The sequence below is a fragment of the Salvia splendens genome, chromosome 19, assembly GCF_004379255.2.
Source record: "Salvia splendens isolate huo1 chromosome 19, SspV2, whole genome shotgun sequence".
Lineage (NCBI taxonomy): Eukaryota > Viridiplantae > Streptophyta > Magnoliopsida > Lamiales > Lamiaceae > Salvia > Salvia splendens.
The window spans coordinates 13,768,862-13,840,950 of record NC_056050.1 but is presented as its reverse complement, the minus strand read 5'-3'; the positions used below and the strand labels follow the sequence as shown (position 1 = coordinate 13,840,950).

At 40.4% G+C, this 72,089-nt stretch overlaps 1 protein-coding gene and 3 long non-coding RNA genes across 5 annotated transcripts; all 4 read left to right on the top strand.

Annotated features, from left to right (window-relative positions):
• Positions 1-38,122: 38,122 nt before the first annotated feature.
• On the top strand, positions 38,123-38,759 carry LOC121779538. The gene is made up of 3 exons (XR_006045841.1): positions 38,123-38,258; positions 38,450-38,557; positions 38,653-38,759. It is a non-coding gene; the product is annotated as an uncharacterized LOC121779538 (long non-coding RNA).
• A 219-nt stretch (positions 38,760-38,978) lies between these two features.
• On the top strand, positions 38,979-39,508 carry LOC121779539. The gene is made up of 3 exons (XR_006045842.1): positions 38,979-39,112; positions 39,209-39,355; positions 39,446-39,508. It is a non-coding gene; the product is annotated as an uncharacterized LOC121779539 (long non-coding RNA).
• A 106-nt stretch (positions 39,509-39,614) lies between these two features.
• LOC121779537 lies at positions 39,615-40,489 on the top strand. Its single transcript, XR_006045840.1, has 4 exons — positions 39,615-39,744; positions 39,952-40,061; positions 40,141-40,203; positions 40,289-40,489. It is a non-coding gene; the product is annotated as an uncharacterized LOC121779537 (long non-coding RNA).
• Positions 40,490-42,781: 2,292 nt separating this feature from the next.
• LOC121779472 lies at positions 42,782-45,131 on the top strand. 2 transcript variants are annotated; one of them, XM_042176803.1, is made up of 5 exons: positions 42,782-42,846; positions 43,177-43,318; positions 43,786-43,851; positions 44,001-44,163; positions 44,252-45,131. In XM_042176803.1, exons 2-5 carry the CDS (start codon positions 43,304-43,306, stop codon positions 44,332-44,334), a joined length of 327 nt encoding a protein of 108 aa, XP_042032737.1. In that variant the 5' UTR covers positions 42,782-42,846; positions 43,177-43,303; the 3' UTR covers positions 44,335-45,131. The 2 variants fall into 2 exon arrangements, with proteins under 2 accessions (XP_042032737.1, XP_042032736.1); XM_042176802.1 differs by lacking the exons at positions 42,782-42,846; positions 43,177-43,318 and having other exon boundaries at positions 43,480-43,851.
• The last annotated feature ends 26,958 nt before the right edge of the window (positions 45,132-72,089 follow it).

Sequence of the window (72,089 nt, the reverse complement as noted above, 5' to 3'; positions counted from 1 at the left end):
CATTTAAGAACTCATACAGAAACTCATTCCTCCGTCCAGAGAATGTCGGTAGAATGCCTAACACATTCGTTTTGATATCTATGGCTCTCTGACGCGGGTTCATCAATATAGCCTGGGCCGGCTCACCATCTAGATAGGCAGTGAGCGAACCGATATCCGGATCTGGATCGACTATGTGTGCCATGTCCCCGATTTCGCTTTCTGAACCAAATGGAAATGGATCTCCCATAGATAACCCTGATCTAGTGGTGACCGTAGATGATGTGTCCTTGACTTGCCAAATAAACTGACCGTTTCTCCACTCAGATGAGTCACCCCAGTATCCAAACCGTGAGCTGTAGCTCATAAACCGAATCTGAAAAGAAAGAAAAGAACAAATCAAAACTATGTACGCCAAAATCTCTAAACACAATCACAAATTACGCCATCCATCCCCGGCAACGGCGCCATTTGAAACTCGGTTCTGGAAACGTGTGTGCTTTTAATGCTAGGTCAAGCTTCTCAGACCCAGAGAATCGGCTAGATCACGAGGTCTAGGAACTCAGAGGATATCAGAAATCTCAGTCGTTGGACACACTGATTCCGCGTTCAAAACCCTCAACCCGCTATACTATGAATTAGTACAGGGAAGCAGGGATCGATCCCACGAAGATGGACGCATAAGAAAGCATTTAGAAGACCTTGGAAATGGTGAATGGCTGCTGCCACACAATTTTGGGTTGAGGTAAAACTACTACTAGACCTAGGAACGAATTAAACACTAGACCTAGGAAACTGAAAACATCATGCTGACATCGAACTTCCTCATAACTGCGAGATATTAAACTAACTTCTTAGACCGAGCAAATAGTTTCCTAATCTAGCTAGATAGAAAGTGAGTAAACAGCGGGGATAAAAGCTGCAAATAACAAACTAAGGATTTAACTAACAACTACCTTCATTTCATACCTGAATCACACGCGTACATGAAGAAAACAGAGCACATTTCCTGATTCAAACAGAATGTAAAAGTGCGGACATCGGAAACTTGCTATTAGCCGGAAATAAAACAGATATACACGTACTAGACGGAATGAAACAAAAACACGAAAACTAGGCATCAACTCTGATCACTATGTTTCAGATCCAGACGTCGGATGCTTAATCCACTCCGGATCCAAGCATTCCGAACCCAACAACCAACAAAATCAACTCCATAACTTTTTATTCAACAGATCTGCTCCGATCAACACAAACTTCAAATACTTCCACTCAAACTTAGTAAACCAATGCAAAAATCACAGTAACTACAGCAAACTCAAAACCAAATGCATCCATGATCGAAATCAACATCAGCAAAGTAAATTCAGAAACAGAAAATTGCATAGATAACGGAAATTCAACAGAAAATAGAGCCGGGCTTTGAACGGCGAAGCTCAGTGAAATTCACGATAACAAACTAAAACGAAAGCAATAAATTGCATCTTCGCCCTCTTCAAGGACGGTGTTACCGAACTACGTAACAGCAATTGAAACTCAAAAACCCCTCAAGTTCCCGATAAAAACAAGTGTGTAGAGTATGGCGAGTGAGCTAAGAGAGCCAAAAGTGCCGAGAGACGAGAGCTCCCTGTCTAAAGTCCTCCCTCGATAACTCTCTTCAATTCCCTTAAAATGCATGCTCCCCTCCTTATATAGGTGCAGGTTTGATCTTCTAAAAGCTTTTGTAGAAATCTCTTTTACCCTTCAGCTTCTTGATCTCCTCCGTCTGGTCATTTTTCCACAATGCTCACTTTTATCGCCATTTCCTTCCGCCATGTAATCGTCCTTCTCTTTTCCTGGACCTGGCGAATTCTCTGCACACCTGGCTTAAAAAGATGTGTTAGACCCCGTAAAATCATGAATTTAACCCCTTAATCAATGCATGAAATTATCCTTATCAGTCAGTGACGCGAATTTGCTTATTTAAGGTGAGTTTTCTCTCATTCTTTCCACCATCTTCTCAGATCTCTCTTGCACACTACCCCGACTACAAAATATTACCAAATTTTTACACCCACACTCTCGTTCTCCCTTCCAATTACAAATTTCAAGCTTTCATCGTCCAATTCTCTCCAACTGAAGGTATGAATCCTACACTTAATTTCTGAGTTTTAGTTGAATGTTTCCATGGATTTTGCTCTTTCATTGATGAATTGTTCGGTTGAAAAGCATGTTCTAGTATGGGGGATGAGTTTGATGGTGTTTATATTTGATTTTCATGGTTAGATTTTGCACAGGGTAGTGAATTGTTGATTTTTTTTTGTGAAATTCCCTTTTGTTCTAGTGTTTATATGTTGTAATCATGTTCATAGCATTGTGAGGCTATTATTGTTAGGGTTTATATACTAGAAATCACCTTTCGAGTTATTGAATACTGTAAACTCTAATTATTATTTCCAATGAATGCAACAAATTATTTTTGTCATAATGTTGTTATGTTTTACATTTAATGGATGTTTATTGCATATTTAAATGTATAAGCGAACATAAAAAAAGTCTTTGTTTGAGTAGACCGGTTGTGGGCTGCGCTCAATTTAAGGTACGCGGTCAGTCCTGAACAAAGAAAAATATGAATTTCACAACCTAGATAGGCCTAGACTACCTATCGTGAAAAATATTGAGTATCTACTACTTTGACTTACCAAAGGTGCGGGTTTTTCGTCACCCAACGATCCAGGTATATTGGGTAGTGGTGATCATTATCTAGAGGTGCTAGGATTGCTATTATATTGAATCGTGCGCGAGGAGAGTCTCGTTTGATAACATCCACACGAGGAGCTCGAAACAAGGTTTTATTATTCGGAACCTAGCTAGTTGGAGTTTGATTACTCTATGAATCATAAATAAGAGTTTCTTGCTAAGTCCAATCTTGGAGATTAAAATATGTTAATTAATTAAGTCCATAACAGACATTGATTAATTAATGGATGTTTCTATCTTAAGCGCGGGAAATTAATTAAACGAGAAAAAGGCTCCCCGGAATACTTGTAATTTCGGATTTGGAAAGGCAGTGCAATATTACTTTTGTAGTGGCTGCTTGTAATATTCCAATATAAGTTTATATTAAATTGTGGGTTCAATATAATTAGTAAAAAGCTAATTGGGTGAGGCCATGTCGAAAATTGCTCTCCTTCCGTGAGCAGATTTCTGTCTTCGTTATTTAAGTGCTAGTACACTGGTGAGATTTGCCCACACAAATATCAGTGTACAGTCTGGGACACCAGTCAGAATATCCGAGGTCGAGTTCTCAAGATCTTCACGTGGAGAAGAAGCAAGCCATCTTCGATTCTTAAGCGAATCAACAAGGTAAATTGGCTAACTCTGTAGTATGCGTGTTTTAGGGATTATTTGTACTAAAGCATGTTTAAAATTCAAGTTATGAGCATGATACATGTGATAATTACGCGAATAGAATTTGTCTAAATAATCTGCTAAATAGATCAGTTTTATGTGATCCGATAGAACACATGCTTCCGCTACCAACCCCTTCAATTATTACTTCTATGAATTGCAATACATGTTTAGTTATAGAGATTGTTGATTTGTGTTGATTTTGCTGATACGTCTCAACATGGGGGATGAATTCACGTAGGGGATGGATTGTTTGTGTTCTAAATTGTTGGTTTTCTTTAACATGATTACATGCTACAGTTTAGGATGCCTTGTTGTTACAACTTGCACATCTTTGTTGATTATTGAAGTATTCTTAGTTGAGTGCAAGTTTGGGGAACCCTTGTTTGTCTATTATTTGATGCTATTTTTAGAGTTTGTTTTTCTTTTGTAGGACAATGACAACAAGAGGAAAGCCCAAGAATGCAAAGAACTATAGGATTATCCTTGCGACGGATGATCAATAGGCTATGTGGAAGAAAGTGTCGGCGAGGGAGACGGCACCCTCGAGATACCCCATTGATCTTCCCCTACAAACTTTGGGGATTTTGGATGATTTTTGGCCATTATGCAACGTCGGCGAGGGTAATGGCCTTATGCACATGTTCCAAGGGAGGTGGCCATCATATAGGAGACTCACTCTAGAGTTTCTAAGCTCGCTCAAGGTGAACAAGAACCGCCTCTCCCGCATCCCCGAGAGCATCGACTTTCGCCTAGGCAACCGCAACCACTCACTCACTATGGAGCAACTTTGTGCGGTGTTCCATTGCTTCGACCACAACCCCGATGAAGAGGTTGGCTATCATTACTCTGATGTTTGGGGTGCGATGACTAAGGAGAGAGAAGATCATGAGCCGGGGTACGCCAAGTCCTCGTCCATCCGCAACCCCGTCATGAGGTACCTCCACCGGGCTATGACCCAACTTATGTTCGCAAGGATTGATGGTGGGAGTGTTTCTCAAATTGAGCCCAACGTCATGTGGTATCTTCTCTTGATGGTGGGGTTCAACTTTGGAATCCTCTTCACTCTCTACGCTGACCGAATATCCAAGAGGGACGGGGGAGTTATTTGTTGTGGGGGAATGATCACGGCGCTCGCCGAGCATCTTGGCATCTCGATCGCTGGGCTCACCGAAGAGATGGGGAAGAGATTCATCACTTACGAGGTGCTCTTCTCAGTGGGACTTTTGAAGACCGATGCTAGCGGTCAAGGATTCGTTTTGCAAGTGGATCAGGATCACTTTTCCGTTCCAATTCCTCATTTGACCAAGGTCGACACGTGGGGTAACCAAACCAATTGGAAGCTCAACACACCCACCCACCGGAGAGCCATCAAGGCTAACCCCATTAATGGAGAGTTTAGGAGGAGGAACATTCCTTCTCGTATCCCCGTCTTCGACCCCGAAGAGGACTTTGCCTTCGATGCCATTGACAATTATCAAGAAGAGGCGGAGCATTCACATGCTCAAGGGAGTGGAGCGTCGCCGCCGCTACAAAATGAAAAAGAAGAAGAAGAAGAAGAAGAGGAGGAAGTTGAAGCCCATCGCCGCTGCACTAGAGCCAACCACCGCCGCGGGAGGCCTAACGTCAGTGAGGAGTTCCAAGCTAACACCTCCGCCCAATTAGGAGATATGTTCTCCTACATGCAAAATATATCCAACACTTGAGACAATAGGTGGGCGGAGCAACAACAAGAGAATGCCTACAACCGCCAAGGATGGGCGGCACAAGGCGAATGGCGAACGGCAGAGCAAGAATTTTGGGAGCATCAACGGCTAGAATATATTCATCAACGTCAACAAATCGCCGAGGTCCAAAGGTTGGCCGCCGCGGCTCGACAAGAGAGCCAAACCATGAGTGGCGACATCGCCTACCTTATTGGCGCATTCGACGACCTCAACGCTCGTTTCCCTCCTCCTCAAGATTGAAGAAGTCAAGCTCATGACTTTAAATGAGCACTTGTATCATTATTTGATTTTGGTTTTAAGACAATTTCTTTTGGTTTTTGTTTAATTTTCATATTTTTGAAAACAAAATTCGCAGGTTCTGACCTTCGCCGGCGACCGCTGCAGAGGCGGCAGCGGCCCGCCGGCCACATTCTGGAAACATTTCGACTCACCGTGGCGACCGCCGCACAATTGCAGTTTCCAGCGCAATTTTTCAAATTTTTCAAATTTTCGCACCGTCCTACCGCTACGCGAAATTTTTCAAGGTATGTTTTCTTTTTAGTAGTTTACTCACGTCCATACCGACTCTACAAACTTATTTTACACTTTGTTGAAAATAAGTTTGGGGGGATGAAGTGGTGGACCGTGAGTTTATGTTTTTGCTTTAGTTCGTAGGTTTTAGTTTAAGTTTTTGTTTAAAAAAAAACCCGAAGGTGAATCCATGTCATGAACTTAACATGAATAACTTAGAAACACGCATGCTTAGGGACACATTAGACCGAGTTGCCAATGATATTTAATTTCATCCATGTTTAAGTATGGTTTGACGTTTTGATATGATGGTTTGTGATAAGGCCTATTTCATGCATTGGTTTAGAGGGTAAAATGTAGGCTACTTGATCAGTTTTACCCGGAAAGCAAGTGTTAATTGTGCAGGAATGCTGCTTGACCAAGGGCTGCAAGGCCAAATTGATCATGTTAGCGCAAAAGGCAGATTAAGCTAACAAAAAGTGTGGGTTGATCAAGTTGATGGTCAAGCAGTTAGCCGGGGGACCACTGGGAAACAGAAAGAGGGCACGTATAGCAGATGCGCAGGAAAGCGATCCTGAATTAGTTATCCAAGGACAACGGCGAAACAGAAAAGGGGACACGTATCGACGGATAAGACGCGCAATTCCAGCAATGACGAAGATTCGCTGCCAAATTTGTTATCATAACTGGAGGTTGTTACGAAGAGCCTATAAATAGAGGGCGCATCGCAATAGCTCGGGATCTTCTCCTTTTTATCTTCTTTTTATCTTCTTCCTTCTCCGGTTTATTTTCTTTTATCAGTAGTTTTAGTTCCAATTTCCAGTAGAGAGTTAAGAATGGTTAGCTATAGAGTAGAAGGGAGCGTGACAGAGAGATCCAGACCGTTCGCCACCGCTTTAGTTCTGACCGAGGACCTCTCTGATTTATAGCTTTCTTTCATTTAAGTTCTAGTTACTTAGTTAACTTTTGTGTTTGTTAAGTAGTTGAAAACGATCGGTCTTGATTTGTATTCTGCATTTTCCAAGATCTGTTCTGTGTTCTGTTTTAAATCAAAGTTGTTTGTTTTCGGATATCTTGTTGACTGTTTGAGCTTAGTTAGTCTTAAATACCCAGATCCTGGAGGCCGGTGTAGTAACCACTCGTTACAGAGCCGCGTTAGCAGCAGCAGCAGCATCGTCATCTACTGCTGAGCAACTGACCAGTGAGGAGGAATTCCTCCTAGAAGGCGTACGGACACTCCTTTGAAAGGCCGTAAAAATGGGACAAAACGGTCAGTACTCCGGACTTGATCGCGATGGTCCGCATCCCAGGAGTAACGGAAATGGCATGTGTGGGCTTCTTCTCATCATGAGCGTGCAGAGAGCCAATTCCTTAGTCGTCGACGACGAGGGCCATCTCTGCTTTTGCTTGTTCAAGTGGTGGTGGTTTAGGTTGTGCGTTTTGCTCTCCTTCTTCATCGCTGGTCAGTTGGTCAACGGCTGCTGCTGCTGCTAGTGTGGCTCTGTAATGAGTGGTAACGACGCCGGCTTCCTAGACTCTCCAATGAGCGTTAGTGCCTCTGTATATAAGAGGGTGATTCCAGTGGCTGCCGCGGTGGTACCTTCTCATCAACAGAAGAAAAAAAAAACAAATGAGGAAAGAAAGAAACAAAATTATATACACCTATGCGCAACACACAAACATAAAATAACACTATGCTTCCCCGACAACGACACCATTTTGGAAGGACCTCGAGAGGGGGCGCGAATAGAGTGTGGATTTAACTTTGCCACTTGATCAATGCAATCTCGTCCTCACTCGTTTCCTACCAAAGTAATTTATAAACACCCAATTTTGCACTACTTTAACAGTAAAGTGGCAAGTTCGGGGTCGATCCCACAGAGAAGCTAGTGTATCAAGTGTATGAGTAGTGAACAGGGGGCTGGCTGCTGCCACGCTTTAACTTTGGGAGTTTTTACATACTGATTTTACTCTAGACAGAATTTAACTTACTAACTTGATCAAGGAAATTTTAACAACTGGGTCAAGTGAATTTCAAACTGGAATGAAAATTAACTACGTGAAACAGTAAACACCACGATGAAAACAAAAGCAACTTTGATTAAAACTAAACTCAGAACAGTACAACGTGAAATTTGAACTAAGCTAACACTTCGGAAAATACGAAAGCAAGTAAAACCGAGGAGATCCTCGTCGGGAAACTTAAGAATACGCCGACAGATATCAAGTTTTCTGCAGCGCTCCTTCGATCACCCTTTCTAATCAAGCATTACTTTATCTAAGCTATCTAAAGAACTGAACTAAACTAGAGAGCTAAACTAAACTAAAGTAATGACGGAAAGTAAAGGATCGGATCTGGTTAATGTGGTGGCACATCCTCTATTTATAGGCATGACCTCCAGCTGGATAACGATCTTGGCAGAGAATATTCGCACACGCTGAGTGTGAGCGACTCATCGATTGCTACGTGCTCTCCTTCTAGAATGACGACGTTTTTCAGGAACAGATTCATGACTCAGCTCTGTCCTTGCGTCTCATATATCAGCACTTGTCCCCTTCTAGAACATTGTCCTTGCTAACAGAATGATGCGCAGCATCCAGCTCATTGCCTCGCGTATCCTTCTTCTAGAAGCCCACCTTGCCTGCTTGGTTACTCCCCTTGATCAACTCCCCCGATTTCTGGCCTCTTTTCACCTATTGTACTTGCTTGATCAGTTTGGCCTTGTTGCCTTGGTCAAGCGGCATTCCTGCACATTTAACACTTGCTTCGCACAATAAACCGATCAAGTAGCGTACATTTTACCCCTAAACTGATGCATGAAATGAGCCTTATCAAACTGCTCACACTTAAAACATACTTGTCCCCAAGTATAAAGAAAAAGAAAAGAAAAAGATAAGGCAAATTTCAGGCATGGTTTACTCATTTCAAGAAATTAAAAGAAAATGAAAAAGAAAACAAGACTCGAAATAGAAACTCATATTCTCATAGATATATTAGATTGAATAAATTTCCAACAATCATACCCGAGGTCGAGGTCAATCCATTTGCCAGCAGCTTATGTTTCTTCTTTTTTTGCTTTTACTTGATCAAAGTGTCAGTTTGTCAAGATTGCTCAATTTAAAAACCACTGTTAGATTCACTCAGTCACTCATTTCTCACCAGAGATGTTAGGACTGTTCACTCGGTATTGCCACAAATTTAATACTTCGAATCGGATTGCACAAGATAGTTTCTTAAGATATTTGTTTCGGGTGTAATGAGGCTTAAGGGTAGTGGTGTATCAAGGTAGGGTCCTAGGGGTTCTAAGTTTAAAAATATAAACTATAAAAAGAAAAACACGTGAGTCAAGAAACCAAAGATTTGAACTATTTATTTCGCCACTAGATATCTTACTTGGTCAAGTGGCGACTTCTAGCCTTGAACTTTTGGCTTATTTTTTTTCTAACTTCCGACTTATCGGGTCAAATTACAACTTTTCCTGCCCTCTTTTCTCAAACTTTTCTTGATAACAACATTTTTTTTGACTTGATTTCTGACTTGATCAACCTGATTGACTAACTCGCTTAACCCGGCTACCCTTTTATTTTTACTTTCTATCGTACTACCCCTTACTTTGAAATGACTCATCTGTTGACCTCTTTTCCTTACGTGTTTGAAAAAGAAAAAAGTGTATGGATATGAGTTCTGGTTTCAAAAGGAAGGGTCAAAGTGTATGGGCTCAATTTGGTTAACTAAGGGGTTCGTTGCTTGACAAGGCGGGTTCGTGGAGCGAAAGAAGAAAAAGCTCAAATTTGTTAAGTCCTAATGCCTTTAGTCCTTTCTACTTGTGCAATTTTCATCTAAATATAAAAAATTCAGCCTCTCGTAAAATTTTTCCTTGTAAAGATAGTAGAAAGTGTTGTACTTTGTCTTATAACTCACATATAGAGAGGCTTCACAGTAAGTTTAAAAATTGAGCATTTCCATCATACTTACGTCGTTCAAACTGATCAAGTTTTTTTGCAATCAAGTTTCTACATGTAAACATACTGAGTCCTTTTTCTAACTCTTCCCAGAGTAATCAAATCTTCCACTTATCCGATTTCATGCATATTGCCTATTTATTACTATCTGATATTTTGTATTTTCAAAATTTTTGACATGAATGATTTTTATTTTCTGAAACTAACGCTTCCCCCTCCCACTGCATATGAACCAATGTTGTTAAATAGCTGCTATAGCGGGGATATTACGCTATAGCATATCAGTTTTTAATGAAAACGCTATCGCCACACAGATACGTAGCATTTTTCTGTGGCGGCCGCCATACCCGTGGCGGTCGTGGTTCCATAGCGCTACCATATCCCGCAATAGCGGTATTTTAGCCCAATTTTGACTTTTTAGTGCTAATTTTGACTTTTATTGGGCTTTTTATTTTTTAATTTAATTTTGCATAGGCTCAATCAGCCCACCCCAATAATTCTAACCCCAATAATTCTAAACCCTAATTCCACAACCCCAATCTGCCGCTTTTCATCTCTACTCCTTCAGTCCTTCCACAATCTGCCACCCACCGTCGCGCCGCCGCCACTGTCGCGCCGCCCCCGCCGCCTGTTGCAGCCTAGCCAGCACCCGCCAGCACCCTCCAGCCCCACTCAGTGACTCAGCCACCGCCCAGCCATACAGCCCCTCCTATTCACAATCTGCACCCTACAGCCCCTCCTATTCACAATCTGCACCCACTCAGTGACTCAGCCACCGCCCAGCCACTTGACGCCGCCACCCTCGCGCCGCCGCCGCCACCTACAGCAGCCGAGCACCTTCCAGCAACAGTCCAGCGTCCAGCAGTCAGCTTTCCGACAAGGTATTTTTCTATTTTGTTGTTCTATTACATGCTTTACCCATTCTATAATGTATAAAAACTTAAAAAGTAATGATATCATCAGCTAGGTTGTGTGATAAATAAGAGCATGCAAATATTCTGGATTTTGTTAACTTATTATGTTTTATTGTTTTCTTTTATTTGCAAGAATGTCTCATGGAGAAGTTTCAACAGCTGCCACTAGGGGAAAATGTTCGAATAGAACTGATCCGGGCTGGAAGTATTGTTCTCCCGTTGATGAAAAGTTGACTAGTAAAGTCAAATGCAACTTTTGCAACAAAGAGATGAACGGGGGCATCACAAGAGCAAAAGAGCATCTGATGGGCAAGAAAGGAAAGGTTGCCCCATGTCCTAGTTGTCCGAAACAGGTGCGAGATGAGCTTTGGGATCACTTCCAATCCAAAAAAAATTTTGGAAGCTCAGATTTTGCAAAGTATACAGAGTTTGTCGATCTAGGTGGTACTGATAGTACGAGTGGCATTGGCAATGCAGATGAAGATGCTACAGTAGTGAGAGGGCCGATGGATGCGTTTATGAAAAGGGGTGCAGCTGCAAGTGCTGGAAAACTAAGCAAAAATAATATGAGGCAACAGAATGTGAAAGAATCTCTTGATAAAAAAGCTGTAGCACTAGTCCACCAGGATATTGCTCGGTTTTGGTATCACTCGATTTGCTACGTCCTATCTATCATTGCAAAGGCTTCAAGAGGAAAGGGAGAACCTTAGGAAAATGTTTACTTGTGATGAGTGGATGCAAAACAAGCTATCAAAGGAGGTGAAGGGGATCGAAGCAACAAAGACCGTCATGAAGACTTCCTTTTGGAATAATGTCGTCTACATTCTCAAAATAATGGGTCCCCTTGTAAGAGTGCTTAGAATGGTGGATGGTGAGAAGAAGGCAGCGATGGGCTACATCTGTGAGGCAATAGAGAAGGCGAAAGAGGCGATCAAGAAGTCTTTCAATGGGATTGAAAAAAAATATGAAGATGTTTTCAAGATAATTGATAAAAGATGGAGTTGTCAACTCCATAGGCCATTGCATGCAGCTGGATACTTTCTGAATCCAAGCATCTTCTATGATAACAGGGAGTTGAACTTTGATAGTGTGGTGACTAAAGGGTTATATGCTTGTATTAATCGATTGGCAACATCAAAAGCAAAGGAAGATAGGGTGCTTCAATAGTTGAATGTGTACACAAACGCCGCAGGCGACTTCTTTGGTACCGAGGCTGCGCAACGGCAAAGGAAGATTGTACATCCCGGTGAGAAACTTTAAACTTAGTCCTTAAAAATTTTTGAATTCTATTTTCTAATTTGGAAACATATATGATTGTGTAGCTACTTGGTGGTCTATGTTTGGGAAAGACACTAGGCTTTTGCAAAAGTTTGCAATCAAAATCTTAAGTTTGACATGTAGCGCTTCCGGTTGTGAGCGCAATTGGAATGTCTTTACTTTACTACTTAATGTACTTTTTTTAAAGATTACTTACTGTACTTATAGTGATTTAGTTTCTAATAATATTTATAAATAACAATTAGGTGATTAATTATATTTATTTTGTAGATTCATACAAAAAAGGGAAATAGGCTCGAGCATAAGAGGATGCCAGATTTGGTTTATGTAAAATATAACCAAAAATTGCATGATAGGTTAGTGCAACCGATGAATTTGATCCTATTATTCTCGATGATATTGATGAGTGCAATGAGTGGCTAGTTGGGGAGTTGGATGATGATGATGATATTGATGGTGGTAATCATTTGGTTCATGATGACGATGATACACTTGATTGGAACATGGTGTATAAGGCTTCGGGTGTTGGAGAGCCTAGGACATATACTAGGTCAAAGAAGAGGAAAGAATCTTCTACATCTAGTTCAAGTTGTCTTAGAGTTTCTAAGAAAAAAGAACCTATCATACCTAGAAAAAGGAAAGGGAAACGGAAAAGGCTTGCGCTTGTAGATGAAGAATCGGAAGAGGAAGAATTTGAGGATTGTGTAAGTGGAGATCAAGAGGATGAAGCAATAGAGGATGAAGATGAAATGGATGCCAATGATAGTGATGATGATAAGCTAGAAGACTATGATGAGCTTGATGATTGATGTCTATTGAGCTTATCATGGTTTTATGTTTTGTTGAACACTTGAACTAAAGACTTTAATTGCTAGACTTTTATATAATTATGCTTTATTACATGTTTTTAGAGTTTTTAATGTTATATTTTTATGAAGAAGTTTTTAAATTTTTATTAAAAACTAAACTAAAGACGGAAAGTAAAGGATTTGATCTGGTTAATGTGGTGGCACATCCTCTATTTATAGGCACGACTTCCAGCTGGATAACGATCTTGGCAGGGAATATTCGCTCACGCTGAGTGTGAGCGACTTATCGATTGCTACGTGCTCTCCTTCTAGAATGACGACGCGTTTTAGTAACAGATTCATGACTCAGCTTCGTCCTTGCGTCTCATATATCAGCACGTGTCCCCTTCTATAACGTTGTCCTTGCTAATAGAATGATGCGCACCATCCAACTCATTACCTCGCGTGTCCTTCTTCTGGAAGCCTGTGGTCCCCTCCTTGCCTGCTTGGTTACTCCCCTTGATCAACTCCCCCGATTTCTGGCCTCTTTTCCCCTATTGTACTTGCTTGATCAGTTTGGCCTTGTTGCCTTGGTCAAGCGGCATTCCTGCACATTTAACACTTGCTTGGCGCGATAAACCGATCAAGTAGCGTACATTTTACCCCGAAACCGATGCATGAAATGAGCCTTATCAGCAATATTGGGACAGATTCTAGGGACTGCTTCAAGCGTGTCCTAATCCAAAATGGGAGAGCGGGAGGTCTATTCAACCTTCTATGGTGGGTTGACGGTGGACAGCAAAAACGACCTCAATCTAGCTGCCCAAGGGGATTTCTCCAAAACCCCGTTCAGTCAAGCAAAGAATATTCAAGAGAGGTTGATCGAAGCAAAAAGATCCTATGAGACCTCCCGAGGCCAGTACAGAAGAGGAGAGGTGCACGCAGCATAAGCGCGAAGCAATGAGAATTCGGAGGCTTGATTTGAGCAAATGGAGAAAAGGCTGTTAGAAGTCGCGGAAAAGGCCAGAGCACCTCCACCTCCAGCCCCTAAGGAGAAGACGTATGGCCACCACCTCTAGAGGTCAGCCCAATTGGTCAGGCAGACAACAGGAAAGGAATTGGGGATATAGACATCAAGGCCCCCAGTCAAGCAACTCCGGGAGACAACCGAACATTCAAGTGGTGAGCTGTATTCCACCGCATCAAAGAGGGAACCAACAACGCCAAGGGAACCAACCATACCATCAGCCCCAGTGTCAATCTGAGCACTATGGACCGTCAGACTACCCTCAGCCCAGCCACGGTGCAGGACCTTCAAATCAGAGATACAACAGGCACCCGAATGAAGGTCCAGGAGAGGCTATGGTTCCGCACCATCAGCATGATGCGATGCGTGAAATCCAGGAGGCTCAAAAAGAGCAGAGGTAAGCTCTGGATATACTTACAAAGAAGCTCTCTCAAGTTGCCATGTCACTGGGAAGCTAAGAGGGAATGAAGGAAAGATCCCAGCCACGGTGCAGCCCACTGGGCGGGAGAACATCAGCGAGGTCTCCCTGAGGTCAGGGAAGGTGTATCAAAGCCCCACTCTACCTGCAAGTTCCCCAGCTTCCATGATCAAGCCGCTGGAGGAAGAGATAAGGGAAAAGAGAAGGTATGCGGCGAGACCTCAGGAGAAGGTCAAGGCGAAGGAACGGAGAAGACCAAGCCCTACCCCTACCGCGCGATGATTACAAGGAAGAGAGATGCAACGATTGATGTGTCCAGCTTATTCAAGGACGTGGAAGTCAAAGTGCCACTCCTGACGGCGTTGAAAATGCCCCCTATCAACAAATTTGTTAAAGACTACCTGGCGGGAAAAGTCAATGAAGAAGGAAGAATGATTACAGAGGAGAATGTCTCTGCAGTGATATAGCGCAGTGACCTCCCATCAAAGAAGACCGACCCAGGGATGTTCACACTCCCAATCTCGATTGGAGGCATTCAAGTGGAGCACGCAATGTGTGATCTCGGGGCATTTATCAATGTATTGTCGTATTCCGTATACAAAAAGCTGGGAGAGGCTAAGCTCGTCAACACTGACATCATGATACAGCTAGCCGACATCTCTTGCATTCACCCCGAGGGAATTCTCGAAGATGTGATAGTTAAGGAGAACAATTTCCTGTACCCAGCCGACTTCTTCGTCATCAAAATGACAGAGCTAGCAGCAAAGAAGTCTAGTGGAGTCTTATTGGGAAGGTCGTTCTTGTCCACAACCAGCACTATAATTGACGTCCGCAATGGGACGATCAGTTTGGACTTCAAAGGAGAGCAATTCACTTTCAACATTGACGAAGCAATGAAATGGCCGACGGACAGTGAGAACGTGTACTCGGTGGAGGTAATCGAGCCTCTGGTGCAAGAGTATCTCGAGGAGGAGTTCCTACAGAGGCAATTCACCGACTCCGCAGCAGACGAAGAGGTTGAGAAGGAAATTGCTGACTGGTACGAGGCTATGAAAGTTGGCGAGATGGATGATCAAGCCATCGCGAAAGCGGTGATGGATTTTTGCGAGCGACCGCGGCCAGCTGGGTCAAGCGGGATCGCTCAATTGTCAAGCCTCGAGAAGCTGCCTGCTCAAGGCACTCCACTGAGAAGAGAAGCGGAAGAGAACCCTCTACCTACTGAATTACCCACAACTTCAAAAGAACTTAAGCGGCCTCCAGCACATTTGAAGTACGCCTATCTGGGGGAGAATGAAACGCTGCTAGTAATCATCAACAATCAGTTGACCCAGGGGCAGGAAAAGCAATTGCTGGAGGTACTGAGGCGCAATCAGAAGGCAATCCGGTGGAAGTTGACGGATTTGGTGGGAATTAGCCTAGACTTTTGCATGCACCAGATCCGTCTAGAGAAAGGAGCAAAGCCCCACCATGACCAGCAACGCAAGCTCAACCCCAACATGAGAAAGGAAGTTCTCAATGAGATAGTCAAGCTGGTCTCCATCGGAATTATATACTCCATTCCGGATAGCAACTGGGTCAGTCCAGTTCATATGGTGCCAAAGAAGAGTGAAATCCAAGTAGTGAAGAACGAGAAAAATGAGTTGATTCCAACAAGGTCCGTCACTGGATGGAGGATGTGCATAGACTATAGGAAGCTGAATGCGGCCACGAAGTGTTAGGATTGGTATACTGAAAAGCATATTTCGAGCATGTTGCACGGATTGAATTGCTTGTATACAATAAACTCTACAATCCACTTTTAACCCAAGGCGAAAAGAATTAATTTTATCACATTGGTGTTTGCTTATGCATTTATAAGATGTTTCTCAAACATTTAAATGTATAAGAAGCAAATAAGTCTAATTCTTCTACATAGTAGACTGGTCGTGAACGACGTTCACAGAAGGTAACTCAGTCGTTCCTTTGTAGAAGAGAAATAGAATTTCACAACCTAGATAGGCTTTGGCTACCTATCATGAAAGGTTGCAGTGTCAGTCCGCATGTTTCCTTACCTTGGGTAGTGGTGATCAATGTCTAGAGGTGCTAGTATTGTTATTGCAATGAATCGTGTACTAGGTAAGTCCAGTTTGATAATATCCTCAAGAGGTGTTCGAAAAAGGTTTTATTATTCAGAAACCCGGCCGGTTGGAATTTATTCCAGAATAATAAATAAAGATTTTGAACTAGACAACTCTTGGAAAAAAGATATTAATTAATTATAGTCAAATAGCAGACTTAAATTAATTAATGGATATTTATATCTTAAACACGGGAAATAATAAATTAAAGAGGTAAAGCCCGGATTACTCGTAATTTGGGATTGGACGGGCAGTCAATATTATTATACTATAGTGGATGATAATAATATTCTATTGGACTTGTATTAAATTGGGGCTCAATTTAATTAGTAAAAGTCCAACAGGTTTGACCCAAGTCCAACCTCCATGGATCCCTAATCTGGCCCATCATAACTCTTTATAAAAGGAGATAAGAAAGGAGATTAAATGAGATTTTTCTCATTAATTTTCGTGCTCCCCTGTGGGAGTGGACAAAAAAATCGGTTTTTGAGAAAACTGATATTTTGTCTTCTTTCTAATCAAACCCTTTTCGATTCTGACAAGCTTTGTCCACCCAAAGGTCATTATCTAAGTTCGGGATACAGATTAGAAGATTTGTGGTTGAGTACGAAGAACATCACGTGGAGAAGGCGCAAGCAATCGTTGATTCTTTGGAGAATCAGATCGGTAATTCTAAACCGTAGGAATTCATGTTTTAGGTTTTTATTCCTTTTACACGAATTATGTGCGTTCTTGGATGCAATTCTGTGTTTAACATGTAGTTAATTAATCCCATAATCGGTCAAATAGATCCATAGATCTGATTTATTTGTGAATGCATGACTTCCGCTGTGCAAGGGGCTCCAAACCCCAGCACGAAGAAGGATCATTTCCCGATGCCATTCATTGACCAAATGCTAAGATATTGGCCGGGAAGCAATACTTCAACTCCCTTGATGGGTATAACGGCTACTTCCAAATTGCTGTGAACCCAGATGATCAAGAAAAGACAACATTTACATGCCCCTTTGGCACCTACGCCTACAGAAGGATGCCATTCGGACTCTGCAATGCTCCAGGTACCTTCCGAGATGCATGATGAGCATCATCTCTGACTTGTTAGAAGATTGTATTGAGATCTTCATGGACGACTTTACCGTCTATGGGGACACATTTGAGCAAGGGATCCATAGCCTGAACAGAGTGCTGGAGAGGTACCGACAGAAGTACCTGGTCTTAAATTTTGATAAGTGCCATTTCATGGTCACTGAGGGCATTGTCCTGGGCCACGTCGTGTCAAGCAGGGGAATTGAAGTTGATCAAGCCAAGGTGGCTGTCATTGCAAAGCTTCCATACCCAACAAATAAAAAGGAAATCCAGGCTTTCCTGGGCCATGCTGGCTTTTACAGACGCTTCATAAAAGATTTTGCAAAGATTGCCCAACCCTTGACGAGGCTGCTACAAAATGAAGTGGAGTTTGAGTTTTCCGATGCCTGCAAAGCCGCCTTCCAGATTTTGAAGGACAGATTGATCAGTTCGCCAATCATCCGCTCCCCCGACTGGAGTCACCCTTTGTCACGACCGCCCATACAAGGGGTACCACAAACGCGGCGATCGTGACCGACATGCATGGATTACAATTTAAAAAGAACAACTTAATTGATTTGAAGAAAGGAAAACAACTTAGTTTAAAGATTTTAAGGTTATATTTTTTTTGAAAAGACATAAGATAAAATACTTTTAAAAAGACAAGGGAAAAATTGGACTTAAGAAATATAATAACTAAAAACTAAAGTAGAACAAGCACTTAACTTAAATTAGGAGAATACCATTTTCAAAAGACAACGTAGATGCACGTTTAAATCCTAACACCACCATACATGTCCCAACACCAAAACGAAAAGCTTACGGTCTTAAGACACGAATTAAAACATAGCAGCGGATAAATAAGGTTCAAGGAGAGTCAAGGATCACGCCTATGTATGACGACACAACGTATCCTAAGGTCTCTAGCCAGCTCAACATCCACCGCAACATCCCGCTCAACCTGCAAAATTTTTAAAAGAAATTGCAGGGCTGAGTACTTGTTGTACTCAATGGGTTCATGCCGAAAACATTTATCAAGTTATGTCATCCATACCAGTGATCTCGAGTTTTATACGCAGTAAAGAAAAAAATCACGAGAACACAAAAATGTTTCATAGACTGGCCAGTCAAATAATCTCCCCATTTTTCACATCAATCCAACAATCACAACCACAGTGCGACGAAAGTGTGGCCACACTATTCGCCCATGAGACCGGCCGACTTGCAAGGACGGCTCACGATCCCACCAGTGTACACAGCCCGATAGGGTTTACGGCCCTACTCGGACCCGAATTCGTTTCACAAAACAGCCATATAGTCTAACGAAGTAAACTCATACGAACTAGGCATCAGGCACACAATCTCATAACAAAAACAGTCCATGGCATGACATAACAGTTAAACCACCCTTGTATCTCCACATAATATTTTTTTTGGAAAAATAAAGAGGTTTGAAAAGAAAGCCCACCTCGTTCTCTTAGCAAAATCACAACCCAACTTAGCAACCCTCGATCCTCGAGTTCACGAAAACACAACACCCTTGTCAACGACAACACAAGTCAGCCTCACACAAAAACATACTACTATGCATGTCCTATCGCTTCACTCTCATTGTTCTCCTCAATCCCAAAGCCCAACATACATCACAAGGGTATAAAACACACGTAACACCTTTCAACTTATCGCAAGTGATTTCATCATTTAAACACGTTCCTTGCACATACATGCATCATATAACACCTTTAAACTTGAAACTAAGTGTCATTTAATCAAGGCAGAAAACTGGCAGAATTGCGCGACCGTTTTGTAAAAATCACTATAAATTCATCCGACCTCAAAACATGCTAAATTTTGGTCACAACACAGAGGACACATTCAAGTTCATCCATGAAAATTTTCATATCGAAATCACGTCATTTAGTCAGTCATATCACATATTGAACTCTCTGGTCGGAACATATAATTTCTGACAGTATTGCGCAGTTCATTTGAAAAATTCACCATAATTTCATACGATGCCCAAAAAGGCCGAAAGTTTAACACAATACAGAAGACACATCAAATTTTCATATCGTTCAAGAATCACGTCAATCGGAGTTCATTTGGTCAGTCAAACAGAAAACGAAACATTCATGGCGAGAACTCACGTTTCTGGCAGATTTGCGCAGTCGACTTCAAACATTTATTAAAAATTCATTTTTCGATAAAACAGGCTGAAATTCACACGAGACGCAGTAAACATCTTGAAGTTTACTCAGTAAAAACTTCGTAGCAAAATTCGTTCGTTTGATGGGTCGAATACAGATCATAAGTCACTGGTCGAGCATCACAGAAATCTGGTTCAAATTCGAAAATAGGGTTTTTAAATTTCCACAACGAAAACACCGATTCTTCATGCTCGAAAACACATCATCATGCTTACACATTCCTCAAACACATATTTGCATACCAACTCATATTTTTCACAATTATTTCGATCCAATCACACGTGAATTCAACCAACAATTGCAAAATCAAACAAGTTCTTACGACACACGATTTCCCCCGTTAAAACTCGCGATCTATCAAACCTACACTCTTTACATGCATGTAGGACTCAAAACATGGTTCAAAAGCGAAGGAGGAGGAAAAGTGTGTGATTATACCTTCCTTTGACAAAACGAATCGGTAGAAACGTGGAATGGAGCGATTCGTCGGAGGTTCTCGAAGCTAACTTCAACGGATGCGAGATCAAAGCTTGAATGGAAGGTTTTTGGAGATGGGAGAGTGGGAGAGGAGAGGAGACGTGTGGGAGAGAATGAGGGAGGGAGCGTGTGATGTTATGGGGGCTAGGGTTAGGGGTTAGTTTATTTTATGTACTAGGATTTATTTACACCCAATTAATAAATAAATTGTGGAAGGAATAAATTAAATACAAATCCCACAATCATGAGGCAAAGTAGGCGTGTGATTTTTGAGGGAAAAGAGGCCAAAATTTGCTGATTTAATTACAAGGAAATATAGCAAATTTTTACTTGGAGAGAATATTCATAAATTAGGAATTAAAGGTGAATATTCCATAAACAAGGGAACAAAAATAAATTAAATCCCCAAGTAGGAATTAATATGGTGGGGCCGAAAATTTCAAGAAAAAAAAAATTGTACAAGGAAATTATTTAAATCCCCAATTAAATAGAATAGGATTTAAATTAGGAAATTTCTTTATAGGAAAAAGGCTCTCATAAAATAGGCAACAACTAATTAAATTCCCACAAGGAAAATAATGCCTAGGGGGGGCGTGTGATATGGGAGTAAAGTAGGAGAAAAATATTCACATCCCCAATTAATTAGGCATAGGAATTTATTTATTTGAATAAAAAGGGATTCCACAAATTAGGGAACAAATAAAATATCCCTCCAAAATTTATTGGAGGAGCCGAAAATTGCTAGGCTCAAATAGCCAAGGAATATCCCAACTCTCTATTTATTTTGGGTGAAGAAATACATTATCACATGATTTAATTGGATTAAATTCAAAGGAAGGGAGTCAATAAAGCACCAATTAAATCAAAAGGAAATTAATTCTTTCTCCTATAGGAAATTTTCGAAAACTCCCAAGGAAAAATAAAATGGAGTTCGAATTTCATGTAGTACAACTTAGGGGTCATTTGGTTTGGATTTAATTTGGATAAGTATCCCAAAATAATTAATTAAATCCACAAGAAGAAGTATTATTTCAATAATTAGGAAGGGCCGAATATTTCAATGAATCGACTCGAGAAAGGATAAATGCATGATCCTATTAATTATTTCCCCACATTGGAATAACATAAATCTCAAGCTCGTCATTCCACAATAACCACGTCAATTTATTTCATACAAAGCACTTAATCACATAGAATCAAACGTTTCAGAATTCCCCAAAATTCCAATTACATAAAATGAAGTCACAAAAGTTTGGGATGTTACATCCTTCCCCTCTAAACAGAAATTTCGTCCCGAAATTTAAACGTCTCACATAAACATCTCGGGAAACTTTTCTTTCATCTTATCTTCTAACTCCCACGTAGCTTCCTCGGGACCATGGTGCTTCCACAACACCTTCACGGACGCTATCGACTTGTTTCGAAGCTCTTGGACCTTCCGATCTAGTATTGCTTCGGGCCTTTCCTCGTAACTCATGTCGGGGGTTAGGATCACTTCCTCTTGGTGAATTACATGTTTGGGGTCGAACACGTACTTGCGCAACTGCGACACGTGGAACACGTTGTGCACGTTCCCAAAGCTGGGAGGTAACGCCAATCGATACGCTACAGGACCTACTTCGTCGATGATCTCGTACGGTCCAACAAAACGCGGTTTCAGCTTGCCCTTCACCCCAAATCTCACAACTCCTCTCGTCGGGGACACTTTCAAGAACACTTTGTCACCAACGTCGAATTTGATTTCCGTTCGACGCACGTCAGCATACGATTTCTGCCTATCTTGAGCTTCCTTGATCCTTGCACGGATTTGATGCACAATTTCGGTCATCTCCTTTATGGCATCGGGTCCTAACATCTTTTTCTCGCCAACTTCATCCCAATACAGTGGGGATTGACACTTCCTGCCGTACAAGGCTTCATACGGAGCCATATCGATCGTCGCTTGATAGCTATTGTTGTAGGCGAATTCAACCAATGGTAGAACCGTTTCCCAACTTTCCCCTCGATCTAAGACAACTGCTCGCAACATATCTTCAAGTGTCTGAATCGTCCTCTCGGACTGCCCATCCGATTGCGGGTGATATGCAGTGCTGAAGTTCAGTTGTGTGCCCAATTCGCGTTGCATACTCATCCAAAACTTTGATGTGAACTTCGTATCGCGGTCGGATACAATGGTCTTTGGCACTCCGTGCAATCGCACAATCTCGTTCACGTAGAGCTTTGCTAGTTTGTCCGCGCCATAAGTAATCTTAATCGGTAAGAAGTGTGCGCTTTTAGTAAGTCGATCAATGATCACCCAGATCGCAGTGTTGCCCTTCGGTGACCTTGGCAAACCCGTCACGAAATCCATAGCTAGATGCTCCCACTTCCATTCAGGAATTTCGAGCGGTTGCAACTTCCCATATGGTCGCTGGTGTAAGGCCTTCACTTGTTGGCATGCTAGACATCGTTCCACATATGACGCTACATCCCCTTTCATCCCATTCCACCAAAACCGTTGCTTCAAATCCCGATACATCTTCGTGCTTCCGGGGTGTGCGGTGTAAGGCGTGTCGTGCGCTTCACTCAAAATCTCCTCTTTTAGCACCTCATCGCTTGGCACACACAATCGTCCATCGTACGTCAATGCATTATCCGCCTCCTCGAGGTAATGATCAAGCTTCTCGGCTCTCACTTTCGCGCGTAATGCCTCCAACTTTCCATCACGTCGCTGGGCTTCTATGAGTTTGGTTCTCAAATCTGGCTCAATTACTAGTGTCGCCAATTTTGCACCTACTGTCTCGGGCGCTTTCACTATTTCCAAACTCATCTTGTCAAACTCGTGAATCAAAGCTTCCTCTTGCGTTAGGAAATAAGCTAGTTGAGGTTGGTTCTTCCTACTCAAGGCATCGGCGACCACGTTCGCCTTGCCTGGATGGTAATTAATACCACAGTCATAGTCTTTCACGACCTCTAACCAACGTCGTTGTCGCATGTTTAGCTCCTTCTGCTCGAAGAAGTACTTGAGACTCTTGTGATCCGTATAGATTTCGCATCTCACTCCATAGAGATGATGTCTCTAAATTTTCAGCGCGTGCACCACTGCTGCTAACTCCAAATCATGCGTCGGAAAATTCAACTCATTTGGTCTCAACTGTCGGGAAGCATATGCTATCACCTTCCCATCCTGCATCAATACGCATCATAGTCCTACTTTTGACGCGTCCGTGTAGACGGCGAAGTCCTTGTCGGGTTCTGGTACCGCTAGGACTGGTGCAGTAGTCAATTTTTCTTTCAACAGTTGGAAACTCGCCTCACACTCTGGCGTCCAAACCACTTTGATTCCCTTCTTAAGTAGTTGCGTCATCGGTCTCGCAATTTTAGAGAATCCTTCAATGAAGCGTCGATAATATCCCGTCAATCCCAAGAAACTGCGGATTTCACTTGGCGTTTTCGGCGATTTCCAATTCTGTACGGCCTCGACCTTTGCTGGGTCTACTTGAATCCCATTTGCCGTCACAATATGACCAAGAAAGTTCACTCGAGTCAACCAAAACTCACACTTACTAAACTTGGCATATAGTTTCTCTCTTTGCAACGTTTCCAACACTGTTCGTAGGTGCTGTCCATGCTCCTCCTCGTTCTTCGAGTATACCAACACGTCGTCGATGAAGACTAACACAAACTTGTCAAGATACTCGTGGAAAACTCGGTTCATCAAGTCCATGAAAACGGCTGGGGCGTTGGTCAGCCCAAATGGCATCACGACGAACTCATAATGGCCATAACGAGTGCGAAAAGCAGTCTTAGGCACATCCTCTCGTCGGACCTTTAGTTGATGATACCCTTATCTCAAATCCATTTTCGAGAATACGCCCGCTCCTCGTAGTTGGTCAAACAAATCGTCAATCCTTGGCAGTGGGTACTTATTCTTCAAGGTCATCTTGTTAAGCTCGCGGTAGTCGATGCACATCCTCATCGTTCCGTCCTTCTTCTTAACGAACAGAACTGGCGCTCCCCATGGTGACACACTGGGTCGAATGAAACCCAAGTCCAACAGTTCCTGCAACTGGACCTTCAACTCGGCCAACTCCTTAGGGGCCATTCGGTATGGTGCTTTCGACACTGGCGCCGACCCTGGTTCCAAATCAATGGTAAATTCCACTTGTCTGTCGGGTGGCGGTCCTGGCAAAGCTTCTGGAAACACATCGGGAAAATCTCGCACTACTGCCACGTCTTCCACTTTCAATTCTTTCTTTTCTTCCCCATTCAAGTATACCAGATACGCCGGAAGCCCTTTTCTTATCATCGTGGTTGCTTGCAATGCGGAGATTATGGAGGTTCGTCGGTTCATGAAGATCCCATACAAGATAGTCGGCTCTTTACCCGGGGCTTGAAAGGAAATCTGCCTCTCTTTACAGTAAATCGTTGCGTGGTTCTCGGTAAGCCAATCCATTCCCAAGATTAAGTCTACATTCTCCAAAGGCATAACATGCAAAAAGTTGGGCCACTACTTCTAGTTCTCCTAACACAAACTCTATGTTCGAGCAAGTTCTCACAATATCAATCAATCCTCCAACCGGTGAAGACACATTCAAACTCGATTCAAGCATAGCAGTAGGGAGTTCTAAGGCATTCACACATGACACGGAAATAAAAGAGTGCGAAGCACCCGTATCAAACAGCACAATAATAGGCAGTTGTTGGAGCGTTCCCATACCTGCCAAATTCTCCTTGCCTTTGCTGGCTTGGGGTCCCTGCCCTTGATTCCCTTTGAGTGCATATGCCCTTGCTGGTTGTGGGGCCACTTGCCGGATTGGTTGAGGCTGCTGTGGTGGTCTCTGTCCTTGCCCGTTCTTCACTCCACCTTTGTTGTTGTTTGGGCACTCTCGAGACATGTGCCCGTTTCCACCGCAGGCATAACACCGAATGCCTCCAACTCGGCACTCCCCAACATGATGCTTGGAGCACCGATTACAGTAGAGTGTTCTCTGTGGGTTTCCCCTCTGCTGTGGCACAATTTGGCGCCCATGATTTTGCGGTTGCCGAAGAGTGGAGAAACGCCTCTTGTTGTCAAAAGGAGCTCGGTTTCCCTCCCATTTCCTCTTGTCTCTAAAGTTCGCTTGGGGTGCAGATGGGGTAGGGTTTGTTGTCCTCTCATTCTTGGGCAGTGCTTCCTCCACATCTAAGGCACAACCTAACACCTCGGAATAAGGAATTCCCCTCCGACTAGCCACTGCGACCCTTATCTCTGTCCTAAGGCCGGAACGGAACTTCGCAGCCATCTTCTCGTCTGTATCCACCAATTCTGGCGCATAGCGAGTCATCTCACATAGGGCGCGGTCGTACTCTGTGACCGTCATACTTCCTTGCTTCAACGTGTGGAACTCCACTACCTTCGCCCGCCGATAACTTTCCGGAACATACTTGTTGTACACCTCTTCCTTAAAATCCTCCCAAGTAAGTGCCTCACGGCGAGCGGGGTCCATGGTTCTCTTCTTTGTTTCCCACCAAAAGTCAGCGGGTCCTGTCAGCTGATAAGTCACGCAGGCCAGGCGTTCTCTGTCCGTGCATCCCATGAACTCAAAGATATGCTCAATATCGCGCACCCATGCCTCCGCCTTCGGGGGCTCTCCCAACCCGTCGAATTTGGGTGGGTTCTCTTTGCGAAAGGCTTTGATATACTCCCTTTCGTTTGGTTGGGGTAGAGGTGGTGGTGGAGGCGGGGGTGGATTGCCGACACTTCCTTCTGTCTGCTCCCCCACATTGTTCTCCACACGCGGACCACGTCTACGTCTCGGGGGCATGTTGATCTAAAACACAGGTTAGCACCGTTGTGAGTACATCGTTATTAAAACATCATCGCTTTCATGCACGCGTATGATACGATAAAACACAATTACTTAAAAGCACGTGAAAAGGGAAACTTCCATAAAACGTGGAAAGGAAAACAAAAGCATTTGTTCGGAAAACAAAAAGGTGCTACTTCCACTGTCTTAACAACTTAAGGAAAAGAAAACAACATCACACATCTATCTAGTGCTAATATCCTCTTCCGGGTCTTCTTCCTCTTCCGGGTCTTCTTCCTCTTCCGGGTCCTCTTCCTCTTCTACGTGGTACTCATCAATCATACGGAGATCTTCTTCGTCATCCATACCATCATCCGTGTTAACATCCACGTAGTCATCTTCGAAACCCGGGACCATGCCTTCTTGTGGTACGGCTTCTCTTACTGCCGTTGGTTTAACCTCGATCACATCTTTGTCTTCCCAAAAGGTCTCATCTTCTTCTTTCTCTGTCGATGGTGGTCGCTCGGAACATGAGTCAATCAAAGCACAGGTTAAGGCCTTTAGAAAACCTTTCATGTCGCCGGCCATCATCTGGTTTCTTGGTTCGTACCACGTGAACCGACTGGCTGTTGTTTCCAACCAAGACTCCCAATTGTCGGGCATCAACTCAATTAGTCTTCTTATGCCACCATAGGCCGTTACATGGTACCCGTAGACATCTCGCCATAGGGTCTCAAAACGGGCGACAACCTCTCTCAAGGCCTTGCCTTCCTCTCTCTCATAGTGGTCGTAACCGTAAATCGCTTGTCGCATTCTAGCACTATACTGACTGCTCTTAAGCGCGGTTCGTTTCGTTCGTACCATCTACGCGGAGACGAAAATTTCTTTTAAAACACCAAATTGTATTATTGTTTGAAAAAGTTGTTAAGTTTGTTGCGTAGTTCGAAAGTTTGTCGTTGTCTTAACGTTTCATATCTTTGCATGCTATCGTTGTAGTATTTTCGCGCATAAAACACATTTAGCAACATCACTTAGTTCATACTCACATGTATTCATGCCATATCGATATCACCTTTGCACATACAATACATGTCTCAATTATCATGCCAATCATACTTGTACTTCCACGAAACCATGCTATTACCACATCATAATCATAAACATAGCACATGCTCAAGGTATTATGTCAATCATGCTCGTATAACCATTCCATTACAACTCATCCTCATGCATATCATTCATTCACATGCATAAACTTGTCAATGTCATATCATATTATCATACATTTTAATGCATCAATCTTGCATACTTTCGACAATTTAAACATACCTCACTTTCATCGGTTGAGCGTGATGCTTTGGATGTTGAGCATTCGTGACACTTTTAGTCAAATAAGGGTTCACTAACTTAGACTTAAAGTGAAAGAAGACTCTCGGACCAGAGCGAAAGAACAAAGCTCTGATACCACTCAGTCACGACCGCCCATACAAGGGGTACCACAAACGCGGTGATCGTGACCGACATGCATGGATTACAATTTAAAAAGAACAACTTAATTGATTTGAAGAAAGGAAAACAACTTAGTTTAAAGATTTTAAGGTTATATTTTTTTGAAAAGACATAAGATAAAATACTTTTAAAAAGACAATGGAAAAATTGGACTTAAGAAATATAATAACTAAAAACTAAAGTTGAACAAGCACTTAACTTAAATTCGGAGAATACCATTTTCAAAAGACAACGTAGATGCACGTTTAAATCCTAACACCACCATACATGTGCCAACACCAAAACGAAAAGCTTACGGTCTTAAGACACGAATTAAAACATAGCAGCGGATAAATAAGGTTCAAGGAGAGTCAAGGATCACGCCTATGTATGACGACACAACGTATCCTAAGGTCTCTAGCCAGCTCAACATCCACCGCAACATCCCGCTCAACCTGCAAAATTTTTAAAAGAAATTGCAGGGCTGAGTACTTGTTGTACTCAATGGGCTCATGCCGAAAACATTTATCAAGTTATGTCATCCATATCAGTGATCTCGAATTTTATACGCAGTAAAGAAAAAAATCACGAGAACACAAAAATGTTTCATAGACTGGCCAGTCAAATAATCTCCCCACTTTTCACATCAATCCAACAATCACAACCACAGTGCGACGAAAGTGTGGCCACACTATTCGCCCACGAGACCGGCCGACTTGCAAGGACGGCTCACGATCCCACCAGTGTACACAGCCCGATAGGGTTTACGGCCCTACTCGGACCCGAATTCGTTTCACAAAACAGCCATATAGCCTAACGGAGTAAACTCATACGAACTAGGCATCAGGCACACAATCTCATAACAAAAACAGTCCATGGCATGACATAACAGTTAAACCACCCTTGTATCTCCACATAATATTTTTTTTGGAAAAATAAAGAGGTTTGAAAAGAAAGCCCACCTCGTTCTCTTAGCAAAATCACAACCCAACTTAGCAACCCTCGATCCTCGAGTTCACGAAAACACAACACCCTTGTCAACGACAACACAAGTCAGCCTCACACAAAAACATACTACTATGCATGTCCTATCGCTTCACTCTCATTGTTCTCCTCAATCCCAAAGCCCAACATACATCACAAGGGTATAAAACACACGTAACACCTTTCAACTTATAGCAAGTGATTTCATCATTTAAACACGTTCCTTGCACATACATGCATCATATAACACCTTTAAACTTGAAACTAAGTGTCATTTAATCAAGGCAGAAAACTGGCAGAATTGCGCGACCGTTTTGTAAAAATCACTATAAATTCATCCGACCTCAAAACATGCTAAATTTTGGTCACAACACAGAGCACACATTCAATTCATCCATGAAAATTTTCATATCGAAATCACGTCATTTAGTCAGTCATATCACATATTGAACTCTCTGGTCGGAACATATAATTTCGGACAGTATTGCGCAGTTCATTTGAAAAATTTACCATAATTTCATACGATGCCCAAAAAGGCCGAAAGTTTAACACAATACAGAAGACACATCAAATTTTCATATCGTTCAAGAATCACGTCAATCGGAGTTCATTTGGTCAGTCAAACAGAAAACGAAACATTCATGGCGAGAACTCACGTTTCTGGCAGATTTGCGCAGTCGACTTCAAACATTTATTAAAAATTCATTTTTCGATAAAACAGGCTGAAATTCACACGAGACGCAGTAAACATCTTGAAGTTTACTCAGTAAAAACTTCGTAGCAAAATTCGTTCGTTTGATGGGTCGAATACAGATCATAAGTCACTGGTCGAGCATCACAGAAATCTGGTTCAAATTCGAAAATAGGGTTTTTAAATTTCCACAACGAAAACACCGATTCTTCATGCTCGAAAACACATCATCATGCTTACACATTCCTCAAACACATATTTGCATACCAACTCATATTTTTCACAATTATTTCGATCCAATCACACGTGAATTCAACCAACAATTGCAAAATCAAACAAGTTCTTACGACACACGATTTCCCCCGTTAAAACTCGCGATCTATCAAACCTACACTCTTTACATGCATGTAGGACTCAAAACATGGTTCAAAAGCGAAGGAGGAGGAAAAGTGTGTGATTATACCTTCCTTTGACAAAACGAATCGGTAGAAACGTGGAATGGAGCGATTCATCGGAGGTTCTCGAAGCTAACTTCAACGGATGCGAGATCAAAGCTTGAATGGAAGGTTTTTGGAGATGGGAGAGTGGGAGAGGAGAGGAGACGTGTGGGAGAGAATGAGGGAGGGAGCGTGTGATGTTATGGGGGCTAGGGTTAGGGGTTAGTTTATTTTATGTACTAGGATTTATTTACACCCAATTAATAAATAAATTGTGGAAGGAATAAATTAAATACAAATCCCACAATCATGAGGCAAAGTAGGCGTGTGATTTTTGAGGGAAAAGAGGCCAAAATTTGCTGATTTAATTACAAGGAAATATAGCAAATTTTTACTTGGAGAGAATATTCAAAAATTAGGAATTAAAGGTGAATATTCCATAAACAAGGGAACAAAAATAAATTAAATCCCCAAGTAGGAATTAATATGGTGGGGCCGAAAATTTCAAGAAAAAAAAAATTGTACAAGGAAATTATTTAAATCCCCAATTAAATAGAATAGGATTTAAATTAGGAAATTTCTTTATTGGAAAAAGGCTCCCATAAAATAGGCAACAATAATTAAATTCCCACAAGGAAAATAATGCCTAGGGGGGGCGTGTGATATGGGAGTAAAGTAGGAGAAAAATATTCACATCCCCAATTAATTAGGCATAGGAATTTATTTATTTGAATAAAAAGGGATTCCACAAATTAGGGAACAAATAAAATATCCCTCCAAAATTTATTGGAGGAGCCGAAAATTGCTAGGCTCAAATAGCCAAGGAATATCCCAACTCTCTATTTATTTTGGGTGAAGAAATACATTATCACATGATTTAATTGGATTAAATTCAAAGGAAGGGAGTCAATAGAGCACCAATTAAATCAAAAGGAAATTAATTCTTTCTCCTATAGGAAATTTTCGAAAACTCCCAAGGAAAAATAAAATGGAGTTCGAATTTCATGTAGTACAACTTAGGGGTCATTTGGTTTGGATTTAATTTGGATAAGTATCCCAAAATAATTAATTAAATCCACAAGAAGAAGTATTATTTCAATAATTAGGAAGGGCTGAATATTTCAATGAATCGACTCGAGAAAGGATAAATGCATGATCCTATTAATTATTTCCCCACATTGGAATAACATAAATCTCAAGCTCGTCATTCCACAATAACCACGTCAATTTATTTCATACAAAGCACTTAATCACATAGAATCAAACGTTTCAGAATTCCCCAAAATTCCAATTACATAAAAAGAAGTCACAAAAGTTTGGGATGTTACACCCTTTCGAGGTGATGTGCGACGCAAGCGATTATGCAGTAGGGGCGGTGCTGGGCCAAAAGATCGATGGAAAAAGCCACGTGATATTCTACGCTTCGAAGACTCTCAATCAAGCGTAGAAGAATTATGATACTACAGAGAAAAAGATGCTATCGGTGGTTTATGCCTTCGAGAAATTCAGACCCTACTTGCTGGGTTCAAAAGTGATTATCTACACAGACCACGCGGCTATCAAATATCTCCTAGCGAAGAAAGAGTCGAAGCCGCGCTTGATCAGATGGGTACTCCTTCTGCTGATATGGCCAATTATCTGGTGACAAGCGAACTGCCCACGAGTACTGAGGTCACGAGAGCAGTTAAGCAGAAAATCAAAAGCGAATCCCGTTACTTTTATTGGGATGATCCTTACTTATGGAAGATGGGAGCTGATCAAGTCATCCACCGCTGTATACCCGAGTGGGAACAAGAGGACGTATTGGTCCACTGCCACACACTAGCTTGTGGAGTCATTTCGGTCCGAAGAAAACAGCGAGGAAGGTGCTTGACAGCAGATTTTATTGGCCCTCCATTTATAAAGATGCTTATGACTGTTGCAAGAGATGCCCGCGGTGCCAATTGACTGGAGGAATATCAGCGAGAAATGAAATGATGCAGATCTCCGTGATAGTCTGCGAAATTTTTGACGTATGGGGGATGGATTTCATGGGACCCTTCCTATTATCCGAAGGGAATCTGTATATTCTAGTGGCGGTGGAATATGTGTCCAAGTGGATCGAGGTCAAGGCAACCAAGACTTGTGAGTCCAAGGAAGTGGCCAAATTTTTGAAGTCAAATATTTTTACCCGGTACGGGGTACCGCTGGCCATCATCTCTGATCAAGGCACTCATTTCGTCAACCGGACCATCGAAGTTGTGATGAGAAAATACGGCATCCACCACCGACTGTCTACACCCTACCACCCCCAGTCGAATGGCCAAGCTGAAGTCTCCAACCGGGAGATCAAGGTGATCTTAGAAAAGACAGTGAACCCAACGAGGAAGGACTGGAGCCGCCGACTGGAGGACGCGCTCTGGGCATACAAAACCGCCTTTAAAACCCCGATCGGAATGTCCCCTTACCGACTGGTATTTGGGAAGATGTGCCATCTACCAGTGGGGGTTGAGCACCAAGCCTTCTGGGCTATTAAGGAGATGAACTTGAACGCAGAGGCCTGCACTGAAGAGAGGAAATTACAGCTGTAGGAGCTTGAAGAGTTTCGCCTCGATGTGTATGATTCAGCCATGTGGTACAAAGAAAGAACGAAGATGTGGCATGACAAGAATCTCCGAATGAAGGAGTTCAAGGTGAGGCAGAAGGTGTTGCCTTTCTAGTCAAGACTCAAACTGATGCCGGGAAAGCTGAGGTCAAGGTGGGCAGACCCCTATATCATTGTGGCCATACGTGCAAATGGAGAAATCGAACTCCAATGAAATGACCCTGATTCGTCTTCCTTCTGGGTGAATGGCCATCGGGTGAAGCCTTACAGAGACGGAAGTGAGGTGTGCGTAGTGGAAGAAACTCCACTACTCATACCTGAATCTCTCCAGTGATCGCAGGTAAAAGGAGTAACTGGGTAGCTTTGGGTAGTCTGCTTGATCAAGCCAATTATAGATTTCAAAATTTATAAACTGATCAAGTGACATCCTAAGGGCACTCAGTCTACTCCATAGTAACTTAGTGTAAATATGTTTTTCCTTATTCAAGTTAAACAAACAAAAAAATATAAAATATAAAAATATAAAGAAGGTTAAACTGATCGAGTGGTTATTATTTGAGTATTCATCTAAATGCAGTGGCTTGATCAAGGCAGGGAAATGAAGATTCGCGCTTAACTGCTGACATGTGAGGGGAGATGAAGCATCAAGGAGAAGCCAACCTTTTGGATAAGGATGAATGAAAAGGCTCGCCCAAATGCCGAAGCGTCGTGGGGAAGCCAAACGACACCCTTTCAAATAAAAGGGATTTTATCTAAAATCTTTATCATTTTTTCCTCACGCACTTACCGTACCCAAATCCTCTCTCATCTATTATCTCTCTCAAAATCGCAGGAACCCTAGCCCCCAAATCGCCGCAGTTTTCACAGAAAATGCACAAAATATCACCAAAATGAAGAAGAACGGAGCTACCGACCAAGAAACATCCTCAAGGAAGGGCAGTTCCGGTACCAGCGGCAGCGGACGGCAGACTTCCGTCCCAGCCTCAGCGGCATCGCCAGTAAACCCTAGCGCCGCTGTTCCACCCCCTTCCTATAGTACATCCACAGTTTTCGGCGCAACTAGAAAGGCTGCTCGACAATTTGCCTATAGGGACGGACGCCGCGACGGCTTTCGCTCACCTCAGAGCAAATCTAGTTTTTCCCAGATCTAGAAATCTCGTCCCTACTTCCGTACCACAAATTCCACAATCTTCTCCCCCAAAACACAAAGTCCGCTTCCCCCACCTAAATCCCGCAACCCCATATCCAACCGAAGTGATCCGGTGGACAGCTTCAGTGGAGATACCGTACCGGCAGAAGAATTGGACACCATTCTGGAGAAAGGGGAGGTTGTTGAGCAGCCTATTGCTCACCCCGCCAAGGGTTTACCTAACTCGAGGCTGGAGGAGGTAGGAGTAGAGCTGCAAATCGAGGAAACTGGTAGGCCCAGCCCCAGACAAGAAGAAGCCGTCCCTGCCTTCAATATCCCGTCACCATCGAGTGGCGGAGGCTCTAACTCCGCCCATTTCCAAGAGCTACAGCCGATTGAAGTGGTGGAGATTGAAGACGATATGGAGGTCCGTCAGCCCCTCCCAGCGACATATTACTTCAGAGCAGGGGGGCCGACTGGAACTTCCTGCAGACGCTGGATGATGAGCCATGCCTCGAGAGAGATGAGGGGAAATTACTCAGAAGGCAGCGCCATGTGCGGACCTTGTTAGATGAGGAAGAAGCTGTAGATGACAACCAACTAAGGAAGGAGAAGAAGAGAAAGGGCAAAAGAGCTAGCCCAGCCTTCCCTAAAGAGAACCCTTCCTGTTAGCCATGGGATAGTCATTCGGGACGCCGACCAACCAGCTGCCCCACTGCCGCGTGATGATGATGAGGGCAGTGAGACCGGAGAGCGTGAGCTGCGCTAGACCAGGACGTCCAAGCGAAGCTTGGAGAGGCCTGAGCCAGCCTCGACTGTTAACTATTCTAAAAAGTCTGTGGTCCTGACCACAGATCTCCTCAAGCGGATGTTTGAATTTGATAACCCAAAGTGGCAAGAGGAGGTCATCCAGAGGGTTACCAAGTAGAAAAGACTCAAATCTGGGAAGAAGCTCCACCAGCCCGCTCTAGAGAAGATAGAAGTCGAGGAGAAGTTCACTGAATATATCACTGGAATCGGTTTTGCGTGGCTGTTGGAAATTGATTAAACCCTTGTATCAGAGGTTCTGGCTAAAGAATTCTTTACATCTTTCCGGTTTATTGGTGAAACCGATCTAAATGCCAAGAGCATCACGTTCAGAGTATTCGGCCGCCAGCAGCACATGTGCCTAAACGAGTTCTCCGTCCGAATGGGACTCTATACAAACAACCAGGTGGCCAATGGAGAATGGTTCGGGCGCGACATAGGCATCCCTAACAAAAAGGCTGATTTCGATCAACAAGCAGTCTGGAAAGCCCTCAGCCACGAACGAGCTCCAGCATTTAAGGCCTCGGAGTCCCGGGGGAATCTCCGCCTAGCTCAAGTCTACCTTGGCTGCAATCTCCTGGGCCAAGCCAACACCACTGCCATGATTACTCTGGTTGAGCTTTATGTTATGTGGTGCATGAAGGAGCAGCGAAAGGACCACCTGGGATTCTGGTTGGCCTACTCAATCAATCAAATAGCTACCCGCCCTGCTCGCCACCTAAACGTATGCCATCTCCTTGGCGCTTACGTGAGGAGGAACTGGATTCTGGAGAAACAAGAGTGTGTTAGACGCCCCCTCCGTTGCCCTCCCCCTAAACCGTTTGACTTGGATTACTTTTTCAGAATACAGATGTTGGAGAAAGGCAGACAGGGGAGATTTCACTTCTACACTCTACGCCAGCGGGAGCAGTCAAGGGGCCAACTAGAAGCAAGGCAGAGGCAACCTGATCGCCCAGCCAGCCCAAGCAAACACCAAAGGCCCCAGCTGGCGATAATGGACACCCCGAGGGTAGAGCAGACAGAGGAGGCTACCCAGAGAGATGCCGATTGGAAGTTGCGCATGGAGCAGATGATGGCGCAGCTGGTGGAGAACTCTCAAGCCCATCTAGTGCAGATGAACAGATTGGGACTATCATGGAGAGGCTGCTGGAGGCAGTGCGTGATCAAACCAGTTCCCTAGTGCGACAACCGAGCACAAGGCACCCACCACCTCCCTCTACTCGCTCCCCTCAAGGAAGACATATCTCTACTCCGACCAAACCCACCTCTACTCACCCTGCCCAGCCATTAAGGAGGAAATAGTATACCATCTTACCCAGCTCGTTTCAGTTTTCAAACAATTTCTGTTTTATTTTTTTGTTTTTGGTCTGTAATTATATGTTTTTATCCATTTCACACTTAGCCCAGTGACTGGTCTAAGTGTGAGAAGTTTATGGATTTCTTGTTCCTAATACTTGTTATATCATCTAAATCCGATGTAGGGGTCTAGGCAACTGGTATGCTGTTTTAACTTATGATGCATATGTCCGTCTATGCCTCCACTACTGGGCAAGCCTCCCTTTTTGGAAAATGAATGTTCACTGCTGAGGGATGCATTTGGGTGAGATAATCTCTGGATTTTGTTTTTAATTTTCTGCTGCATATGTTGATTAGTTAGCTTCCAAAGCATATCTTGGTTTCTTTTGCACAAAAGAATGATAGTTAAAAGGGTATATCTGCTGTTACATTAACTTTCCTTGTTAAATTTGCAGATTACGAAATATATTATTAAAATCGGCTGATGAGGAAAGATCATTCTGAACTTGTGGGTGGAGGCGCTTTTGTAAAGACTAAGAAAGCCATCGGGAAGATTAAAGTTCAAGGTCTGTATGTGGTATTGCAAGAAAATTATTTTTGCTTCTTGTGCATGGCTTGTATTTAACTGTACAAAGTTATTCTATTATTTTCAGTTCATAAAGTGAAAACGGGGATAGAGCAACCCACTGGTTGCACGGTTACATCTTTAAAGTCTTTATCCACGGTGAAGCTGGAAACATTTCAGCAGAGGTTATCCAATGTGCAATTGGTTGTTTCATCAAAAAACAAAACAAAACATAAAAAGGGAAAAAAAGGAAAAAATGTCAAAAAAATGAAAAAAATGAAAAATAAAAAAAATTCGACAATGTAAGAGGCTCTCTTTATTGCATAGAAGCGTTGCATACTTAAATGTTGGGACTCGTAGATACTAGAGAGAAGTACCCAAGCTCATTAATACTGGCCTAGAAGTGCATCAGCTTATGAATTGGTGCAAGGTATGCAGGTTTCTTACATTCATTCATTTATCAATTATGGAGTCTTGTTTCTCATTCAATCTAACTTCTACTCGGATTGTAAATCTTGTTTTTAATTGCAGAATCATATTCTTGTTTGTTGAGATTTAAAAGTTCGCCCGAAGAGGATGCAGGGGAAGAAGTCGTCAGTGTGTTATATCTCGGGAACCAAAGCACGAAAAAATTGGAAAATACAGCTATACATCAACTATTCAACCACTGCACATAAAAATAGTTACAAACAAGGTATATGCATATGCTTATAGTTCTTGCTTAACACCTATTTCGTTCAAAATCAAGATTCCATCCTTAGGCGAGAGTGGCATCACTAACTTTGTGTTATGTCCAGTGCACATTGTAGCAGAAACTACCGCTTACGACTGTGTTTTGGAGACTGCAATTGAAGGCCAACAGTTCCAGCAAAGAACTTGTTGCTACATGGTTCGTGGATGAATTTGCACCTTTTTGGCATTTTAGATGCATACACAAAGCTCAGGTATCATGAATGTGCATTGCTGGTTACCTGGAACTGCTATATATGCTTCCATAATTGTTAAACACATTCTTGCTTTTCGATCGTTTGGATACCTTTCATACGATATGGATATAGCCACACCAACCACAGAATGTCTTGACTTGGTGCACGGCTTTCTGCTGCCAGTGGTAATCAAAGACAAAAGTAAGCACACATGAGCCACCAAGAGGTAGGTCGTTATGTGGCAAGTTGTCTTTTTGTTATCATTTTTACATTTGCTGGTTGTAGTATGATAGTATCTAGTTGAATGTCTTGATTGTTTTACTGATCAGATCCTATTTCTGGGAGAAGTTTCTGTTCAAATTGAGCGGATACTCACTCTGGTCTTCAAGAATTACAAGTCACTTGATGAATCATTGTCGTCGGGTATTAAAGTTGTATCGGACCTGCTACAGGATTGGCTTTACATGCACATGATCCAGCTTTGAAGCTCTACAAATTGTTGCATGACATTCTTTCACCTGGCTCTATAGATATTTCCATGTGAGTAGGCGACTGAGCTCAAACCGTCGTCTGGTAATCTTTCCCTTTTGAGAATAACTGTGACGTTTCTTTGCAGATTGCTATGAGAAAAAGGTCAATGAGGTATTTGTCAGAAACTGATGAGTTCTTTTCGACCATTAACGGAAACATTTTATTGGACCCCGTGGCTGTCTCCATTGCATATATGAAAATGAAAGCACTTATGCATGGTTACTCAAGGTACAAAAGAAGATGTGGTCTTTATTATGGTTTGTAATGAGAAAGTTCTTTCTACAGGTTTAATCCTACTGATTATTAGTTTTCCTGCAGATCTGAAGGTGGCAGTGAAAACAAAGTTCCTCTTGTAAGGTCGTTGACGTTGTGCTGGGTTACATTCTGTATTGAAACAAGTAACAAAGTGACCATACTTTAGGTTCACAAGGAATACGTTTCTATATGCATGGAGGTAAGTTTGTAGCATAATGTGTTTCTCTGAACCATGCATGTTTCTATCACCTGATATTCATTATTGGATCAATAATATGTCTCAGAATCTTATTGTTTGAATTGAGTGGTTCCGTTGTAAAATACTTTTTATTCGACAAAGAAAATATCTTTTTCTTCACTTCTTGATTTTGCTTAGCCCCTACTCAAATTGTTTAATTTATCATTGTATTATGTTGGGTTATTAGTAATTTTTTGTGTTCTTGAAATTGATCTTCATGGATTATCAGGCCCTTAATGATGGAACACCTGATGTCAGGGATGGCTCTTTCTCAGATTTGTCGGCTATTGCCAAGGTAAATTATTTCATGATTTTCCATCTACATCTCATTATATTTAATTGCCAATTTAGCTGTTTTGACACTTCTGTTATTTAGATGGTTGGTATGAGAACTTTGGAGAAGTCTCTAGAAAAGCTGGATACATATTTTAGGATTGCAGCTGTATCTTCTCATCCTTTGAGCTGTCCATATCCTACATTTCATGCAAGGTAATAGTTCTCATTTAGCTTCTTTTCATGGAAGTTGATCTTCTAATACCTGTTATATCATCTAAATCCGATGCAGTGGTCTAGGCAACTGGTATACTGTTTTATCTTATGATGCATTAGTCCGGCTCTGCCTTCACTTGTGGCAAGGAGCTGTATGGAAGCTCCTCCCTTTTTGGAAAATGAATGTTCACTGTTGAGGGATGCATTTAGGTGAGCTAATCTTTGGATTTTATTTTTAAATTTCTTCTGCATATGCTGATTAGTTAGCTTCCGAAGCATATGCTGACCTATTTTTCGAACTGGTTAATGAGGAACAAATGATGAACATGGTTGAATGTTGTGAAGGTAAATTTGTCATATTGGGACGTTTGGATTTATTATTTTTCATGTGGCTCTTTCAGTTTCAGATGTATAAAATTATGAAGAAGCACAAGATGCCATAGGTTCTTAGTGAAGGTCTATCATCGATGGTTTTTGCAGTGGACGACTTTGGTACTTCTCATATTAAGGTGAAGGTGCTCAAAACATATATTTTAGAATTCTCTCATTACTTTTTGACTTAGTTTCTGACTTGGTTTTAACATGCGTGATAATCATTTTCCAGGATTTAATTGACTTTTACAAGGACGTCTGATTACAAGCTAGTGCAGCTATATCTTGTAATGTAACGGTTAAACTAATTGGTGTTCTTCATAAGTTTGTTGGTCCAGGTGATATACTTTTTAAACTCAGTCACTGGATGTGTTGGGTGGGGGCTTATTAGAGGGGTTTTATTGAAATCAAAATGGTTAAATCTGAAGAGGAATTAACTGTTGTTTTCTCTTCTTAAAGATATAAATGGATTTCTGTCTAATGGTGATACATATTTTAAACTCAGCTTTCATATCTGGGGATGTGTTGGGAGGGGGCATATTAGAGGGGTTTTATTGAAATCATAATAGTAAGATTTGAAAAGGAATTAACTGTTTTTTTCTCTTCTTGAAGATATAAAGGGATTTATGTCTGATGATAAACCTGCTTTACTAAGTACTCTCGACTCCGAGTACGAAAATAACCGGTAGAAGGTAATTTTTTTGTTTTATAACTGTCATTTTTCCAATGATACGTTTTTTTTTCTGCAGTTCAAATTTACAAATATTACTCTTTGTTTGCATCTGCAGCTCCAAAGAAGGTTGATAAAGTAACTGATTCTACATCAACTGCGGTGGGTGGTGGCATCACTGGTATGGATGGTCTTTCCACGTGAAGATATCAGTGAAAAGATCACTCCCTCTTTGTTAAAAGGCTTAGAGAGTTCTGATTTGAAGGTTGGTTATATGGAGTATATGTTTGATAATCATCAAATCGTGAATGTTTTATGAGGGCATGCCGTCAACCTGACTTTATCTTCTGTCTAGGTTCGCTTGGAATCTATTGAATGTGTAACCAAAATTCTAGAAGAGGCGAAAAAAGTATTCTGCCTACTGGAACTGGTACATTCAGTGGAAAATTTTAAATAACTATCAACTTTTGTAGATGGAGTATATAGTTATCTACATGATATGCCCTCTTATCTGTCTTGTTTTAGGATATCTATTTTGAGCTCTAAAAGGGCGTCCATAGGGCAGTAACAAAAAAAAAAATTATTATTGCTAGTTTGTCCACAATCGGTGCTCTTATGACTGCAATGTGACTGCCAGTTGAGAAGTCAGGCAAGGTACTCTCTTATACTATTAGTTATAGGTTTATTAAGAGTTTCTTGCGCTAACTAACTGTGAGTTACAATCTCAATATTATAAATGCTTGGGATCTTGAATTCCTCAAAGCCAATAGTTGTACCTTTAAATCCCAATATTCAAACCCTTCTGTCATGTGCATAGCTCCTGTGAAGGCTTGATCATTTACATGATTGTGGCTCATGCAGGGCATTCTTTCAGATGTCTTGAAATGCCTTGGCGACACAGAAAGCATATGCGTGACTGTACATTGAGTACCTTAGATGATTGGCTTGGTGCTGCTCATCTTGATAAAATGGTTTGTAGTGGATTTGGAAAATAGCTTTTCGACCTCCTGCTTTGAGTATTGTTGACCTCACGTTTGTTGATGTCTTCAGCTACCATATATTACAGCTGTTCTGACAGACGCTAAAATATCCAGAAGACAACTTGCTGGATTGGTGAGTTCCCTGATGAAATACAGCTGCTCAAACCCACTGCATCTGCTATGACGGTTTTTCATTATGCAAGGTTGTTATTCTGTAGGTCGCTGTTTGTGTCAACTTTATGTCTCAGATTATTTCCTCAAACCCACTGCATCTGCTATGACGGTTTTTCATTACGCAAGGTTGTTATTCTGTAGGTAGCTATTTGTGTCAACTTTATGTCTCAGGATATTTCTTGGCTACCTTTCCAGTATAAATAATCAGATGTTCGTAAAGAGGCTGAAGCATGCTTTAATGAAATAATGAGGGTTGATGGACAAGAAACGGTATGAACATCCAAATTTTTTATTACTTGATTGATATTTGCTAACTCTTTTAGCTGCTAGGTGGTGCTAGACCTATCTTATATCTCTTCCCTTATAGGTATCCAAAAATTTGAGAGATATACAAGGTTATGCTTTAGCTAATTAGCGAACAACTGAAGCATATGGAGCTCTTCAAGGTATTATGCTACTTTCCTTACCTTTTATGCAAATAAAGTAGATTATAAACTTAGTGTTACTCTCACAGGATGACGATTATTGTTCGCATATTCGAATTCGAAGAATTGCGTATAGAGCAATTCAAGATCTTGAGGTTTCTGTTCTCTTTTAAGATTTCTTTATTAGTTTTGTGGGATTAGATTTTCCATACCACTGAGGAGGCCTTCATACAACTTTTCAGAACTTTTGTCAGCTTTTGGGTTTGGGTAAATGGTAACAGACCATCAGTGTTGACTTGTTTTGGCATCTGGGTGGCTTTTGAGAGGATCTGCATCAGAGGCTCTTAAGTGCTGAGGGCATCCGCAATGGGCGGACGATGGCACGTCCGATGGCGCGCATCGTCCGCGCCATCCATCGTCCGCACCCATTGCGGGTGCGCGCCATAGGGCGCGGACGATAGTCGCGCCCTATACTTCGGTCGCGGAGGATAGCGCGGACGATGACCATCGTCCGCGCCATCGTCCGCCCCATTGTGGAGGTCGCGGACGATGGCACGCGATTTCGTTTTTTTATAAATACCGTTCATTTGTAACATTTCATTTCACTCGATTTCATTTTCGAAACTTACAATTACATAATTACTACGAAATGGATTCAAGCCCTAATAGTCCTACGTTTAGCGCAGGGGCGCATTGGCCGGGTACAGAACCCGACGATTATCGTTCGTTCGACACCAATGCCCATTACGATCCCGATTTCAGTACGGAATCGTATGGGTTGTCTGACATGGAGCCGTCTCTGCACCGCCCAACCGCAGCGGCCGATCCCGACCCCGCCGCGACCGCTTCCGCCCCTGCCAGAAAGAAGCGGAACCGGCAGCGGGCGCAGAAGTTGTCGTCTCCCGGTGATTGCGATGAGTACGCCACCGGTCGTACGAACTACAACGACGACGAAACTCTCACCTTGGCCCGGTGTTGGGTAGATATATCGGAAGATCCGATATTCGTGAACAACCAGCGACAGATCGCGTACTGGGAACGCATCGCGGACCTCTACAATTCAGTGAAGCCGCCGACCGCGTACAAGCGCAAGCGTGAGAAACTCCGCAAGCACTGGGATCAAGTCAAGAAGCAAGTGAACTTGTACGCGGCGGAGTTCGAGAAGTTCACGCGGTCTCAAGGGAGGGCGAGAGCGCGAGCGACGTACGTGCTAAAGTGTTGTTGTTGTACCGGTCGATGTACGGCGACTTCAAGCACGAGGCCATCTGGGCGCTCTTGAGGGACAAGCAGAAGTTCCAAGGTGGAATTCTGCACACTGGTGCGCTGAAGAGGACGAAGACCACTGAAGCTGGTGATTACACGAGCAGCGGCAGCGGCAACCACCCGGTTGACCTCAACCGGACGTACATGGATGAAGGGAGTTCCGGCACACCGGTGTCCTTCCGGCGTCCTCCCGGCGTCAAGGCTACGAAGGCCAAGGGGAAGGCGACTGCGACCTTATCGTCGACCGCTGCAACCCAAGCTCCGGTCCCAGTAGAGCTCCCGGCCCAGACGGCCACCGCGTTTGAGTCGTTAGCAACAGCGTCGATGGCAAGGACGATGTTGCAGACGCACAGGGCCCTCAAGAAGTGTACCGACCCCGACGAAGCCGAATATCTCCGGGCGTTACTCGATGAGCTGCGTCGGAAGTTGGAAATTGGTCCGACTTAGTTTTTTTTTTATTAGTTCAATGATGTAACTTTTTTTTATTAAAACTTCGCCGTTTGTTATTTAGACTGTTTTTTATTTACTCGTTACTTGTTATTTGAAAACAGTTAAATTAATTAAACAAAACAATAAAATGATGATGTGGCGCGTCATAGGGCGCGCCTTATGGCGCCCCACTGCAGGTGGGGAGGTAGGAGGATAAAACTGCTGACGTGGCGCGCCTTAGGGCGCCCCATTGCTAATGCTCTGAATTCCAAAAGCAAGTTGATGGTATTAACATGTTGCAGACGGTTCATTCAACATAAATTCTAGTTTTGATTGTGTAACTTGAAATTTTCTTTTAACCTTCTGTTTGTTTATGATATACAGGCTCTTCCATCCATGAGAAGGGAGGGGATTGAAGTCTTAAATATATTCTTAAAGTGGTTTATGTTGAGGTTTTGTGAATCCAACACATCAGGCTTATAAAGGTAAATAGGATTTTATTAATTTGTCTATTTTTTTTTTGTCAGCATGTCCATGTGCTTTGCTGTCTGAATTTATCAAATGATACTTTTGATAAAAAAAAATGAGTGGTAGCATATTTGATGAGTGTTCTTAGGACACTTGTTATTAGAACATTTGTTTATTCAGTTTGTTTGTGGAATTGCTAATATTGAAAATTGTTATTGATTCTCCAATATCTAGCTCCCTAATGATGTTACAGCCAATGAATATATATGTCCTGATAGTTCTTATCTATCATATTTAAACTATCTCAGATCCTTTCTTCACTCTTGATCTTCTATAACTTTGACAAGGTTTCTTCCTGAGTTTCTGGATCTGTTCAGAAATGGGGGCTACACTATGACAGAAGCAAAGACAACCATCTTTCTTCCTTGCTTGGTTGAGAGAAGCACACAATCTTAGTAAAATTGGCATCAACTTATGAATTGGTATAAGGTATGCAGGTTTCATATATTCATTCATATATCAATATGGAGTCTTGTTTCTCATTCAATCTAACGTATACTCGGATTGTAAATCTTGTTTTAAATTTCAAAATCATATTCTTGTTTGTTGAGATTTAAAAGTTTGCCTGAAGAGGATGCATTGAGAAAGCATCCTGGATCTAGTGAAGCTCGCGTCTTATATGTTTTGTTTCACATTCTTCGTCTACTTCTTATATTTGGTAGTTCATGGATAAGTGAATTCTAGTGCTCTTGATTTGCCGGATGGATTTGGAGATGATCTAATAATCGAAGTCCAAGATTCGAAGGGAAAGTATTGTGGGCATACTCTTGTTCATGTGGATGACATTGCTGATGAATCATTACTGTATCGACCTCATGTTTGGTTTTCTGTTGTTTCTGAAACAGATCTGTTTGTGTGTCCGAAGGGGTCAAGTTTTTTTGCTTATTTTGATGCAGGGGGAGAAGCATCGTCATTGTATTATATCTCGGGAAACAGAGCACGAAAAAGCTGGGAAAATACAGGTATACATCAACTATCCAACCTATGCTGATCAAAATAGTTACAAGGTATATGTAGATGTTTTATAGTTCATGCTTAATGCCTATTTTATTCAAAATCAAGATTCCGTCCTTCGGTGAGAGTGGCATCACTAACTATGTGGTATGTCCAGGGCACATCTATTGTAGAAACTATCGCTTACGACAGTGTTTTGGAGACTGCAATGAAAGGCCAACAGATTGAGCAAAGAAACTTGTTGCGACATGGTTCGTGGAAATGGTTGATGGATGAATTTGCTTTTTTTTTGGCGTTTCAGATGCATACACAAAGCTCAGGTATCATAAATGTGCATTGCTGGTTACCTGGAATGGCTATATATGGTTCCATAATTATTAAACGTATTTTTGCTTTGCGATCGTTTAGATACCTTTCATACGTTATGGATGTCGCCACACCAAAAGCAGATTGTCTTGCTTGGGTGTGCGACATTCTGCTGCCCGTTGTAATCAAAGGCAAAAGTAAGCACACATTTAGTCACGTAGAGGTAAGTCGTTATGTGGCAAGTTGTTATCTTGTTATCATTTTTCATTTGCTGGTTATAGTATCTAGTTAAATATTTTGACTGTTTTACTGACTAGTTCCGTCGTCTGGGAGAAGTTTCTGATCAAATTGAGCAGTTCACTCTTGTCATCGAGAATTCCAAGTGAATTATAAGTCACTTGACTTAACATTGCGGTCGTGTATTAAAGATGTATTCTGACCTACCACAGGAATGGCCGCAACTGCGCTTGATCCAGCATTGAAGCCCTACAAAATGTTGCACGACATTCTTTCACCTGAGGTGCAGTTAAAGCTGTGCATATATTTTGAAAATAATTGTGACATTTCTGTGCAGAATGCGACGAGAAAAAGGTCAAGGAGGCAATTGTCAAAAGCTGATGAGTTCATTTCAACCAATATCTAAAAGATTTTATTAGACCCCGTGGCCGTCTCCACTGCATATAAGGAAAATAAAACACTTATGCATGTTTACTCAGAAGACGTGGTCTTTATTATGGTTAGTATTCTACTGATTATTAGTATTCCTGCAGATGTGAAGGTGACAGAGAATACCAATGTTCCTCTTGTAAGGTAATTGAACAAGTAACAAAGCGGCCATACTTAGGATTCATAAGGAATATGTTCCCATGTGCAAGGAGGTAAGTTAGTAGCATATTGGAGAACTTAGTCCTTTAATGAGTTTGTGTGTCCGTGATTCCATATGCACTCTTCTCATTCTCCTGAAAAATATTGTTGATGTAAGTCGTGCCAGATTGGACTGTCTATGAGGTATTATGTACACTGCTTTCATGTTAATCACGTTCTGCTCTTATCGCTTTATGTATGCTTTGTGGAAAGAAGCCTGTTGCTTGCAGCGGTAAGTACAATCTAAAATATTACTGTATAATCAAGTAATCACACTCATACTTCACGTAATCACAATTCATGTAATATCAATCATTTAGAATTTCATCTATCAAATCACATATTTGCCGATTTTCCCTATCGGGGTGTGCACAACAATATTCATCATTTTTTGCATAGTCGTATTAAGCAATTTCATATCCATGTATTTTCATCATCCCACACTTCCAAGCAACATTTTCAAAGACGTCATATTAGCTTCGATTCCCATAAAAATATCTTCATTCTCACAAGAGTAATATTCCCATCGCAATTTACAACATTTCACAGTTTCAGATCAATATTAATCAAGATACTTATTACCTCATTCTTCGTGGTTGGGCGGGGACGAGTCGTTGTGTTGAGCCTTCGAAAACACATGCAGGGCTGAGTACTATAAAGATACTCAGTGGACTTATGCCGAAAACATTTTAAATATGAGTATATGTTATCAAGCCATACGTAAGTAACCATCGGGGTTTAGCTTTAGAAAGGCCCGAGGCACTCAAAATCATTTCCCATTGTAAAAAGTCGACAGATCAGTCATTTTCCCATAGACGTTAGCCATATCCGCACATACATGACAAGTTTGCGGCCGCAAACCAAGTCACTAGACCGGCCAACCCGTACGCTGACACACGGTCTACCATTGGTGTACACTAATCCAAGTAGAGTTTGCGGCTCTACGAGTACCCGAATTCGATTTAAATAATAGTGGCAAAAGCCACATCAGATAGACATGTTAAAACCAAACAAGGCATGATAAACACAATTTCATTCTCATCGGTAAAATACTTAGGACATCGTCCTTATTTAAAAGAAAGCCCACCTCGACTGCTTAGATTTCAAGTATTTCCTTTCCCTTGCTGTCACGCTGAGAGCGCGAGTTATCACCTTTACATTATGTGTATCACAATCAGTCTCAAATACCGACTCAAAATCATGCATGTCCCCAACGTTTCCCTTTTTCCCCATCTTTGAATAACACATCACGTCATCACATATATAAATCATGTATATCATTTATAACAACATAGTTGTTTTTGTAAAGATAGAAATCTGGCAGCACTGCTCAACTATTTTATAAATATTATTCAAAACTCTCCCGACTTCTGTTGGGGCTAAAATTTTACCACAATGTAGTAGACTCATCAAATAACTTCCAGTTAAAAATTCATGTCAAAATAACCTTTTTAGGTCGGTCAAATCGAAAACGTAACCTACTGGTCGAGAAAACATTTTCCGGCAGAATTGCGCAGTTAACTTCAAAAATTCACCAAAAATCCATCCTTTGTCCAAATGTGTTGAAATTCACACACATCACAGAATACATCATAAAGTTTACTTATTAAGTTCATTTGATTGGTCAAAAACGTGTCGGAATCTACTGTCCAAATCCACAGTTTTCAATGCTTAAAAATTCGAATTAGGGTTTTATCCCCATTCATTCAAACACAACCTTTTCATGGTTTTAACACACAAACATGCTTAAAAGAGTCCTCACACTCATGTTTTCATATAATCATACATCATTTACTAATGATTCATTAAATCTTCATACAATTTCATTCAAAACGCATACACACATACAAAAATAAATTCCCACCGATTAAATCCTTAGATTTGATATCCCTACACTCACTATATGCATGAGGGAGTCAAAAGAATGTTTAGATAGAGAGGAATGAAAAATAGAGGTTTGATTGTACCTTTCTTGAATTAAACAATCGGTAGAAACGAATATATCTCTTGATTCTTCAACAAACTCTTGGCGAATCGAAAGGATCTTGAGTAGAGTAGAAGAACAAGTGTGGGAGGAGTGGGGAAGAGAGAATGGGCGTGTGAGAGAGAGTGTAGGCGTGTGGGATTGGGTGGCTAGGGTTTAGGTTTTAGTTTAGTCTCTATTTATAGAGTTGAAAATAAAATATCCCACAATTAATTTGAAGATTTGGGAGAATAAATTAAATAAAGATTTGAGGGGATTTGAGGGAGATGATTGGCGTGAATTTGAGGGAGGAAATAAGGAGGAATTTTCGAAAATCTTGGCTATTTAATTAGCCTTTGATGTAATTTGGTATTTTCACGGAGCAGAATAAAATAATATGGAGCAGAAAAATTAATAAAAATCCTCCCACATTAAAAGGAAGTAGGCGTGTGATTTGGCCCTCCCACAAGGAAAAATTTCCAAATCCTTAATAAAATAAAGTAAGGTAAGATTTGCTAGGATATTCCAATTCATTCATGGAAAGAACTAAATAAGGGATCCAAATAAATAATAAATAATTCCTTCCTCCCACAAAATTCGGAAGATTTCGAAATCTCCCTTAGTACAACAATAGGAGTCGATTTTCTCATGAAGAAATAAGGTAATTAGGCTTTGGATTTAATTGGATAATTATCCCAAGCAAATAATTAAATCCAAGAAAATAAAATTCCTCTCCAACAAGTAACAGTGGTCGAAATTTCTCAACAAAAGGGCAAGGTAATTATTGATGATCCTATTTAAATCTCACTCCCCAAAAAATAATTTACTGCAATATATATTTCATTCCGCATCAATTAATTAAAGTCACGTCATAAATCGATGAATTTGACTCGGTCAAATCCGAATTAGGTCACCAAAGCAAATACATAACAATTCGTCATTTAATTGCGGCAATCAAAGATATAAATGAAATCGTCTTAGTGTTCGAAAATTAGAGTTCGAAAAGTAGGGCGTTACAAGCTTGCTTCTTTTAAACACTTGTATTCCCATATTGGTAACTTAGACGCCGTGATGTATGTAATAGCTTGGCTAGAAACGAGATTATGTTTTTATTTCTCCTCTTGTATGATTTCGAGTGTTTAACTCGTGAAGCAATAAAGAGCGCAAATTTCTTTTTATTTGTTCGTAATACTTCACGTCCTATTCCCTTTACGACTTAGCAAACTTTTCTCGTGCACGAAAATAAATACTTCCGTTCTAAATTCAAATTTAGAAAATTTGAATTTATGTATCCAACTTCATCGTTGTCTAATGGTTATTAAAAGGGTGGTCATTACAAAACAGGTCCATAACAAATGAAATCCTTGTCGAAGTGGTCCTTTTTTTACAGTTCCGTCAATAAACTAATGGTCATACTTTTGTGCAATTAGCGTTGACCGTTAGTTTTTTAACAGAACCATAAAAAAAGGACTACTTCGTCAACATTTTCATTTGTTATGGACCTGTTTTTCCAAAAGTGAATGTTTTGGACCAAATTCGTATTTTGGTTGTATGTTTAGGACCAAAATTGACCTTTACTCTTTATTAAATTATTAATTTATTGATATAGTATAGAACTCCTAACGTCAGAAATTTAAAAGCTTTTAAATGATTTTTGGTGTGAATTTGAGAGAGTATAGAACTCCTAATGTCATAAATTTAAAAGGGAAAATGATTTATGGTGTGAGAATTTGAAAGAGCAGATTGATTTTTTGGACTTTTGGAGTGGAGTAGATTGAAATTTTTGAGAAATTGGGTTAAAGGGTAGTTTGGTCAATTGATAATTATTGGGAGGGTAATAATAAGAAAAATGAAGAGAATAAATATAAAAACTAAAAAACACTTATTTTGAAAAATTCGCACGCCTCGAGCCCATATTCTGAAAGGTAGCGAATCTAATCACTAATCTCGAAAGGTTAGCGAATTGAGACCCATATTCCGAAATTTCTCGGCAGAGGTAAATTGCAAAGCTAAAAGGGGAACTGAGAGAAGCTGAAGATTCTTTGGTGAAGGCTCTTGCTGGTACAACAGTTTTGTAATTTTGGACATGATTTTCTGTTGAAAAGATTCACTCAATAATTCAATTAGTTTTTCTGTGAACATTCTTGTAGCTTGGAAGTGGCCTTGTGATACAATAGGATAGCGTAGAAACAGATAAGCATATACTAACTCCGTCCAAAAAAATAGTCTTGCTTGTAAATTTCAATTCTAAATTGGTAAAGTATGACTAGATAGAGAGAAAAAGTAGTTGCAGTACGTGCGGATAATGGAAAATGAGACTCATCTAATTATAGAGAAAAAACATACTATAAATGGATAGACTCATTTTTGGATACGGCCCAAATAATGGATAAAGACTCAATTTATGGATGGAGATAGTAGTATTGTTAATGAGTTAGGGGAACCATTATTGACCCTCTTTCAAAAGAAAGAAAGAAAAAAAAAGTACTCTGTGATTGACCTGCTAGGCTCTTTGTGTCAATAGATAGTTAACATTGGTTGAATTAAAAATAATTGGAATTAATTTCACCACAAAAACTGCATCATGTTCGAATTGCTGAGTTCAGGGGATAATCCATCTTCTTTATTCATTTTATTTACGCACATCAAGGGATGGAATGGAATGTTTCTTCAGCTAATACTTGAATTTGAGACTCATTAAATATGTAGACACGGTGACTAATGTCAACTTGCTATTAGAGTGCTAATCTAATGATTCTCAAATATAATTTGATTAGAACCATACCATGTGAAGGACATCTCGTGGGCAAACAAATTTCACTTGTGCATTTAAAAACAAATAATATATGATCAAGTTAATGATTTGTCTCATGATACGAACATGTCTAAAAAAGCAACACATGCTTTGAAATTTGTGATCAGCAAAAGAGCAAATGCATTTAACAACATCAACTACAGATGGTGCTAGTTAATGTTGATACCAAAACAACTTTATCTGCTAATATGTTTGAGTGGTTGTTTAAATCTTCTTTCGATGCCACAATTTTAGTGAAGACTCGCAAAGCGGATGACAATCAGGGAATCTATATCTGTTATGAAAACTAGGAATGGAGAATTTAAAGGACTTGTGAAAGATCAGTGGGAAAGGAAAGATGAATATGCTGATATTATGTCTCAGCAGTCTGAAGGTGTGTTTTCACTTTTCTAATATTCTGACTGGAATTATTTAATTTGTTTCCTTATAGAAGTATTACACTATTATGCACGAAATTTTTGCTTATCAACACTGCACGTTTTGGTTTTTGATTAGGAAAATGAAGATGATAAAAAAAAGAAAAATGCTTTTATTTGAATACATAGGAATGATTATATCAAAATCTGAACATGCAGCCATCCATGAATACGGAAACGGTTACTCTTTTTTGAAGCTGACTTAATATCTGCCTTTTATTTTGGAAATAAATAGAGGAGGCTATATATTTCTTGGTATAAAAGGGTCCGTATTGAATGTGGAGATGGTAAAGAATTGCTGAGAATGGATGAAACCCTTATACATCATTTTCCATTTCTCACCCATTCTCTTTCTCCTAGGTGTAAAATTCATATTCACAAATATTAGACCTGAGAACCCAAACGAAGAGTACTCCTTCATTATTCGTCATGAGAACGAGACCTATAATTGTAAGAAATAAGCTTTTGGTTGATTTTTATTTCGCTAAACAAATATTTATCGTCTGTTTCTGGTGCTTCTCTTTAGTGATCCACATCTGAGCGGGACACAAGAGCTAGTGAATGAATTTAATAAGAGCAATGGACTATTCAAATTTGTAACAATAATAAGAGAAAGATTTCAACAAGTTGTGGCACAGGGTACGTCTTCATTTATGATACGAGAATATCTCTACGAATATCCCATATATCTATTATTTAGTTTAGTATTGATTTAGCATATCTTTCCATATATTCTTAGTATCTTTATTTCTTATTCCCTAAGTCAGAGTAGTCTTATAAATAGGAGATAGGTAGGGCTGGTAAGGCGGCTGTGCAACGGCGTACAGCGGGGGGCCGTCCGGTGGGTCAGGCTCGGGGCGCAACGGAGGGAGCGTGGCTGCTGCCCAACGCTCATGCTCACTCAATCGGGTCTCGAGTCGGGCGAGCCAAGCGTGGATATACTCCAACGTTGTTGTTGTTGAATTCAGTTGCAAGCCTTCGGATGCTTGCGATATCTCCGGCCATGAACGAAGATTGACGTCGGCCATGAGTTCGAGAATGAAAGCACCAATTGTTAAGGGTGAAGTTCCCTTAACACGATAAAAGGCAGTCGCCGGAGCTTTGCCGGTCGATCAAACCAAGATTTAGGATTGCAAAAAGATAAGATACGATAAAAGCTAAAAAGATAATTTCATATTTCTTGATTGAATAATGAGAATGACAATAGTCCTATTTATAATACTCCTATGAATAACCTAACTTGGTGAACAAGATAATAACGATATGGAAATAGAGATATGCTAAATATTCCCGAAGATATACTCGTATCAACTCCCCCACGGTTGAAATCCACCTTGTCCTCAAGGTGGAAATCACGAAGCGAGAGTTGAAAGCCAAAAATTGATGACAGACGTCTCCTCCTGGATCAAACGCACAACGAACAACTGAACGTCTCCCTTCATCATTCAGATTCGCCAACGGATAAACTTTGAACCTGTTCTGGAACTCTATCATCCCTTCTAAAATCACGATCTCGTCCTCCTCGCTTCCAAGAATGCTCACACATGACGTGTCATTGCGCGAAGGGATCAACCTCGCATCGATGTCGAGAGATGTTGATCGAGGATTCAAACGTGTAGATTTCCAAACACGCAAATCCCCACAGATAAAGGCAATCTCCTTCAAATGTATTGGAAAGGACGGTGCAATTTTATTTCCAACTAATTCACATAGATAAGCACCACAATTTTCACTCGAACAGTTTGCCACAACATCGTGAGATGTTATTCGAGAAGCCTCGAGAGATGCGATGACCTTCTTCACTTCCACAATGGAATCACCTCCTCGTCATCATCTAACAATGTTTCTTCCTCTCCACTGATATAGGTGCTGCACGGCGGCGAGAACGCGACTGGGGAAGGCGGGTCAGCAGACATTGTTGTTGTTGGTGGATGCAACGATCGGTCAGCCGACGCCTTTGATCGCGACAGGAGGTGTTCCGGCTGCCCAGGACAATTTCTTGGTTGAGTGGCTGGAATTCTCCTATGTTCTACCCCCTTCTCATCGTCACTTCCCATATAGTTAACATCAACATCGTCTTCGTATTCATCAAACCCCCAATAATCATTAGGGCAATAAACGGATTGACTCTTTACATCACCGATCGTTGCAAAATAAGAAGTCATGTCATCAACTTCTAATTTCCGTTATGGTGGCGGGGGCGGCCAGCCGGGAGAAAGCTGATGATCATATGTAAGCGGTTGTGGTGGCGGTGGATACCAGAAATTTGGGCGTGGATTCGAATTTGGCGGTGGATATGAGGGCTGCACCATTGGCTGCCAGTTTTGGTGGCTGAATTGATGAGAGTTCGGTGGAGTTATGTAGACCGGGGCTATGTAAGGCTGATCGTCGAACCTATGCGTGGGGTTATCCCATGCAGTCGTTCGTCGCCCCCGAAATCCGTCGTACGCGCCATACCCATCCCACTCTGTCGCAATACCCCCCGGCTGATCGTCGAGCCTATGCGCGGGGTTATCCCAAGCAGTGGATCGGCGTCTCTGAAAACCCTCGACACCAGCGTCGTTTCGATCCCACGGCTGCTGCTCAATTCTCGTTGGCTGAATCGCGCTCCTGGCTGAAGGGAACTCTAGTTGCTGATGTGAAGCGACGGTTTCTCCGGATCGATCCCACAGCGACGCACCAGGTGGGGCAGGGTGCAGCGGTCCAAGTGAATGGCTTCCTTTACCAAACCCAAATCTGTCCCTCGTTGATGGTGTTGTTGCCGACGTGAAGATTGCAGTCTGCTGTCCAGGCTCAGGTCTCTCCCGACGCCAATTCTCATCTGGCGGGTCTGGATCTGGTCGCGCCGGATGCTGCGCGATCGTTGTGCGTCGCTCCGACGCATCGATTCTTGCTTCCAATCTAGCCAACGACGCTACCACATGCTCGAACGCTAGCGTCGGTGAATTCATCGCTAGGGACGACGCAGATTGCGCCTCTCCCCCGACAATTGCACCAACGGCAGTCGCCGCAATTTATTCCGTCCGATTTGCTCTCGATTCGCCATGAAAGGTGAGTTCATCAATGAAAGCGCCACTTGTTAAGGATGAACTCCTTAACCTCGATTAGATTCCTCCGTGAGGTCGCGGGAACGTTTGCCCGTCGATCGCACACGACAAGAACTAGGATCAATTCCTCCGTGAAGTCGCGAGAATCTTTGCCCGACGATCAACGACGATAAGAACTAGGGTTTTGGGATTGTAGAAGAAAGGAAAATAGCGTGAATTATCTTATTTCTTGATTGAAATAGAAGAATACAATATCTCCTATTTATAAGACTACTCTGACTTAGGGAATAAGAAATAAAGATACTAAGAATATATGGAAAGATATGCTAAATCAATACTAAACTAAATAATAGATATATGGGATATTCGTAGAGATATCCTCGTATCAATTTATCTCTTGTATAGGTGTCTAATAAAGAAATGTTGAAACATAACTCTCCATCTTTGGCAGGTCATGTTTCTAAGAACATGCATTGTCACGACCATCCTTCTAGGGTATAATAAATGCGGCGATCGTGACTTAACAGGACTTAAATGCAATCAAAGAAAAGGGCTAGGGGTTTTTTAAAAAGGGGTTTGACCAAGGAAATAAATGAACAATTAAGTATAAGAAAAGAAGGTCATGCTTTAGCAATAAAACCCAATGAAAAATGACTATCATATTTTAGGTCAAAATGGCATGGCTCAAAATAATCCAAAACGTAACATGTCTCAATATCCCTAACAAGAATCCAATAGTTTCAGTATCAACCCAAATATAAGAGTAATCATGTTTTAGCGAAAGCATCCAAGAGAAAAGTGAAGTCATGTGTGAAGACACGACGACACTCGGAGTTTCAAGACAGTCTCATGATTTTAATTAATTTGCTCAACACCGCCAACCGCTCGTCGCCGCTCAACCTGCACCTAAGGAAAACACATGCAGGGCTGTGTACTATAATAATACTCAGTAGACTCATGCCGAAAATATTTTCAATAAAAGTATTATTTATCATGCCATACATAAGTAACCAACGGGTTTTTATCTTTAGAATGGCCCGAGGCACTCAAAGTCATTTCCCAATGTAAAAGTCGACTGATCAGTCATTTTCCCATAGACGTTAGCCATATCTGCCAATACATGACTTGGAATGTGGCCACAAACCAAGACACTAGACCGGCCAGCCAGTACGCTAGCACACAGTCTACCATAGGTGTACACTAATCCAAGTAGGGTTTGCGGCCCTACGAGGACCCGAATTTGATTTAGATAATAATGGCATAAAGCCATATCAGATAGGCGCATTAAAATCAAACAAGGAATGATAAACACAATTTCATTTCCATCGATAAAACATTTAGGACATTGTCCTTATTTAAAAGAAAGCCCACCTCGACGGCTTAGATCTCAAGTGCTTTCTTCCCCTTGCTATCACGCTGAGAGCGCGAGTTAGCACCTTTAAAATTTATGAGTATCATAAATCAGTCTCAATTATCGACTCAAAATCATGCATGTCCCCAACGTTTCCCTTTTCCCATCAATTCGTTTTATCAACATAAGGAAACACACCATAGCATACATCAACGTACAACACATCACTACATCATAGAATGGGTTCCTTAACACATATGCATCATGTATATCATTCAAAGCTTAACAACATAGATTATCTTTGCATGACTTAAATCTGGCAGAAAAGCACAGTCATTTTGTAAAAATCATTAAAAATCTATCCAACCACCGTTGGGGCTGAAATTTTGCCACAATCCAGTATACACATCAAAGGTTATCCAGTTAAAATTTCACATCAAAAACGAAACTCACTGGTCAAGAATACAAATTCTGACAAAACTACGCAGTCGACTTCAATAATTCATTAAACATTCATCTTTCGACCAAAAGGGCTGATATTCACACACTACATAGAAGACACCTTGAAGTTTACTCAGTTAAAATTTCGCACCAAAATAAGATCGTTTGGTCAGTCAAACACACGTCGGAATCTACTGTCCGAACACCACAGTTGTCATACTTCCAAATTTCGAATTAGGGTTTATCAAATATTCATCCCATCATATATATTCGTACTTCCAACACATAATCATGCTTCAAAAAGATCTCACCATCATGTTCTCATATATTCACATAGCATTCACCACAAATCATCCACAAGTTCATTCATAAACAACCTAAATGCATATACATATCCTTTTTTTTCATGTAACCATCAATCCCACCCGATTAAATATTAGATCTACGATCTCTACACTTATTATATGCATGATGGAATCAAAATCAAGGTTTCAATGGAGAGGAGGAAAAGAAATTCAATTATACCTTTCTTGATCAAAAGCAAACGGTAGAAACAAAGTATAATCTTGATTCTTCAACAATTCTCGAGGCTTCAACTTAAATTCTTCTCAAAAGATAAAGAATTTATGGAGAAAAATAGAAGAAAAATTGGGAGAGAGTGGGGAGAGGAGAGTGGCGTGAGGAAGAGGGAGTAGGCGTGTAGCTAGTGGGGTTATGGTTAGGGTTTTCTCATGTATTTATAGAGATCAAGAATATAATCCCACAATTAAATAATTAGAGATTTGAGAAGATATGGGGAAAGGAATTGGCGTGAAATCTGGGGAGAAATAAGAGGATTTTCAAATTCTAGGCTATTTAATTAGCCTATGATTTAATTGGTATTTCACGGAGTAGAATAAAATGCTATGGAGCGGAAAATAATAAATCCTATTCTCCCACAAGGAATTAAATTCAAATCCTAATTTAAATAGGATATGGCAAGATCTCCTTAGATATGGTAAGATTTGCTAGGATGTTTATATTTATTCATGGAAGGGAATAAATAAGGGATCAAAATATATAATGAATAATTTCCTCCTCCCATAAATTGGGAAATTTCGAAATCTCCATGGTGTAAGGCATAGGTGTCGTTTTTCTCATGGAGAGAATAAGGAATAATCGAACTTTGGATTTAATTTGGATAAATATCCCAAGCAATTAATTAAATCCAAGGAAAAATAGGATTTCTTCTCCAATAATAACATGGGTCGAAAATGCCAAATGAATATTGATGCTCCTATTTAATCTCACTCATCCCTTAAGAAACAATTCTCCATAATATATTTCACCCCGCATAGATTATTCACACAGCCACGTCACAATTTCAATCATTTTCACTTCCACCACATATTCTCAACACCTTGACCTTTCAATGGCCATGTCATATGTTCCACATCTTTAACTATTCAACAGCCACGTCAAATGCTCTACGGATTTGACTAATCAAATCAAATCTAAATTCCAAAACGCAATTAGGTCACACAGAAAACATGCAATTAATTCACTCATCATTTAATCCACGACATTAAAAGCATTAAATGCAAAAATTTTAAGCTTCGCAAATTAGGGTTTCGAAAGTTGGGCGTTACATCCTACCACTCTTAAAAGAAATTTCGTTCCGAAATTTTATACCTTCATGAGAAGTGTTCCGGGTACAATTCCATCATCTTGTCCTCAAGTTCCCACGTGGCTTCTTCGTACCCGTGGTTTCTCCACAACACTTTTATGCTAGCTATCGATTTATTTCTCAAATTCTGAACCTTTCTGTCCAGGACCATTTGGGGTCTCTCCTCATAGCTCAAGTCGGAATTCAACGTAACTTCTCCATATTGAATCACATGCTTTGGGTCGAACACGTATTTCCGCAACTGTGATACGTGAAAGACGCTATGCACATTTCCGAGACTTGGCGGTAGCGCCAGTCGGTACGCAACGGGTCCTACTCCTTCTAGAATTTCATGAGGCCCGATAAATCGCGGTTTCAACCTTCCCTTAACACCAAAACGCGTTATACCTCTCGACGGGGATACTTTGAGGAAAGCTTTGTCGCCGGCTTGAAATTGCAAGTCGGTTCGTCGGACATCCGCGTACGACTTTTGTCTGTCCTGGGCTTCTTTGATTTTTTTTTCACGAATTTGTCGAACAAATTTTAATAATTTCTTTAACTGCATCAGGTCCAAGTACTCTTCATTCGCGAACTTCGTCCCAATAGAGCGGCGATCTATACTTTCTTCCATACAAGGCTTCGTACGGCGCCATGTTAATCGTTGCTTGGAGACTGTTGTTGTAAGCGAATTCGATCAGCGGTAGCACTGATTCCCAACTTCCTCCGCGGTCGAGCACCACGGTTCTTAACATGTCCTTGAGAGTTTGGATCACCCTCTCGGATTGTCCATCGGTCTGCGGGTGAAGCACCGTGTTAAAATTCAATCGAGTTCCAAGCTCGCGTTGCAGACTCATCCAAAATCTTGAAGTAAATTTTGGGTCACGGTCGGACATGATTGTCACTGGGACTCCATGCAGTTGTACTATTTCCTTTATGTAGATCTGAGCTAGCTTGCTCGATCCGTGCGTTACGGGAATCGGTATGAAATGAGCACACTTGGTGAGTCGGTCTATAATTACCCATATGGCAGTATTCCCTTTTTGCGTCTTTGGCAATGCCGTCACAAAATCCATGGCGATGTGCTCCCATTTCTACTCGGGAATTTCTAGTGGTTGCAACTTTCCGTACGGTCGTTGATGTAGAGCCTTCACTTGCTTGCAGGTTAAGCAACGCTCCACAAATGCTGCTATGTCTCTCTTCATTCCATTCCACCGAAAGGACATTTCAAGTCTTGATACATCTTCGTGCTTCCCGGGTGAGCGGTGTATGGAGTTTCATGAGCTTCACTCATGATCTCGTTCTTGAGTTCCATGTCGTTTGGTACGCACAGTCTCCCCTCAAAAGTGAAGGCGTTGTCGGACTCCTCACTAAAACTTCCAGATTTGCCAGTTCTCACATCAATTCGAATTTCTTCAAGTTTCGTATCCATCCATTGTGCTGCAACGATTCTCGTTCTTAGATTAGGTTCAACCACTAAGGTGGCAATTCGGCCTTACACTGTTTCAGGTGCCCTTACCACTTCTAATTGCATTTTACTAAACTCTCGTATTAGACTTTCCTCTTCCGTCAGAAAAGCAGCTAGTTGCGAATGGTTCCTTCGGCTCAAAGCATCTGTCACTACATTTGCTTTGCCAGGGTGGTAGTTGATGCCACAATCGTAGTCCTTTACTAATTCGAGCCATCTTCGTTGTCGCATGTTCAAATCTTTCTGCTCGAAGAAGTATTTCAGGCTCTTGTGGTCCGTAAAGATTTCACATCGAACTCCTTAGAGATGGTGCCTCCAAATCTTTAGGGCATACACTACTGCTGCTAGCTCCAAGTCGTGGGTTGGGTAGTTCAACTCGTGCGGTCTCATCGTGACGCTTAGGCGATCACTTTGTTGTTCTGCATCAACACTCATCCTGGTCCCACCTTCGAATCGTCGGTGCAGACTACGTAGTTCACCCCAGGCTCCGACACAGCTAACACTGGCGCGGTGGTCAATTTCTCCTTCAAGAGTTGAAAACTTGCCTCAACTTTGGCGGGATCCACTTGGGTTCCTTCTGCCGATACAATGTATCCAAGAAAGTTTACTTCTTTCAGCCAAAATTCATACTTGGTAAATTTGGCGTATAGCTTCTCAGTCCTCAACGTCTCTAAAGCGATTCGTAGATGCTCCTCGTGCTCCTCCCCGTTCTTCGACTAGACCAGGACATCATCTATGAAGACCAAAACGAATTTATCCAAGTACGGATGGAATACCCGGTTCATCAAGTCAATGAATACCGCAGGTGCATTCGTTAGATCGAACGGCATCACAACGAACTCATAGTGATCATATCTTGTACGAAATGTGGTCTTCGGTTTGTCCTCCCTTCGAACTCTCAGTTGGTGATATCCGGACCTTAAGTCCATCTTTGAAAACACGCCGACTCCTCGGAGTTGTTCAAACAGGTCATCTATCCTCGGCAGTGGATACTCGTTCTTGAGAGTCAATTTGTTCAACTCTCTATAGTCGATACACATTCTCATCGACCCGTCTTTTTTCTTGACGAAAAGCACCGGTGTGCCCCACGGTGAGACACTAGGCCTAACGAATCCTAGGTCCATGAGCTCTTGAAGTTGTATCTTGAGTTTCTCAAACTCTTTAGGCGCCATTCGATACGGTGCCTTAGACACAGGTGCGGGTCCTGGTTCGAGGTCGATTGTAAACTCCACTTGTCGATCTGGCGGCGGTCCAGGTAACGCTTCAGGAAAAACGTCTAGAAATGCTCGCACAACAGCGACGTCTTCCACTTTCCTTTCCTCCATCTCCTTTCCGTGGATATAAACGAGATATGCAGGACGCATTTTCTTCATCATTGCGGTAGCTTGAAGTGCAGAGATGTTAAGCGCGGGAAATAAAAAATAAACAAAATGGAAACCCGGAATACTTATAATTTCAGATTTGGATGGGGAGTTCAATATTACTTCTGTAGTGGCTGCTCGTAATATTCCAATATAAGCTTGTATTAATTGTGGGTTCAATTTAATTAGTAAAAAGCTAATTGGGGGAGCCCATATCCAAAACCTTCCATTGATCCCTGACTGGGCCCAATATGAACTATTATAAATAGGAGAATAAAAGAGACAAAAAACACAATTTTGATGAGGAAAATTTCGTCCCTCTCTCTATAGTGTAGGGGACTAAAATTTCTCTCAGCTCCTCCTCCGTGAGAAAGTTCTGTCTTCTTTATTCGAGTCCTAGTGTTTCGATAAGATCAGCCCACCCTGATGTCGGAATACAGTTCGGGAAACCAGTCAGAAGATCTGTGGTCTAGTATTGAAGCTCATCGTGGAGAAGGCGCGAGCAATCGACGATTCTTTGGAGAATCAAATCGGTAACTCTAAACCGTAGAATTCATGATTTAGGATTTATATTCTTTAAGCATGAATTATTTGCATTCTAGCATGAAATTCTGTGTTAACATGTGAATTGATTAATCTCATAATCTGTCAAATAGATCCTACGTCTGATTTATTTATTTTGTACAAGTCTTCCACTGTGCAAAGGGCACCAAAACCCCAATAATTGGTATCAGAGCCAATTTTTGGCTCTAATTATGTGGATTAAGTTCATGTTATGTGAATTGCTTGAATACATGTTTATATTCGTCGTGTGTTGGAGTCGGAGGCGACGCGCAAGCAGCGACGACGATGCAGGTGCGTCGACGTCGAGCAGCAGCGGCATCCCTTCGTGAGCAGCCCCATCAGCGGATGAATTTAGGGATTCATAACATACGACGGCGCAAGATCAGGGTTTACCCTATGCGTGACGCTCGCGCGGGTGGAACCCGCGCGACGTCGCATCGTCTCATCTCGTGACTTTGCTTTCCAATTTTGATCAGGGTTTCCAAATCCTTGGATTCAATTTTGTAAATAATTCAAGATAAATATGGAAATAAGATTTGAATATATCTTTTGTGGATTTTGTATATTATATGAGATTTGATTTTGTATCAAATCATGGATTAATTAGATTCTTTCCTTGTTTAATGGATTTATATGGATTTTATTCCAAGATGAATCCTAGTTATATTTGGAAATAATAATCTAAATTTTTTTTTATCTATATCCTATGGATTTATTCCTAGATGAATCCTAGTTGGATTTAGATAATGATAATATTATTCTATTCTTATCCTATGAATTTATATGAATTTATTCATAGATAAATTCTAGATGGATTTGGATAGTGATAAATATAATATTTTATTCTTATCTTGTAGATTTATATGGATTTGTTACTAGATAAATCTTAGATAGATTTGAATAATTATAATATAATATTATCTAATTCTATGAATTTATATGGATTTACTCCAAGAATAAATCCTAGATGGATTAGGATTAATATTTATGTTAATTTATTTTATCCTATGGATTTGAATAGATTAATTCTATTAAGACAAATCTTAGATGGATTAAAATAAGCATTAATCCAAGTTATCCTTATCTTTTGGATTTATATCCTAGATAGATTAGGATAAAGATGATATATATGAAAATCCTTATTTAATTGGATTTAGATAAACTTATTTATCTAAGAAATCCTAAGTAATGTTTGATATATTTTAGATGTCTATTCTAAAAAGAAATAAGATTTGTATAAATCTTGGTTGATTGGATTTTATTTATCATATGGATTATGATGAAATCGTTTCTATCTAGTAATATCCTAGAATGATTTAAATAATGATAATCATATATCAACGTTATCTTGAATTGAAGGATTTGATTTTATCGGAATAAAATCTAGAATAATCCTAAATGGATTTAGATAGTTAACACTATCTTGATAAATCCTAAATGAATTTGGATAATTATTATCCAAGATAAATCTTAAATAATTTCCGTTAATTATCCAGCGTGTTTAAATGCCATGCATTAAATGGAATTATCTGTTTATTTGGTGTTTATCTATTTTAAGTGGATTATCTGCCTTATCTGCTTATGTGATAATTATGCAAAAACCATATAAAATATCTAACCGATAATTACAACAAGTGCGTTGTATATGGTCTCCATCAATTGGTCTGCAATTTATGAAGCTTTTTTCTAATATTATCGCCACCTGCTCTGTGGGGACAATAATCCTAAGAAATAGCGAGTTAATGAGGGTGGACTTCTCAAAAATAAATAGTATGAATTAGAATGTGGTTTCAAATATTATCGCCACCTACACTTTGGGGACAATAATCCTAAGAAACTGCGAGATTCAGAAGTTCACATAGAATTTATGAGATAGCTTGATCTTGTTAGCAGCACATGAGCATTGTTATGGGAGTGTGTTGTAGAAATGAGACTCTGTAATGCTAAATTCGGTGGTCTTGCTTAGGCAACATTAGGCGGCCATGCCACACTTGTGGTCTCTGGACTATTCGTCGATGATTGTGACCAGTAAAAATGTAAGATTTTAATGCATATTGACCTCCTCTGGAGGATACAAAATTTTAATTTTATAGTTGCAAGATACATAATTGTTTTGTGGTTATTTGCGATTATGTATTGAGCATAAGTATGTGATAATAAGTTTATTTGTCAAATCTTCATTATGTCATTCAGTATCTTGTCTGCGATCCTTAAAGAAATAAACTCGAATGCCAAAATTATGTAGACTGGAAACGTAAATGGATAAGATTCGCATCGCTAAAACTTGGAGTTTATACTCACTGATTCATGTCCTCCATTTCCTCGACATAATTCCACGAAGATTGTTCGAGAATGCATCTTGCATGTACTTGACAAGTTCTTTGAGGAATAAGGTCAAGCTATTTTCTTTTAAGTAGCACGACAAGTCTTGGTTAGTGACGATGAAAGTTGGATGTCAATAGAATTTATCAAGATGATTCGATTGGAATATCCTAGAGGGACAGAATGTTTTGAGAAATCTTTTGATCACTCAAATAGTTTTCTGACTCAAGTCATCACCTAAAGTAATAAGAAATGACTACAAGAATGTTTAACTGAAAAGTAGAAAACCTTCAGAATATTAGTCGTTATATTACCGTCAGAGGAAAGTAACATGATAGATGACGAATTCATGAAGGCTGCATTTTTCCTAAGTCCTAGTTCATTTGAACAAAAGACTAGATATGGAAATGGGAGAGCCTGAATTGTCATCAAAGTTTGTCTGAAGCGAGTGAAGATGTTTTGTAAGTTGGATTGACCTCTTTTAAAGAAGGACAATGACTTACATGGAAATGCAACTTCTAAGTAAGAGATCTTGATCCAGTTAGGTTAGTGTTGCAGTGGGAGCTATTTTTACTCAATTATTGTTTTATGGTTGATGTTTAAGGCATCATAGTATTGAAACGATACAAATGCAATAAGATTGAGTATGAAACAACACATCAACTTCTTAAACAATGAATGATAAAGTATTTATGGCTCTTAGTCATAAGGCCAAGAAAATACTTAGCTATTGTTCAGACTGATCCAGACCATCAAGATTTTAACGATTTGTTTGTTAAATAGCTTGAAAGTCGAGAATGTCTGTTTGATGCACTATAAGTGAGAATCATTCGATTCAGATCGCTTACAGAAGTGCAACATAGAAAGACTAGCAAGTCTCAATGGTTTACACCATAAGGAGACAAGCAATGGGTTATGATCAGTAGTGGGAGCCTAACCTCCATTGACGAATCCAAGCGTTCTTCTGAAGAATGGGATAGTTATGTAAGAAGGAATCGAAGTCTTTCTAAGACAAGTTTGATTAAGTGATGAGTTGTACTCATGAAAATCTTATCATTGATGGGATAAGCGTTAGATATAACGAGATACACCTTAAAGAAACTACCATCATCAGTACCTTCTACAAAACACGAGTTGTGGACTAGAGCGACCCTAGTCTAGCACATCTCAAGGTGTAATGTTGTTCCAATGCATGTTGGAAAGGTATCCAAGTAATTGGAGTTGAGTACTGATCAGGCATGTTTTAAGGTTGTCCCAAATGATGTAAGATTATAAGTTCTGTAATCTTCAAAGGTAGAACTCTTGTTTGAAGATCAAGAGAGGAACTAAAAGCCTAACAGCGTGATAACTCTCAGGACAAAGAGAGATATCAAATTTTCCACATTACCAAAGAGTCATACCATTAGAAACTTTTGCGCTAATAAAATCAACTTCAACACCTAAGATTGTATGAACCATGTCGTAGTGGGAGCGTTCCTAGGAACATAAGAAGTTCATGGGTCTAAGAGTGTCGCAAGACTCGGTCTTAGATTAACTTGAACATAATCCCTTTAACTACAATGTAGAATTGGTTCATTAGGATATTCGTCCTTGAAAAGGTGATAGATTCCAAACTATAATCTTAGATAGACAACATGTTTTACAAGACTTGCAATACTACCTACATGTTGTGTCAGTCAGTGGGAGCTAGTATAATTGCAAGTGTAAATATGGATCTCAAATGGCTAGACAGTGACAATGGGTTATGCCCAAAGAGAAATATCATATTCTCGTTGTCGTTGTGCCAAGATTTGTTTGATCCTACTGTCTATCAGAACTTACATAAAATAGAATGTATGTATTATGATTGTCAAGATAGCTTTCTATTAATAGAAGTCTTGAGGAAATCATCTACATGGAACATCCTAATGGGTATGTAATAAAGGGCAAGAAACACATGATTGGAAGCTAATGAAGACCTTTATGGTCTTAGGCATGCATCTAAATCAGAGTATGTGTTGTAACGAGATTGTCAAATGTTTGGAATTTGACATGTGCCCTTAAGCGTGTTGTAAGCACAAGGAAGTTGAAAGTGCATTGAATATGGTATTATTGGTACTCTACGATGATGAAATCTATAAAAGTTGCAAACAACTAAGATTGGCATCTAGCGTAGGAAACTGGTTGTCTACCAAGTTTAAGATAAAGGATTTAAGAGAAACTAATTATATTCTAAGCATCTAATTCTTTAAGATTGCTAGAAAGAATGTTGAGATTCTCTTAGGAATCCTATATCTATACATAGCTTGGAACATTTTAGCATTGGAAATTCCATGAAAAGGTTGTTACCATTCAAGATGGAATTATCTTGTCTCTAGCCAAGTGTCGTTTGACACTTAGTGAGAACAAGAATTATGAGACTAGTTCTGCAGATAGATGTCTCACGTATGCTATGATGTGTACTAAGTTTGATAATAGTTGTGCTTTTGCATAGCAAGTATATATCATTTTAACCATGGCAAAGGACTTTGATTGAGGTAATGGATATACCATAGTACTTGAGAAAGACTAATCACTTTATTCTAGTTTACCAGTCATTCATGTAATGTATTTGGGGTTACACTGACTAAGTCTCATGGCTAATCACTGATCGAGTAAGTCATCCTCATTATATGTGTTTACATTAGGAGTATACTCCTACTAGCTTTGATCGTAAGTTTGAGTATGCCTATGAGTAATTTTACTCTAGCAAAGGCTAACTCAAGGGACAAACAAGATCATAAGCTATGAATTCACATAGAGAGATGAAATTAATTAAAGAACTAGTACGCAGCAAAGACATAGTAGTGGAAAAGATATTATCAGAGAACAACCAAGCAGATTTTTCACAGAAAATGCCTTTGTGGCAACATGTTTCAAACATGATGTGAAATGAATGGTAGTTCGATATATCAAGCTCCAAGATCTGCTTTGTGTATAAGTGGGAGAGTTTTTGGCAGTGAGTATACTCGAAAGCATGTTTTGAGTATAAGTGGGAGATTGTTAGGTTTAGTATACTAAAAAGCATGTTTCGAGCGAGTTCGCACGAATAGAATCAAGTTCGCACGAATAGAATCTTGCTTGTGTACGGAAAAACTCTACAATCCACTTTTGACCCGATTCAGTATCATTCGAGCAGTTTGCATGAATAGAATCAATATATTATTACATTGTGTTTGCTTGTGCGTTTATAAGATGTTTTATAAACATTTAAATGCATAAGAAGTAAACAAAGCCTAAGTCTTTTGCTTAGTAGACTGGTCGTGGGCTGCGCTCACTTTAAGGTACTACAGTCGGTTCTAAGCAATGCTTTGCAAAAGAAAAGAAGAATTTCACAACCTAGATAGGTTTTGGTTACCTATCGTGAAAGGTTGCAATGTCAGTACGATTATTTCTAAGCCTTATTGAAATAAGATGGCGTTGGTGTGGTATAGCACTGAATGGATCTAACAGCAAGACGAGTCTTTATGCTATCTACAGAAAGATAAGGTCTTGATAATTAATTTCTTAATCTACATACGTTAGCATTGAGCATACGACATTGAGTATCTACTACTTTGACTTACCAAAGGTGCGGGTTTTTAGTCACCCAAAGATCCAGGTATATTGGGTAGTGGTGATCATTATCTAGCGGTGCTAGGATTGCTATTATGTTGAATCGTGCACCAGGTGAGTCTCGTTTGATAATGTCCTCAAGAGGAGCTTGAACAAGGTTTTATTATTCAGAAACTGGTCAGTTGGAATTTAATTATTCCATGAATAATAAATAAGTGTTTCTTGCTACGTCCACTCTTTGAATTAATAAGATGTTAATTAATTAAGTCCATATCAGACTTTAATTAATTAATGGACATTTATATCTTAAGCGCGAGAAATAAATAATAAACAAAATGGAAACTCGGAATACTTATAATTTCGGATTTGTATGGGGAGTTCAATATTACTTCGGTAGTGGCTGCTCGTAATATTCCAATATAAGCTTGTATTAAATTGTGGGTTCAATTTAATTAATAAAAAGCTAATTGGGGGAGCCCATATCCAAAACCTTCTATAGATCCTTGACTGGGCCCAATATGAACTATTATAAATAGGAGAATAAAAGAGACAGAAAACACAATTTTTATGAGGAAAATTTTGTCCCTCTCTCTACAGTGTAGGGGACGAAAATTTCTCGTAGCTCCTCCTCCGTGAGAAAGTTCTGTCTTCTTTATTCGAGTCCTAGTGTTTCGATAAGATCAGCCCACCCTGATGTCGGAATACAGTTCGAGACACCAGTCAGAAGATCTGTGGTCTAGTATTGAAGATCATGTGGAGAAGGCGCGAGCAATCGACGATTATTTGGAGAATGAAATCGGTAACTCTAAACCGTAGAATTCATGATTTAGGATTTATATTCTTTAAGCATGAATTATTTGCGTTCTAGCATGCAATTCTGTGTTAACATGTGAATTGATTAATCTCATAATCTGTCAGATAGATCCTACGTCTGATTTATTTGTTTTGTACAAGTCTTCCGCTGTGCAAGGGGCACCAAAACCCCAATAAGGAGTGCCGAGAATTTCGCCCTTCCCAATCAGGTTTCCTTTTTCGCGATCACCTCGCTCCATCTTTGGTTGTTTTTGTTCCAACGCGTGCACTCTAGCTTGAGTCGGAAGTCTTGGGCGGTGGGGTTGTTGTCGTGACGGCTGGTCGCGATTTCCTCTCGATTAACCCTGCGGTGCCCTTGGTTGCTGACGGGATCCTTGATTGTTATGCCTCGATCCCGATCCTTCCTTCTTGCTCGGACACTTCCTAGAGAAGTGACCATTCCCTCCGCAGTTGTAACACTTGGTAACGTTTTGATGTCGACATTCTCTGAACTGATACTTAGAGCACACGTTGCACTGTGGTGCCCTGGATCGGTAGTCTCCTTTCTGACTAGAAGTATGTTGTCCTCCTCCGTGTTGAGATCGATGCTGACTCGACTGGTACCGATTTCCGTCGTATGGAGTCCGAGAATCATCCCACTTCCTTTTCTCCCGGGAGTGGTGTGTCATTTTTTAGCATGTCTGACTATAGAAACTTATTCCTTGTGTATATACGAGTCGACTACTGCATTTCCCTACCGTCTAGTATCAAGGATTCGAAATTTGACCCAACACTCTTACTTGTATATGAACAGATTTCAAATTGTTGCAACATTGCTAAGGATGTCTTTAGTCGGGAAGGCTCCAAAATTAATCAAGGAAACAAGAACAACAATGCAATGATTCAGAAAAAAAAAACAAAAAAAAAAACAATGCAATGATTGAGTTTCATTAGACTCAACCCGTCCATTCTGAGAATTAAATGGTTTAGAGGTATCAAATAAAACTCATAGAGCTTAGAGAATTTACTTCTGATGAGAACTCGGAAGAACATGAGATAGGTCATGGAAACAGGATGAAACTGCAAAAATTCTCAAATTCCATAGCCGACTGCTAGATCACAATTTGCAAAATTCCGGACAGCAATGAAGGATATCGTTCAAACATGTCAAGGCCTAAAATAATCACTCGCGGTAGGATTTAGAAACATGGAAAAATGTCATGAAGTAGTACAAATGATGGTTCAACAACATCATGTTATTGGAAAAGATGAAATCACATCAATGGGTTCGTGGGTTTGTTAAAGACAACTCAAAGTTAATGGAACTTTTCAGAAATTTAACACGATCAACCCGTTAAGGAAGAAGAGAACAGGATAGCCTTAACTTGGTGTTGCAGAAAGAAAAATCATTGAGTATGAAACAATATATATAGTGAAACCGAGCTAAAAAGAATTTCACTTCTGCAAGAAAGAACTTGTCACATACATGGTTAAAAAATAAAGAGGTGAACCAGTAGTTCCAAGAATAATATTCCATTCTTTGAAGAAAACATGTCTGGACGTGTGATCATACTAAAGGTCATAACTGCAAACAACCTTAGGAATGAAGTTCAATGACGGAAGTTGACAAACACAGATTTTGCATGTTTTTAAGGACTAGATTTGACTTGTTTGAAATGTCAATCATGCAAATTATGTTCTTAAATTGCATATGTTATACATTTGGTATTTTTGACGTGTTTGTTGATAAATGATAGAAAAATATAGAAAAAGGTGAAAAAAGGCCAAAGTGCAGCAGCCTCTGTTCGAGCCCATTCTGGAAGCGATTTTGAAGTCCAATCAGTGCCTACTAGATACCAGTCTCTTCGTCTTTGAAAGACCTTCGCGTGGATACCTTAAACATCTAAATCGGAGTTCTGGAGAAAGTTATGGCCATTTTACAAACATCGCCCAGTGCAGTCAAAATCTGGCGGAAATTCACGGAAGAAAATAAATTATTATATTGTGAAGCCAAATCTCTCATATTTCTTGTAGGGCACGAAATATATCAAAAATAAACCTTTTTCCAACTTATAAATACCTCTTAACCTAATTCATAATCTTTATCTCAGAGCCTCCAATCCTTCTCCATCTCTACACCTCTTTCCATTCCATAATACACACATAATTCATCCATCTTCCATTGGAGCGGAGCTCTGCAGATCCAGGCAAGAGAAGACTGAAGATTGAAGATTCAACCTTGGGTTTTATCAATTTCTTTCATGTCTCGTACTTTAATTGTAGTTCTTACTTGTCTATGAGCAGAACATCTTTTGTAGAATTTTTGGTATAGATATTCGATTGATTTTCCTTGTTAGCTCTTGCAGTTATTTGATTTATCTGGTGCTTTCTATGTTCAATTGATTAGCTACCTCTTGAATACATGTTAGAGTTGATTAGAGTACTCGGGAGACGAAATAATTGACTTGGAAAAAGGGATAATTCACACATTAATTCAATAGAACTCGAGAGAGTTGAGGTTTTGAGTGAGGTCTTTGATTTTATATGCTTTTAGGAATTAGGGGTTTAAGGGTTAGAAGGGGACTTCAATCCTATCACCTAATCTACAGGTTTCTCACCTCGGGAGGGGGTTTAATCTATAATTGTGATCGACTTAATAGCTCTGGAGACCGTAATTCAAGGAAGTCGATTGTGTTTTTGGATCCTAAAATTCTACATTCTTAAGCCTGCTTTGTATTATTTCTATTTATGTTTTCCTTTTTTTGTTTATTTCTTTCAATCTAGTTTAATTAATCAACCCAAAAATCACGTGTCTCTAGATAGTATATGACGCTTAGTATATGGTAGTCAGTTGCAATCTTATTCCCTGTTTTCGATATCCGGTACTGACCTTTAGATATACTAGATCTACCCTGTATGCTTGCAGGTATTTTTAGTGCTAATGAATAGTGCATCAAGTTTTTGGCGCCGTTGCCTGGGAATATTATTGCTTTAAGCTGATATTATAGAACGGTTGATAATACTAATTTGGAGTGTAATATTTTGTATAGTTTTGTTTTAATTGTTTTTATTTTATTTGTTTTGCAAGGAGCACGAAGCATAACAGTGGATTACTCTGCGCTCCTATGGAAGATGCAATTATCTGCTACAACATTTGATATACTCCGTAGAGTGTGGGTGAGATATAAAATATGCTTACTCTCTTGTTTTTGTTATTTTTTACCGTTGGTTTTCTCCTCCGTAGAGCTTAAGTTAAATAAAATAAAAGTAAAAAAAATTCTTTTCTTAAATTTTTTTTTCTTTTCCCGTTTGAATTTTTCCTTTTTTTCTTTTTTTTTACTTCTTATTCTTCGCTTTTTTTTCTTAAAGAAAATCTTTAAAAAAGAGAAAAACTAGAACCTCATTCCCTCTATTTTTATTTTATTTTCTCCACGTAAATCACCCACACACACTTCAAATTCACATCACTTAAGCAAATTCTTTGTACTCTACCAATTATTCATGTGCTTAGCTGTCAATTAACACAAGGTACGTTCTCTTTTAATTTCTGAGCTTTGATCTTGAATTCTTTCATTGAATGACTTTGTTGTTGATATATATATTGGGAGTTTGGATAGGAGTTTGATGAGTGACGATTTAATTTGGATTTATTTTTGGTGAATTTGTGAGTTTTGGATATTTGCAAGAAATAGTTGTTGGGTGTGCTTGGGTATGTTTGGTCTTTGGTGGATGAAAATTGAATATCACTTTGGCTTGATTGTTGATACACATAGTTCATGTTCATAGCATTGCGAGGCTATTTTATCTTGCATTAATTGTGTTTTTAGGAGCTTAAATTGTTTTGAGTGATCTTGGTCTATTGTTGAAAATTTTTGTAATTAATTGGGGGATAGAGAATATTACGGGGGATGAAAATGATCATGTTAAGGTAGATAATTTGATTTGCATATTTTAAGCCTTGATATGATTAAAGTTTAGGGGATTGCCACATGTTATGCATTGTACTCTACTATAATTTTCTTCATTCTATGCTCACATTGCGAAATTGTAGGTACATAAGGCATCCCAAAGAAAATCCCGAGAATGGGGGATATTTTATGAGCCTCAAAGAACGTCAAGCTAAAGACGTTAACCAAGCGCTTGTTGGGAGGCAACCCAACATTGTTATTTTTTTATTAAGTTTGATTTGTTTTCTTAGTTTACTCACCTCTCCACAGACTTTGCAAACTTATTCTTAACGTAGTTTTGAATAAGTTTGGGGGATGAAGTGGTGGACCGTGAGTTTAGTTGTTTTTGCTTATTTTTGTTAGTTTTTTTTAATAATCCCGAGGTGAATCTTGTCATGACCATAACATAGAAAATTTAGAAATACTCATGTTTAGGCACATCAGACTGAGTTGCCTATGATTAAAAGTTCGTTTATGTGTTGATTAAGTTGACTTGATGCATTGATTTGAAGGTTTAGTGAAAATATGCATAAATAATGAATTGCTTGTTTGCCTTGAATCTTGCTTATACCTTGTGAGACTTAAGCCATAAATTTCTTTCTTGTGTGATTTATCTGTATTCATGTATTTGTTTCTAGAACTTGCTCCTAGTCTGCTTAAGTCTGCAAAGTGTTTAAATGATAAAAGAGGACGTTAGGCCATCCTTCTTAGCTACTTTATATATCCTAATTATTGACCTTACTCAAAATATTTTTCCCTAGCTAGCCATTTTGAGCCTTTAAAGCCTTTTTCTTTGGAAGCTAAATAAAGGGGGAATATTCATACACTCTTGGAGAAAGTTAGTTCATATCTTATGAAAAGAGTTGGAGAGATAAGGTAGAAAGAAAAGTAGTGGCTTACTTGTGAAAAGTGCATAGACATTTGTGATTTGAATGAGATAATTGGTTGTGCATAGAAAGAAAAAAATGAAAAGAAAAAAAAATCAATGGAATTTGGGAAGTGAGAAGAAATTTAGACAAAGTCTAGAATTTACTGAGATTCGAATTGTTGGTGCAGTGCTATGTTTGATGTAGTAGAAATTGATCACTTTTGCTATGTCTGGGATTAGTCACTTTTTAGCCATATTTCCTCACCTTACCAAAAAGCCTACATTATAACCGAAAATAAAGACCTTTCGGATTTTTGATTTTAATCACATAAAGTAGAGGAGGGATTAGACATCGAGCAAGCCTGTGGTAAACTTTGCATGTTGCATGATCTGAGAGCATATATTCTTTACCTTATACACTTTGAGAGTGAGTGATAAACACATTCTAAACACTTGTGAGCGCATGTACTTCAAGGTGATCAACGAGCTAGTAATGAAAATACACT

Excerpts from the sequence above, each read along its gene's own strand:
- LOC121779472 (XM_042176802.1), top strand. The coding sequence starts at position 43,663 with ATGTGGATGACATTGCTGATGAATCATTACTGTATCGACCTCATGTTT. Across the intron at positions 43,852-44,000 it reads AAAAAGCTGGGAAAATACAG|GGCACATCTATTGTAGAAAC; the intron begins GTATACATCAAC and ends TGGTATGTCCAG. Across the intron at positions 44,164-44,251 it reads GATGCATACACAAAGCTCAG|ATACCTTTCATACGTTATGG; the intron begins GTATCATAAATG and ends GCGATCGTTTAG.